Here is a 72,089-nt window from a genome sequence, read left to right as displayed (position 1 = left end):
ATGAGAAGTTTTATTAAATTTTAAATATTAAATTGAAAAAAAGAACGTAAATGTTATATAAAAAGAAAACATAGGTCAGCAAAGTGATCCAATGATCACAATTTAATTTTCTTTTTCATCCAAATGTTGTAACTTTTTTAGAAATAAATTTAAGTGGTTGCTTAATAGTTATTGGGAGATATAATGTTTAATTAGGTTTTATATTAAAATAGTAAATATTTTCAAAATCATACCAGTTTGGTAAATAAGTTTTCCCATTACACCTATTTGGAAAAAAAACACGATATCTTGTACACATTATAGGTGCAAACTTCTTTTTAAAAAAAGTAATATTTATTCGTATTAGTTTTCGCCAAAAGCTGGCGGACACAATGTAATTACCAACATATACACAACTTATAATAAGTTGAACCTATTTCAATCCCCCGACTAATTAACTTGTTTTTAGATCTACTATTATACCAAATGAAACTTAAAGTTTTGACATTATGTTTGAAAAAGAGCTTTTATGAGTTTTTAAGAGTTTCAAGTTTTTAAGAAAAAGTTCGTATTTAATAAAAAGTTTTGTTTGATTAAAAAGCTTCAAGCTTTTACCTTTCAAATTACTTAAATAACCTTTTATGATAAATTCTATGCTTAAAATTAATTGTCCCATTGTTTGAACAAAAAAAGACCTCTACGGCAGCACTATTTGTGAGCATATCTAAACAGGGAGTATCATTTCAGTTTTTTTTTGTATTATCAAAGTTTGTATACATGTAAGAATTTATGTTAGAGTTTCTTTTCTGATTTTTTGTATTTCATACATATTTGTAAAAGAACAAATTAAATTACCTTTTATATATCGTATGAGAAGGAATTTATATATGCATAGATAAATATAAATTTAATAATATTGTATATATTAGTATATATATTTATATATAAATGTTTAAAGTTAAGTTTTTTATGTCCATGTTTATTATTGTCATTTTACGCAATTTATAAAATGTTACAGCTACTCTTCCGAACACTAAAAAATATTTAGAATGTTTTATTAACAGCTTTCAGCTATAGCTTTTAGCTACCAGCTATTACTACTAGCTACCAGATTGTTTTGTCGAACACATTCATTATGTAAAATATTTTCAAAAACTCTATACCAATTCAAAAACTGTGTAGAACGAAATGCATAAAAACAACTAGTTTCTCTGATAGTGACTATTATTGTGAACTACTATGTATTTCACGTACTAAAAGACAAATTTAACATGACTTATATGTATGAATTTTTTTTTTTAACATTCAAATGGTCTTCGTTTCATTTATCGGCCTCTACATTATTCGGACAGGATGCCATTCGAAATTCAGGAAACTACGGAGGGAGAAAAACCTCCTATTAATCCATCAAAAGACACGATGATAATTAGGAGTAAACGTTACCCCTAAAAATTCGAACCTGGGTCTCCCAGCCTCTAGGCCCAAAACCTTTATGAGAGGAGTGGGACACTAGTGAAAATTTTACCTCAATGATTATATGTATGAAATAATGTAACCAAAAAGTAGACTATATTGTTATTAAATTTAGCACGATTGAAGCAGTAAATACAGAAAAATAAGTTGCTTTTTTGGAGTATTATACTGTGTAACTTTCATAAAAGATTTGAGGCAGTGACTGATGATCGGAAAAGGGTCCATTTGTATGGGGTCTAAAGTCTGTATCAAAATTGATAGATCATTCAAACTTATTTATACAGTACTTGTATTTTATTTCGAATTTACTTTATTAAAAAACTAAGTTCAAAAAACTGTATTAACTAGATTTAACTTCACCGATTTATCCTAAATACTACATTTATGCAAAACAATAAAATGTAGCACTTCAAAACGCAACTTAGCTTAGGAAATGTCAATGTTGAATATAGTGTATGGTTGGACTTCGTATTCTTAGCAAAAGATTTTGAATAGTCATCAAATAATTGAAATACTAAAATAGATAAACTAATTAAAACTTAGAAAGCTTAGACATCATAACTTATCTTACAAGTAGATAACTCTAGTGTATACTGTATATAATAATAATAATAATAATATCTCTTAAAAATATACTCGTATTAATTATGTTTAAAACTTTTGTTAAGTCAATATAGTCGATATAAAGCATAAGGTTTGGAGGGATAGATTAGCTCTTTTTTTAATTCAGATCAACATTTCCTTACCTTTCAAATGGAAAAACAAAAAGAAAAAAGAAAGATAGACAACCCCTTATTTGTGGCCCAAAACATGCAGAATTTTGATGATTGATGATAATCAAAATCAAATGAGAGGGAAAAAGGTTGACAAAGTTTAAATGAGGTCAAGCATGAATAAGACACATTTCAAAAATTAAAATGTATCACTGTTTTCAATTTTTATTATTGTTATTACAATGGATTTAAATGAGTGGCGAATTTTTATCTTCTTGTGGAAGTGTTTTGTTCATTAACTATAATTTTAGATATAAATCTTTAAATGACTAATAAATAAGTACATATAAAATAATTTATATTACGTATATATGAGTAGTTAGTTTTGTAAGACATGAAATTTTTTATATATCTTGGTATTCAATAAAGTTAATAGTTAATTTATTATGTTAGTTTCATATACTTGTTTATTTATATTATACTAGGTATTGTACCCGCACGATGTGCGGATTGTTATAATTATTGTTCAAAAAGGTTGAAAAACAAAAGCTAAGATAAATATGTTATTATTCTCTTTTTTTCCCCTTATTTGTTACCATTTTATACATAATCATTTGGTAAGATCAAAAGAAATTTTTATCACGGAAGATAATCACATATATTTCGATGGCTTATTTTGTATATCTAGTTTATTAGTGATTTTAGTTATAAAGTCTTTGTTGATTTATTTTTATTTTCTTTGAACATGAGTTGTAAACATTATTAGGTTTACTTAATTTTTATATGGAGAGATCGAAAAGTTGCAAGTTATAAAAAAAATACTGGATCACTTTTTTCGGGGTTAATCCAACCTTCTTTCCCATGCATTTCTTTCCCCCCTTTTCCGCCGACTCTTTGGCCTTAAGAACGTTGGTTTTAGAAATCCTGGGCGATGGGAAACATTGCAGGACTCGAGTTTTCCAAAACATAATTAATTAGCTTGATGCTTATTTTTTTCTTTCTCTGTTTCTCACAATTATCATAAAAGGGTATAAGTTTTTATGTGAGAATATTTAAGTAAAAACTTTGATCGGTGGCAACTTGATAAACTCGAAAGATATGAAAAATGTTCTTCAACATTGATATGTTATTTTGTGGACACGAAAACCACCCTCCTTATAATGGTCGAGATCCTTATTACATAGATTGCACGAACAAAATTGTCATAAATTAGGTGGATTAGTTCCACTTGAAGCAAATCCGCCAATATTTTCATAATTATATATCTATGACACAACAAATGAGGTTGAACACAAATTCAACGCATCCAGGTTTGATCCTTTGTAATTCATTATCAAAATTGAAAATGATTTTTTTTTTTAGTTATCATATATTACATATTGCTAAAAAAGTAGAGAGATGACACATTGAACAAATCCTATGTGGCAATTTTTTAGCATAGATTTGAATTTGAAGAATGCTTTAAAAAACTTGATTAACTACTGTTTTAATAATTATATAAAGAACTAAGATCATCATATAATGAGTATTTACATGATTTGCATACATAAAAATGATACACTATATAAAAAACAAATTTCTTTTTTTGTCAAAATAATATATAATTTTTATAATGCAATCAAGTACATATTATTAACAACCTCAAGGGTTTTCATTAGCATAACAATTGAAAAAAAAAATCCAACATAATTTGAACTTTTTTCAAATTTTCTTTACATGCTTATTATTCCTAACAAAACTTATCGTTAAAGTTAACGAGGATGCAAATAAATTTAAAATTATGAAAAGTGTGTGTGTCAATGATCTACTAATAGTGAATTGTAACGTGTTAATCTATTATATACCTCTATTAATAGAGGATGAGTTATGAACAGTGAATCTGTGTACTTGTTTGCCACCCTGCTTGTTTTTTTTTTATTTTATTTTAAATTCATTTTCTTAATTTTTATCACATAACTTTAATTCTTTTACTTTTAGCACAAAAACTTTATTTTATTTAGTTTTTTAAACTTTCTTATCTTTCTAACTTTTACCACGAAAGTTTCATTCTCTTTACTTTTTATCACATATATTTACTAAAGTTTCCTCCCTTTTACTTTTTGTCACATCGCTTTCGTTTCTTTTACTCTTCGCAAGAACATTTTGTTTTATTTATTTTTTATACTTTTATTTTTCTAACTTTTATCACGAAAGTTTCGTTATCTTGCTTTTCACCACATGACTTTTGTTTTTTTTCCTTTTGTCAACTACACGCAACTTTTAACCTATTTACTTTTTGTCACAAAACTTTATTTCTTTTACTATTGGCACGAAAATTTTGTTTTATTTAGTTTTTAAACTTTCATTTTTCTAACTTTGGAAATGAAAGTTTCATTCTATTTACTTTTTATCACATAAAGTTACTAAAGTTTTCGCCCTTTTACTTTTGCCACATCAATTTCGCTTCTTTTACTTTTCGCACGAAATTTTTGTTTTATTTACTTTTTATACTTTTATTTTTGTAATTTTTGCCACAAAAGTTTCATTATCTTACTTTTCACCAAATAACGTTGTTTTTGTAATTATCAACAAGATTTTTCCATTCCTTACACGAAACTTTTAACCTTTTTACTTTATGTCGTATAACTTTATTTCTTTTATTTTTCCAACAAAAGTTTCATTTTATTTAGTTTCAAAAAGTTCATTTTTCTAACTTTTGTCACGAAAGTTTTAGTCTCTTTACTTTTTATCACATAAATTCCTTAATTACCATGAGTTGTAAATTTCACATGTCGTTATCTTTTTCAGAGCAACGCCCAAAGATTGTGGGATGACCAGTGCTTTCTTTGTCTTATTCTGTTTTTATCGCATATCTACGATTATTGTAGCCCGCAACGCGGTCGTTGAATTATACTAGTTAATCTATTAATTTAAAATGATACAGTTTTCGTGTGTGAAAGTATTCTAGTTTTATAATTTTCGTGCGTGTGAAAAATGAAATGTGGAAGTGTTTCACCACCCTTCCCTCGCCTACTTTTTAATTGCACGAATTGCTTTTCCGCCCCTCCCCACCCTTTTATATTTAATTTATTTTAACCAACTATATAAATTAAAATTGTTACTTTACAACTAAAACACATAATTTTTTATTCAAACACATGGAATAACTAAACATAAAACTTAAATATATAAACTAAGGCATCGGTCATCCATATTTCACACAAATAGTGAGTTTCTACGTCAACTCCATCTCCAACATCGGCCCGGTGAGGTGATAGTGTGGCCTGATGACGAAGTCCATGTCATTCTGCAGCTGTTGACTTTGTATCATACGTGTCATCTCTTCCTCCCGTGCTTTTCTAGCCTCCTCCGCCGCCATATAACTATCCATCATCGCATTATGAATCTGAAGCTTCTCCTCTTGAGCTCGTTTTTATCCTCATTGTCGCATTTCAACTCGGCTACCATCTTCAAGAACTCTTCAGATGTGGTGGAGCCATATTTAGCAGCCTGCTGACCGCTAGGTCTACATCGGGGCGACGACACGGGTCTAACAGGCTGTGGTGGTGCATCAACGTCGTTCCCACCTACATCATTTTGATCACCCTGTTCCTCGCTCAAGTCAATATGGATCGACACCTCTAAGGATGAACGGACATTTACATTTGACCCTTCCGTTCGTGCCCTTTTGCTCCCCGAATCCTCCATCCCCTCCAATGTAAGAACTTTCGCCCATTTAGGCGCGTTTCTCAAAACATGTTACACCTCTACATGTGGAGGCCCGAACCTGTTATTGTATTTCCGCATGTACACCGCGACGACCGCCTTAAACACATCCTCGTCGTTTTGGCCACTCAACATCTTACTTTTCTTAACATTATAAATACCACAAAAACCCAAAACCTTATGCTTCAAATCCTTCCATTTCGACCGAATCATTTTCGGGCTACGGTTCTAATCACGCTTCAAGTGTTTTTCCACCTCATGTTTCACCTTCCTCAAAAACAAGTTGCCGGTTTAGGCGTTTCCGATGTACGGATTCTCGGAAATGTTTAACCAAGCTTTTGCCAAACACGTCTTCTCATCCTTCCCCCAATTTTGACACTCTCTTTTCCCTTTAGCCGGGACTTCGGTTTCCGGTATTTCTTCTTCTTCTTCTTTGATATCATCATATTGTTGTGACGAAGAACCACCCGCAAATCACGAAAACCTGGGTAGACTTTCATTTGCATATTGCGAAAACCTGGTAGGTTAAAAAAACGCGGGATCCATTTGACTCAAAAAATCATCAGCGGGTTGCGGTCTATAAACATTTCCGGTGGTGTTTTGTGGAGGAGGTGGCATTGAATCGCGATTGTTTGGGGGCGGTGGGTTTTTGTGACGTTTGGGAAGTTGAACGAATGAAGGATCGTTACGTTTTGGTTTTTCCCTCCCTCTATCATTTTTGTGATTTATTTGATAGGTGTGATTTAATTGTTATGTGAAAGAAAGAAAAAGGAAAAAAGAAATCGGCAGTGAACAGAAGGAAGAAAGATAGAAAGAAAAAAGAAGAAGAAGAAAAGGGAGAAACAGAGAGGGTTTGTAGTCGTTACCTAGTGGGTCCTGCTTACTGCTCTTTTTTCTCGCATGTAACGGTCAAATAATCGAGATACACCCGGGGACGACTTACTCCACTTCGGTCACCACCCGACCGGTACTGGTACCACGGGGCGGTGTTCCCTTAGGCACCGGACCGGTACCACGGGGCGGTGTTCCTTTAGATACCGGACCGGTACCGATTTGGTGCTCGCTCAATTCTGTCCACCCTAAATCTTTAAATGTATGATACATTTGTTTAATTAATTTCATATTGAAAATATCAATTGCTAAAAAGATTTGAGCATGTGTGACTTTCATTTCCATTTTCAAAATCATATCTCATATGAATTGGCAAAAGATATCTCAAAACAACTCGGTTGACTTTACATGAACTTTTTTAGTTTATAATTTTAGATCGTAAATTATTGCAAATCTCCAGAGTCGGGCTCTACCTTTTGCTACTTTTCAATATATATCTAAGTCGATCTATTTCCTTTAAAATATTGAATTATTGTGACTTTTATTTTTATCTTTTTTACAAATACGGATCGAATATCAAAACGAATGTTCTATACTATGTTGATTTCAGCTTTCACCATATCTTTCATTTCTTCTTTTATTTATAATTTTTCTTTAATTGCTTACCACAACTCAAAGTGCGAGGGAAACCTGGTAAAATGGTACTTTTCAAATGCATATAGCCATATACCGTAAAATTTTACTGTATGGCTAACTGTATGTACAATGAAATAATTTTATTGTGTCCCTCCACGTAAATCCAAAATGATTATTAATTGTGGAAAGTCAGAAATGTTTCGACAATTTTATTCAAACTCGTGGGGGCCAATCAGATTGGTGTCACACTCAAACTTATATTTCTTAAAAGCTATATATCAATATATGTATGGATGAATATGAATTGAAAGCATGAAGTTATTACTCTCCCTATCAATCAAGTATCAACAAACAAAAAAAAAATTTTTTTTGCCTACTTTTGACTTCTTTGTAGGTTTACTTTAATATCATTGATATAATTTCGGTGTAAAAATGTTGATTTTGGCATCAAGAAATATCTATTGTTGAGAATGGTTTCTCAGTGAAATTAATTAGCTTGTTAAGTTTAGTTGGATGACACGAGTGACAGTATGGAATGTAAGAGCCAGTTTGGCCTGGAATCAACTTCTAACAAATCTTGTTTCGCCATGCCTTTATTGAAAATTTCATGCAAGCGCTTTGGAGGGAAAAAATGACAATAACGACAACATGATAGTCGACAATGCAAAACTGCAAAAGTATGTAGAAGGAGACTTTTGTAGCAAGGTCTTTAATATATGGTTTTTCTCAAAATTTACGTTTAACACTTCTATGGTACATCTATAATTCAAAAATTGGTTATTTTGCATTTTATTAGGTATATTTTTGAAACAACGTACTGTATTTCGAGTTATCTCCAACTTACCATACAAGGATGAATGCAACTGAAGGTAAATAACATTCTTTTAACCGGACATGTATTACCGAAGAATGACTCTTGAAGGACAAATCCCATATGCATATCATAAGGTTCAAACCCATAACCTGTGAGCAAAACTCTAAGTGCATTTGTTAGTGTTTATTTGTATTTTGAAACGTTGTTTTAAAAGATTAAATTATTCACTAACCACACAAAACTTTAATTCAACTATGTATGTTTTGTTTGACCCATTATGAAGATAATGCAACATTTCTTGTAGGTAATAAAATAAAGCCCGGATAAGTAGTACTCCAAGCCCAGTATGAAAAGCTAGTATAATCTTAGCCCAGTATGAAGCATTAGTTCGTTCTTATGTTAGGCACTTAAGCATAGTGTCTGCCGGAGTGCCAGCCCATAAATTACCCCGACTCCCCGAGCTAGCAAGTTCCTAACGATTGTTGGGAATTGGATAAGATAAATAGATAAAAGATGGATAAGCAAAAAAAGAAAAAACCTTGTACATGACGTTGTCTTTAAAGAACTTAGTGATTAGCAAATAACATAAAATGATATTTTTGGTGACCTAATTGAATTAAAAACTGTGGCATAAAGATAAATATATAAAAAAGTTATGTTAATATTTTGCACAATTAATCTCACAATACAAGACATAATAAGTACTGTAAAAAAAAAAAACAAGACACAATAGATAATGTACGCCTGAATCAACAACCCTGGATTTGGTGAATATAGCTCATTTTGATGACAAATACTAGAACTATTCACGTTATGTATGATGGTTTCTCAAAAATTGTATTTATTGTTATGTCATTAATCGTCTGATATAAAGCTGATATGACGCTGACAAAGACATGTCCCTAGAAGATATGTGAGAGACGCTTTGAGAGCTCTAAGACTATGAGGAGTTGGGCATTAGGGGAATACTCATCCTCCACTCTTTGCATGACATGTGGCATATGCTAATCATAAGTGGCATTCCCCATTTCCTTTGGGGTCGAAGAATGTCATGCAAACAAGCCATTCCTTTGGGCATTCCCCCCATTAACTTTTTTTTCTGCTTACTACCGAGGTAGTCAACGGGAATAAGTCACAAACAAGCCATCAAACGAGTTATGAATTGGAAGGGGCACGCTTTTTAATGAAGTGGAATGCCCCCGAGACCGAGTTTGGGCATTCTGAGGACATTCCCGGGCGTTCCGAATGAAATAACCGAGAGAAGACGGGCTACTCCTCACAGTCTAAGTGTCATGGAAGGATAACCACACATAGTATATAGGTTTTAGGATTCCATTTGATTTTTGTTCAAACATAATGACGTTATAGCCTTTTAAGTTTTAACTTTTAAACCATTAATGATATCTACTGGCGTTTGTGATTAGTTTTATCATGTTACACCTTTTAAAACAAGTCACTAATACATACATATAGTATACATATCCAATGTAGTGATACTTCCCCGTTATGATATAGTTATCAAATACTTTTAAAAAGAAATGATTAATCCTTATAAAAGTTAGTCTATAAATTCTTTTTAAATCATAAGATTGTTTAAAAAAAGTTTATTACCACTTATCATCATCTCATACTTAGAAGAAATTTTAAACTATTTATTTAACAGAATTAATCATTTTTCATTTTCATACCACAAAGAAAAAGAAAGGTATCTTATTTTTTTGAATTATTTTAATAACTTCACATCGTGGAAAATATTTAATATATCATGTATTTTTCTTAATTAAATATTTTCATATTATACCAAAAAAAATAAGAGAGGTATCTTATTTTTTCTATAACTCTAAAATTATAATATGTCATGAATTTTTGTTAATAAAAAATAAGTATATATTTTATCATATAATCATAAAAACTTGACATATTATATATCATAACAACCTAATAAACATGTTACCAGAATTTCTTTGTTAAAAATTAAGGAGGTGTTTGGTTGGATGTATACAAGGGTGGATAATAGATATGATTATAAAAAATTATGTCTGGGTAGAAAAAATATAGATGAATCAATACTAAAAGTGAGTAATAAGCTATTATAGAGTAAATTGGAGGTAATAACTATCATTACCCTATAATACCTTTTCCCTCCACTACCACATATCTAGTAATTTTCGTTTTTCGAAAGAGCGATGCATAAGGTAGTTATTAAAGTATATATAACATAAGAATCTAAACCAAATATTATACTCGTATTATATATAAACTGTTCCATATTTTCTTCATAACATGTATTAATCCAGATATGTATAAGCGATATAACAATTTTAATTACATATTATTTTTATTAAGTATGTATACTTATATAGTATTAATCGATACACCTATATTTATATATTTATAAAAGTTAGAAGAATACTTAAATAAAATATTTATTATTATACTTATTTTTTATAAACTTATATTCATTGTAAATGTTTGTAATATAAATCAACTTAACCAAGCAACGTCAAAAGTAATGAAATATAATTGCATTCTTTAGTTAATTCCTTTGCCTTTCCCATTTCCATTTATTTGATTTAACCAAACACTCCCTAAAATTATTTTTCGCCGTTATATTGCACATATTTCAACTATAAATAACCTACCAATCATCAATTTTGTAAAGAGATGTCAATTTATGATCAAACATAAATATTCGTATTTAGTGAACCAATTTTTTTTTTGAAAAGTCAAGATACACATTTATTAAGACTCATAGGTTTAATGATGTAAATTTTTTTATAACTTCACCTAAAATGTTGACCTAAAATTTTTAATCTTAAACTCTTTCTTGTATTGTATAGATGACTAGATACTAAATCACATTGATGACAGTTTGAATTCGAGTTAAATTGAATATTAAGAATTAGCTAAAATGATTTCAAAGTCTCTATGATGATAATCTAGTCTGAGATGACTTGTAATATAAAAACCTAAATAAAAAAAATCTAATTCTAATCTATATCTCCTTAATCACATTCATGATTTACCAATCTTTATATTGCTTATATTAAGCATTACACCTCATAATACAGGTTGAAAAGAAGCATAAAAGAGTGGATCACGTGTAGTCAACTAGCAGTATCGAAGAGAGAATCCACATAAAAGAGAGTCGCGTTCAACTCTCTCTCATACTCCATGTCTTTCGTGTAACACTGTCTCTCGTGTTGCCGAAAGCCCACCCCAATATCCCTCTGATTATAATATCTCTCTCTCTCTGTCTCCAATATAGTATATATTTCTATATATATATCTATACATTCCACAAAACGACGTCGTACTGGTCAAAATCCACATACTCTCTCCCACTTCCATTTCCATTTCCACAGCTAATTAAATTCATAAATCTAGGGTTTAATTATTATTAAATCTAATTTCATCATTATCATATCTACTTTCCTTAATCAATGAATTACTTCCAATTATCATTTATTGATTCTCAATTACTGATTTAGTAATTGAATTTACTTTATATGGAAGCTGAGAGTCAAACCTCTGACCAGAGTCAACCGATTCACGAAATTAACGGTGACGACGTTGGCGATAAGGCTGTCGGAGCTCCACCTGATGCCGCCGGAATTGAACCGGAGTTAGGTAAGAAGAAACGTGGACGGCCGCCTAGAGTTCAGGCCAAATCACCGCCTACGAAATTGATTAAAGAAGATGATGAAGATGTTTGTTTTATTTGTTTCGACGGCGGTAGTCTCGTCCTCTGCGATCGCCGGTTCGTATTTGAGTTTTGTTAAAATTTTGATTAATACATGAAAATTTTGCTAAAAGTCATAGTTTATGTTGTTATATAGGGGATGTCCAAAGGCGTATCATCCGGCCTGTGTAAAGAGAGACGAGGCGTTTTTTCAATCGAAAGCTAAATGGAATTGCGGTATGTTTGTGTTTTTAAGTCGAACGCTATAGCTAATTGTTGATTGCTAGTGGAAATTGCTTAGTATAGTAGCTAAAAGAAATGATATCGATTAACGGTGGTTGTAGTAACTAACTTAGATTAATTTGATTATATGTTTGAAAGTAATGTGAATTAAATATTTGCAAGTAACAGAAGATTTAGCTTTTGAGATATGGAGAAGGGATGGTAGTTAATTGTTTGTCTAGCTAGTAGTCTTATTGATCACAAGTATAATTTAAGGTGATTATTGCATACCGAATGTTTTGTTAGGTAGTTGCATTCGTATGGATTTTCACTAGAGACAAATTATGAACCATTTATCTAGCCATTTTTATGAATGTGAAAGTTCTTATGAAAGGTTAAGGGTGAAGAGGATTTCTGGTGACAAAGGTGTCAGGTGTCTCTTATCTATTTTGACATTAGAGGTTCTCGAATGTCGCGTAATTTATTATAATAAACTACAAAGATTAATTCTATTTGATTAAATTAATTAAATAAGGATTACATGAGCCATATAAGTAAATTTAGCTAAACTTGGTAACTAAAGAACAAAATTACAATAGGAGACTAGTTCAATAGAATATGGTAAACAATAATACTAAGAATCCGTATCGTAATCCTATTTTAACTTTTGAGGCGCTTGAGCTTCGTACGGACTATGGAGAAGAATCTTGCGTAATTTGCTTGGATTCTAATAAACTACAAAGTTAAATTCTGTTTGAATTAATTAACTAATTAAGGATTACAAGAGCCATATAATAAGTTAAGCTAAACTTGATAACCAATAACACAACTATAATAGGAAACTAGTTCAACAGAGTGTGGTAAATAATAATACTAAGAATGCTTATTCTAATACTATTCATGCTGTCTAATAGATGCATGCAAATGTCATGCCAGATGAACCTCTTGTAGTTGTGCTATTGGTTATCTGTGGGAGGTCTCACTTAGCTACCCTTTCTTTTGTCTGACATTTACATTTTTTTCAGTATAACTGATAATTTCTAACGTCAAATTTTTGGAGATTAGCTACTGTTTGACAAGGCTACTGGATACAGGGGGAAAGTGGAAATCAAAAATGTATGAATTAGGGATGTTGTTTGTTATAAACATCCTTCCCATCTGCATTATTCTCGTTTAAGCTTAATGAACTAAGATACCTTAGTTTTGCAAATCTAGTTTTAACTTGCCATATTAAGCAACCTTTGTTGATTCATACATATCAGTGTAACACAAATTGAGCAAGTTGCAAGAAGTATTAATATCATGGTGTTTAAACAAATTGCAGGTTGGCATATATGTAGCAAATGCCAAAGGGCAGCACATCATATGTGTTATACTTGTACATACTCATTGTGCAAAGGGTGCATAAAAAATGCTGATTACGTGTGTGTCAGAGGTGATAAAGGTTTTTGTACTATGTGCATGAAAACAATCATGTTGATTGAAAATGACGGGCAAGAAAAAGATGAGAAGGTATGCAACATCATATCTTCATAGAGTGCTGTCAGTATATAAAGTATTCCATAAACCTGCTAGAACATCAATGTTATATGATCCTTTCTAATGTAAGTCTGCTATTCATTTTCTGCTGTCATATGAAATTTCACGACAGGCTCAAGTGGATTTTGATGACAAAACCAGTTGGGAGTATTTATTCAAAGTTTATTGGGTCTACTTAAAAGGAAAATTATCTCTGACTCTGGACGAGCTTAAACAAGCTAAAAATCCATGGAAAGGAGCTACTACCACCACTTTAGTTACTCCATCAACAGTTGTACATAGTGTAGTCAATGATTCAAATCCGGAGGCAAGTGAATCTAAAAGAAGAAAGACGGATGAACTGACTAGCATACCCCAAAAGGAAACAGTAATCACAAAGAAGACGGGTACTGGCAAAAGCTCATATCTGGTTGCACACAAGGACTGGGCAACTAAAGAGCTGTTGGATTTTGTTGCGCACATGAAAAATGGTGATACATCAGTGCTATCTCAGTTTGATGTCCAAGAACTTATGTTAGAGTACATAAAAAGAAATAACCTCCGTGATCCGCGTAAGAAAAGTCAAATAATATGTGATACACGGCTAAAGGTTCTGTTTGGGAAACCACGTGTTGGCCATTTTGAAATGTTAAAGCTTCTGGAATACCATTATTTCTTAAAAGAAGATGTCCCAAAGAACCCAATCAACAGCATTGCAAGTGCAAAACACATTGATCCTGATTGGAATAGTGATAATATGTTGCCAGTGGGTAAAGATAAGAAAAGGAAGAATCACAAAAAGATTGAAGAGCGTACACCAGAAAATAAATTAGATGAATATGCTGCTATTGATATCCATAATATGAATTTAATATATCTGCGCCGGAAATTTATGGAGAATCTTGTAGAAAATAATGAAGAGTTTCAAAAAAAAGTGGTTGGTTCAATTGTCAGAATAAGAATATCTGGTAGTGATCTGAAGCATGATATGTACAGACTTGTTCAAGTTGTCGGTAATGTATTTCAGCAATCAGCATCATTTATGTGAACTATTTTGTCAAATATATTACTTAAAAGTTATGGTTCATGTTTCCAGGTACAAGTAAGGCAGATGCACCGTATAAAATCGGCGATAAATCCACAAATTTTAAGATTGAAGTATCAAATTTAGACAAGAAAGAAACTGTGTCAATTGATACTATTTCAAATCAGGATCTTTCTGAGGTAACTATTATTAATTATTATTTAACAGTTTAGATAGTAGCCATACCACATTTTTTAAATATTATATATCACATTTCTAATTCTTTCTGTTTTCAGGACGAGTGCAGACGTTTGCGACAAAGTATAAGATGTGGGCTTGTAAAACGTTTTACTGTGGTAAGTTGTTTGTGCTGTTAAATGCCCTTCTTCAATACTTACTTATTCCCTTTTGTTTGTGCTGATCTTGTGCTTGGTTTAGGGTGAGATACAGGACAAGGCAGTTTCCCTCCAATCTGTCAGGCTCAATGATGTGAGTAATTCTATCTTCAATAGACTACACTTAATGGAATTCTGTCATTTGGTCTTTTAGGGTTTGGGCCAAAATGCTTCTTTTTATTATTTTGCCTTTTGAAGTCTTGAGCTATCAGCTATATAGTTCTTATTTTGCGTTACTTGATCATCTTTCTCTAATCTAGATGATGGAAGCAGAGACATTAAGGCTGAACAATCTTCGTGACCGAGCCAGTGAGAAAGGGCACAAGAAAAGATATCCTTTGATCGTATAGTATTTTTTTAAAATTTTTTTTATGAATAAAAGTTTGCTTCTGTTAATCTGATGAGCCACTGGTGTTCCTTGACAATATTCACCCTTAGAGAATACGTGGAAAAACTCCAACTTCTGAAGACACCTGAGGAGCGTGAGCGCAGATTGCGGGAAATTCCCGAGGTTCACTCCGATCCAAAAATGAATCCAGATTATGAAAGTGATGACACGGAGGAATATTTTAACAAAGAACATGGTTGGTTTTAACCTGTCAAGACATATTTACTTCAAATATTATATAATTTTAATTTTAATAATTGATGGTATTATGTATCTCTACAGAGGAACAGACGAAGCCAAACTTTTCTGGGATTATTCGAAAAAATAAGTATCCGGGAATCAGTCGAGACAGTGCAATCTCCCCTAAAAAACAAGCAGATTATATAAATAATGTTGGTAGCCGATCTCGGAAAAATGAAGAGGGTTCTATTAAGGCTCTAGGTAGAATACATATGAAAAAGGACCCTCATGGATCAAGCAGTTTGGGCAGACCACAAAATCAGGTTGATATAAATGGCTCATCAATCACCAATCGTAATCATAACACCACATCGGAAGCAGCTACGTCATCATATTCCACCAAGAACAATTCAATTTCCAACGATAGTGAATTAGAGAAATTGTGGCATTACCGAGACCCCAGTGGTAAGGTGCAAGGTCCGTTTTGTATGGTACAGCTGCAAAAATGGAGTACCACTGGATACTTTCCACAAGATATGAGAATATGGACTAACAGAGAGGATGAGTCTTTCCTCTTGAATGATGTATTGAAAGAGCAGTTACACAATAAGACAGCCACCGAGAAAGTCGGTATACGAATTGAGCGTCTCACAGTCCGTACGACTAATCTATCCAGACAAAATTCAGCCAATCACGATAAGTTATCTGATACACATGGTTCAGTGGGACAAGCATCTGTACAGAAGTGGATTGCCAACGGTAATGCCCTTTCTTTTGGGAAGTCAAGTGAACCAGACGCACTAGAAATGGCAAGTCCTACACCAGTGGAAAACAATTGCAATATCAAGAATGTTTCATCAGGTTTTAATATTAAGAATGCAGATCACATGGATTTACCAAGTCCCACACCAAAGGAGATGACCCATGCAGATGAAAAAGTGAAGAGTGCTCCAGAAAGCTCGGTTCAAGAAACCAATAATGTTGGTGGGACTCAGCTTCCTGAAACAGGTAATGAATGGAGAGCAAGTCCTGCACCAAAGGAGACGACCCATGAAGATGAAAAAGTGATAAATGCTCCACAAATCTCGGTTCAAGAAACCAAGAATGTTGATGGGGAACTGTCTCCTGAAACAGGTACTGAACGGAAAGCAAGTCCCGCTCCAAAGGAGACGACCTATGAAGATGAAAAAGTAAAAGATGCTTCAATTATCTCGGCTCAAGAATCCAAGAATGTTGTTGGGACCCAGACTTCTGAAACAGGTAATGAATGGAGAGCAACTCCCAGAGCAAAGGAGATCACCCATGAAGATGAAACTGTGAAAAATGCTCCAGAAATCTTGGCTCAAGAATCCAAGAATGTTGGAGGCACCCGGCCTCTTGAAACAGGTAATGAATGGAGAGAAAGTCCCACACCAAAGGAGATGACTCATGAAGATGAAGTAAAAAATGCTCCAGAAATCTTGGCTCAAGAATCCAAGAATGTTGGAGGCACCCGGCCTCTTGAAACAGGTAATGAATGGAGAGCAAGTCCCACCCCAAAGGAGACGACCCATGAAGATGAAGTAAAAAATGCTCCAGAAATCTTGGCTCAAGAATCCAAGAATGTTGGAGGCACCCGGCCTCTTGAAACAGGTAATGAATGGAGCGGCTATTCGCCTACGCAAGTGAAACAGGAAGAGTGGCCTTTGGCGAGTGAACATGTCGTAACAACAGCCAGTGTCGAGCAAGTTATACCTTCATCATCACAGCCTGGATATAATTCATTGCCGCCATGGCAAGGTGTTCATGAAACAATTGAGTTTAGTACATTGGCAGAGGAATCTGTTTCAGATCTTTTGGCTGAAGTGGATGCAATGGAGTCTCAAAATGGTTTCCCTTCACCTACATCAAGAAGGAACAGTTTTGTAGAAGATTTGTTTAATGGATCCTTTGAGGATTTCAGTCCCACCCCCGATCAGAGTGCAAGCAGCAATCCCTTTAGTTCTAGTGGAGTAGATCTACACTTGCCATTTCAACCATCCATCACGACCACCACAGCCACCACCACCTCCGCCGCTACATTGGTTGAGACTTCTCAGGGCAACACCAGTAATGTATTTGATTTCGGAAAGAGCTCAACTGATTTACAATTAAAATGGCCTGAAGTGCCAAGAGAAACTATATCTGAAGATGCGATTGATGTAAATAATTCCGCAAATGCTGAAGCTGACAAGGAAGAAAGAGAAAGCAAAACTGGATATGTTCAAATAGAGGAAAACTCTGTCCAGATGCGTCCAGATCAAATTACTTCTGAAACGAGTTATGACCTGTCAAATTCAAATGAACACAAGGAGGGTGATTCTGCCCAACCCACAACTACAAAATCAGAGGTCCAAATCCCCAAATTGGCACTTGAAGTTAGAACAGACCATCCGGAAGCAGCTGATGGAATCGTGCAGCCTACAAAGGTGGATGCTGTAGGACCACCAGCACAACCACACCTGCTGCAACCTACGGTATCTTCGACCATTGCGGTAGACAAAACTTACTCACATGCAGTGGGACAAGAAGCAATGCAAGGTAACATAAGTAACTTCGTAAGACCTGCTCAAGAAGTCATCACACGGGTGAATCCACATTCAAATGCAAGTTGGGGTGTGAACGTAGGGTGGGACCCACCCCAACGGCCGTATGTTGGCGAACGATATAACAATAACAGTATGAGAGAAAGAAGTTACAAGGTTGAGGATTCAGGATATAGCAGGAATGGTAAACCTTGGGTTAGGCAGTCTTCATTTGGTAGTGGCAGCGTTGGTGGTGGAGTTGGTGTTGGTGGTTACTTGAGACCACCATCAAATGGGAAGCGTGTTTGTAAGTTTTATGAGAGCGGGCGGTGTAAGAGGGGAGCTTCCTGCAACTACTGGCACCCTTGAGGCAAAGGTGGTATGTTCTTTGTATTGTTGACTAGTTATGTATAACCCATCTATATATATAAATATCATGTGCCCAGTGCTATATATTTAGTTGTAAGCTGTAACATCCCATGATTTAATTGGCTGAGTTTATATCAGTCATTGATTTACTCAATACAATTTTTTGTCTTAAAACTCACCTTGTAAAAGAGACTGGGCTACTCGGACCTATTACTTGTTAATAAAACTAAACTTAGGTCAACCCTGGCTGAAGTACGGCCCACTATCCCAATCCAAATATGTGCTTGAAATGAGAAGTACAATACTGGCAAGTGAGATGATTTAATTTTATTGGAAATGAAAAAAAGGGTTCATTTTGCTTTTCTTTTTGGAGGGCAAAAGTGAAAACGTACTAGCAAGGTGCTGAAAATTACAATAAGAAGTTCATAATTACATTAAACTAGTGAAATTATACCACTTTAAGTCTTTAACCAATCTATTTAATTTATTGTCACTAATTTTCCTCTGTTAGAGGCCCATAGGACAATGATGGATCTAATTTCTTCAAATATGAGATTGGGAAAGAATCAGTTTCATGTACCACTTCATTATGTTTTTTTAACAAGCACCATATTGTAATTAGGATATGTGCATTTATGGATTCATTTTGCTGATGATAGACATTTGTAAAAACTAGACGTATGCCCGTGCAATGTGACGACGGTATGGTGACGGCGATGGGCAGCCGCGGTGGTGGTGTGGTGGTGAATGTAAAGTTAATTGATGTAAAAGGGGTTAGTATGGTTATTCAAGGGTTGGACGGCAAAATACAGAATCGTTATCATACATTCTTCATATGTCTGCACGAGGGTTCAAAAATAGTATGCAAAATAAGACAATAAGAGGACTCATAGTGCCCTTGTGGTTACTGGTTAGCATGTGGTCCACTCGTTCCCCTGACCACGAGTGCAGACCGTTAGGTGTCACTCATGGTTCACTCATAGTTGGGGTCATTCATGGTTGGAACCGCTAGTGAAGGGACTTGTGGTGGGAGGGGTTTTCTCTAATATGTTGTTGACATGGCGCTGACAAGGGTTAAAAGTTAACTTTTGGTTAACTGGTTTGTCAGTGTTTTAGCTACGTTGTAAGGAAGTTACAAGTTAGTTTGTCCTAAGTCGAAATGCAAAATGTTTATACAAATGCAAGATGCATGATTTTATTACTTCATTCTCTAACAAACTTATAAATAAAGTAATCAGTTATTTGAGTCATTTGTAGTGAATAGTGATGAAATTTATGCTAAAAGGTATTCATCCTCTACTTTCTATTTGTTAAATATCTCTATTTGTTAAATATCATTCCATAAGTAAATAAAATCTTCAATAATCCGTATTACAGTAATTAGTTATTATTTAGGTATATATAAATATTTATCATACATTGTCCATATGTCTACACAAGTTCAAAAGTAGTATGCAAAATAAGACAATAAGAGGACTCATAGTGCCTTTGTGGTTAGCATGTGGTCCACTCGTAGGTGTGACTCGTGGTTCACTCATAGTTAAACCATCCATGGTTGGAACCACTAGTGAAAGGACTTGCGGTGGGAGGGATTTTTCTAATATGTCGTTGATATAGCACTGACAAGGATCAATAGTTGACTTGTGGTTGTTTGGCTTGTCAGTATTTTAACTACGTTGTAAAGAAGTTACAAGTTAGTTTGTCCAAAGTCGAAACGCAAAATGTTTACACAAATGCAAGATGCATGATGTATTCCTTTAGGGAACGTCTATTTACACACCCGCCAATTTGGCATAAACACGCACCATAGGGAAATATACCGACCAGGATAATCATAGTACCATACGTGAAGTATCTATGTATACTCCCCAACACCCACCATATGAGAAGTATCAATGTATATACTAACCGTTTGATAAGAGTTTGACTGTTTATGCCGAATCAAGGTGTTCATATAACAGGTCCCTAACTTTGTTCTCTAACAAATTTATAAATAAAGTAATCAGTTATTTGAGTCACTTTGTAGTAATAAAATTTATGTCAAAAGGTATTCATCTTCTACTTTTTATTTGTTTAAATATCATTCCATAGTATAATCATATACTATGACTTACACAGACGAATATAATTTAATAGTAATAGAAGAATATTATGTTAAATTAAATGTATGATTGTCTTTTTTCATTAATAAAAAATTAGTGAGGTATTGTCTTCGAGGGAAAAAGAACAATTTTCAGCTAGTGTGCTTGATGATCATTTGTTACTTATATGTAACTTGCGAATATATTCTAAAAGTCAAGCATAAAATACCAACCTTAAGTTAATATTCTTAACAGACCTCCACATAAAAGTGTTAACAATTACATTAGGTACGATATAAAAACACCAAAATATATACGGAGTAGTTCATTTGCATATATTTCTTATTTATCTTGCTGTACGTCTATGATTATTAAACACTAAGTGGATGTATATAGATATAATGCAAAAAAAAAAAACGTGAACGCATACATGAATAGGATAGGATATAATGCAGTGAATTCAACTTACAAATACCGATAGATATCCTTGAAAATTCTTATTCTAAGATAGATTATCGGCCAGTATATATTTGCAATTGCCCAAGCGTTATTTTAATTGTCGGAAAACCAAACAATATACTGAAAAAACACAACTTTTCAATAGATACAGCATTTTAAGATTTTAGTAATTGAAATCAAGAAGAATATTTACTATTTCCTAACACGTAAATCAGAAAATAACCTGCCTGACTCAAATACCATTTTGACCCCCCTCCCCTTTTTTTTTCAAAGTTCAAATCTCTATTTTTATCTCTATTATTGCTATGCTTGGCACAAGCTTTTTAAGAGCTTTTCAGAAGGTGTAGCTTATAATTTTAAACTAAAAGCTCATAAAATGTTTTTTTTTTTTTGCATGTAACTAGCTTTAGCTTTTATTTGAAAGAAAAAGCTCCAAAATGAAATACTACTTGAAGTTGCAGCTACAACTACCATACCAAACACTTTTAAAAAATAAAAGCTACAACTTACAATTCCAACAAAAAACTACAACTAAAAGCTACAGCTAACAGCTACAACTACTTTTGTCAAACATACTTAATCTCTACTTCTTTATCTCTACTACATTATAAATCATTTACTTCCTTTATTTTTTCAACTTTAATTAGTTAAAAACCTTAAAATACCCCTGTCACTTATTCATAATACCCTTAAAATAAATTTCAACCATTCATTTTTCTTTCTATCCTCAAATCTCAACAACTCATTTTTCTTTCTTTTCCATAAATCATTTTATTCATCTAACTAATTCAAAATCTTTTATCTCAAAAACCGTACATCGATAATATATAAAAATTATATGAGCGTTCTTAAAATTTCTTTCTCTTTAATTAGAAATGTCATTCGATATACTTTTGACGAATTCTTAAATCCGAAGGCAAAACCCGTACGGCTAAGGCATTTAACTATCACACTCTATGACTTATCACCTTCTATTACCTATCAACCGCACCATCTTACTGTTGTAACGCGCGAGTACTTTCTCTCGTATACCAATTAAATCGTTATACAATTAAAGTACTTAAATTGAATATCAATCATCAATATGTAAAGAGAATCTATAGCTTCGACTCGGTAAAAAAAAGTTGCATGTGAAATGTTGGCAATGTATATAAATGAATAAAAGATTTAATGTATATTAAGTATTGTATGGAGAAGCTTATCAAATGTGACATCCGTCACCAAAACTGATAATTTATTTTAGTCTCTAACTCAAATTCCAAATTTCTTGACTAGTCAATATGCCTATATAGTATAACAAGCATAGAAATGTGGTGATCATTTCCAATATGGGATTTCTATTACTTGGATTTCAATAGTTTAGGAATTAGATATTTGATATTCCTAAACGTAGATGACTATAATTATCCCCGTAATTTCTAGACGCGTAGTTGTTGGTCATATTTATTTATAGACTTTGATAAATCTTTATACACTACTAAGTGGGTTAAAGTCTATAATCATCAAATAAATGATTATATGTAGTAGAAATAATAACATTTTCTACTTATAAGTTAAATAGATAAATAATTAAAACAATTAAAAAGATCATATGCAATTAATCTTATATCAAATATCAATACACATTTTTAAAAACCTCATGGCATGATTACGGCTAAAGGGATGACAATCCCATCCCATTTACAATTCTTGTATATAGTAATTTATCAATTCTAATTACAAGTCAATTCAAACACTTATACACATATAAAGTATAGGCAATCTTAATTATTAACAATTTAAAACAAAACTCATCCTATCTTTGCTCTGCCGTCGAAAAGAGGAAAACACCACCACAAAAACAAAGTTTTTATCACACCATTCATCTCAAAGATTTTTAGAAGTTTGGTAAGTAAATATAATTTTCATTATGATTTTTTTTAAGAGGATCTTTTATATAACAATCTACGGTTAAAATTCTTATCGATTATATTTTATTTTGTTAAGGTATCTAAGGAGTGATCATCTATCTTGGGGTAAAAAAAATAATTACTTATCTTTTCTTTTCATATATATATATATATACATATATATATTTTTTTTTTGATCTTTTATTATAAGTAACCTATTTGATGAATATATATATATTATGGCAAAATATATAATAATGAATGAAAGGTGTTTTTTTTAGGGTTAAATCAAAAGCTTGAAGTATAAATCATATTAATGTTAAAAGTTTATGTATTTATTGTATTATAATAATTAATGTAATTAGAGAAATTCAATTATGAAGGCATGAAAATCATAATAACAGATGTAAATAGGTGTTGGAAAGATTTGAAAGTTTATATATGAATATTAGTTATAGTAGTCTTTAAAACAGTAAGTTTGGGTTATTTTTGAATCTGGACAGATTCGGTTTGTTAACTTTGAAAGGTCGTATCTTGGTCATGGAAGATGGTTAAGTCATGTTTTTGGTGTCTAAAATTAAATTCAGGAAGTCTACTTTATGATGAAATTAGTTTCGTGTAAAAATATGAAGTTTAAGGTTGTCAAACGAATTTTATAACAAAACTGCGCAAAGCTGAGTTTTCCGAACAGATTTAGGTCAACTTCAAACAGTCATATCTTGGTCGATTTTATGAACTGGAAGATTATTTTTTTCCAGAAACATTTTTAAGATGTTAAGAGTGTACGAAATAAATTAAGTAAAAATTCATGTAAGTTTATAACACTCTAAGGTTACAGTAGTTAAGATTTGAAAACTTGAATTGTTTGTCTCATCTTAATAAAAAAAAAAATAGATAAGGTTATCAAAAATTTCAGCGAATAAGAGCTTGTAGAACTAAATCATTTATCATTAAAAACAAATACTCTATATTAAGTTATGTGACTTGTAACTTAATAATAGATGACAAATCAGTTGGGAATATTTTGAAAGTAGCCATATATGTATATATCATCAAATACGGGTTACAATGGATGGTTCTTGACCATGTCCATAATTGTAACTTGTTCATATATATGTTGTGTAGATTCTAGCGACCTTGTTGGACTTTGCATAACTACTTACTTGTTGAGGTGAGTTTCGTGGCCCCTTTTTATATTATTTCTTTGGGGGAAAATGATGCTCAAAACACTTTTCATTTCTTTACTAGCTGTGCCAAAACTTGTTTGTTTTCATGGACAAATACGTGTAATTATGAAATTGTGTATGCTAGCTTGCTTGTATTGATTTCTTTGATGCAATAGATGTTTGTTGATATCTATTGAAGACTATTTGATATCTATCGACCAACTATATACTACAGCTGGTAGTTGTTGGTATTTAAAGCATGATTGAGTTGTTGGTAGGAGTGATGAGGATTGTGTTGTTGGATAACTATGATGGCATTGATCAGTATTTGGATTGCATACAAGCTGCTACATGTTTATATTTACACTATTGTCCAAACCTCATATATATCATGCACAGCAAATTCATTTGTATTACTTTAAACCTACGAACTCACCAACATTATGTTGACATTTTCGAGCATTCATTTTCAGGTAATAACAATGCTTAAGGAGATTGAGCATAAGGACTTTAGGAAGACTAATAAAGAGATCCTTCATGGACTCCTAGTTGCATTTAATCATTGAACTCTATTTGCTATTTGTTACATCTTTTGATATTTGAGGCGTGTTGCCTAGACTTATCCCGCTTGTGGGAATTACATTTATTTTGATTTCATTTAGTATGACTCTATTATAAAGTCCATGTGCTATTGCTATATCTTTTTGTCATATCCTACGATTCCGCCTAAGGTGGGGTGTGACATCAAAGCATGCTCAGTTGGATGGCGTGAGAATGGTACCGTCCCGTACCAGTCCTGGTACTGATGGTACCGATCTCGAAAGTCACCAAAACGTGGTACTGATCCCGGTTCCATTTGAATCGATACTGGGACGGGACCGGGATATCGGTACCATTTCCCTCAAGTCCCGATAATTGAGAAACTCAAGTCATTGTATTCGTTCGAAAATGAGTGTATCTGTTACTTTTGTAAACGTAGGTTCATGAGATATATAACTAATACTAAAGTAATAATGATAACAGACAATTGTATCAATGTATTCACACGTACGACATTAATAAAGATAACATGATTACGATTCTGAAAATTGTAAAAAATAGCTTTAGAAACTAATCAAATACAACAAAACTTGATGGGGGCTTTGGAGTTCCAATAACTTAGGCTCTTGTTGCAAGAAGCTACAAACAACACAGATTGCTTGATCTCTGATTGTTGAAAGGTGCAATAGGGGATCTACCTTACGTTGTCTTAACCGGGTATGTATTAGAGAGTCCTCTCACCCTCAATACCTAGTAAGAGGAAAAACCCCCAACCAAACCGTTTGAATTTAATGAGCTGAAACTACTAATTAACTTGGTTTCCTTTTAACTTCGAGTAGCGTATGACTTATCAGTACCAAATTGTTCCATAATTTTAGTATGGGAAATGATTAATCATTCTAACCAAATAACATAAGAATCTTCCTAACTATGAGACGATGACATGTGGAAAAATCAGGGGGCAAGATTAGAAAAGAGAATCAGTGGATACCACATATCACCTTCTTAATGTTAAAGGAGAATTATTAGACTATTTGGTTAGGACTTAGGAGGATTTATCATTTTTCTTTTAGTATTACTCGTAGTTCATATGGTAATAAATCTCTTTAAGTATGTGTATATCAAGTTCGATGTATAAATAAACATAAGTAACTTTGTTGGAAAACCAGGAAAGTCAACATTTAAGGGAGAATATGGGACTAGTCGGGACTAAGTGATATTTTCGGGATTTCCCAGTCTCAGAACCGATTAGTACCGATCCCGAATATCAACAAAACTAGGTACCGGTTCCGATCTCACTTGGGATTTGGTACCATATTTTGGTACCGGTACGGGATCAGGATTTGGGAAATTTTGCTCATTTCTTTGCTCATTAACTATGAGAAAAGAAATCTCAATGGGATGTATGTATTGCGAATTGCAATATAGCATCGCAAATCCGAGAATTATATTGAACGACGTGATTTCCAAAATAGCATTGCGATTTTGTGATAAAGCATTGTAATAATGATTTTTTGTATTCGATTTTTGATATTTTACATTGTGATTTGATTCTATATTATGATTTCGTTGGTCAATTTTGAAAATCTAAATTGTGATATATCTACAAGGTGCTTGGGGTGGTTTCAGTTGTCTTATGTGGCTAGAGTCAAAGTGGTGACCACAGTGTTCGGGGTGGACTCTGTTTCGATTGGGGTGGAGGTAAAAATGAGACCATGTCGTTTTATATACATATATATATGTTGAAAAGTTATTTTGAGAAAATTTTTTTGCGAGATCCTTTGAGAACTTTTCAAATTAAGCCCAGCCGATAATTATTCTTTACATGAAATTTGTTTTTTGATATTTTTCTGAATAACTTATGTGTACTTTTGAAGTTTATAATTGTGTGAAGGCATTGATTATCATCCGTTATATAATTATGTGGAGATTTGGATTCTTGATCACATGTGCACGAATATTGCTAGGATTACATGTGATCGATTTGAATACATGTGATCATAGCAATATTCGTGCACATATGATCAAGAATCCAAATCTTCACATAATTGTATAACGGATGATAATTCATGCTTCACACAATTATAAACTTCAAAATTACACATAAGTTATTCAGAAAATAATCAAAAAACAATTTTCATATAAAGAACAATCATCGGTTGAGCTTGATTTGAAAAGTTCTCAAAGGTTCTCGCAAAAAAAAGTTCCCAAAATAACTTTACCCTATATATATATATATTATATAATATATTTTCTTTTTAACCGTCATGAAAAAATTTATATTTTTTTCTATCTCAATTATTGGCAGTGTTATAAATAACGGCCATTATAATGGCGTTATAGGGGGAACAGAGATCCATTTTTACGTTAAAGGGCTTGTAAGGTAGATTTGAAGGTTTGAATCAATAATGATGAAATAACAAATTTCACGGAGATTAACGGTTATATAATGGATTTGGCGGTCAATTAATGGATTTAATGGAGCTTAACGGTCAAAAGACATCATTTTTGACTATTTTTTTTAAGGATATTGTTAATATAAATATTTATTTATTTTAAATAAGTTTCTCTATATTTTATAGTTTCCGTTATATATCTCCGTAAAATGAGATTTAACCTTAAAGGTGATCGACCGCCGAATGACTGCCGGACGTTATTTACAACCTTCATTATTGGTAGCATTGTTGTAATTGCAACAAGAACAATAGACGTCTATACATTTCTTTTTAAGCTTTCCATATTTTTAATTTTGTCTATAATTTTAAAGCTTTTTTTTATCTAATTTTCGTACCAGAGCCTCCAATATCTCAATGCAAGCCTGATAATTTTGGTTTATGGATGACAACTTAATCCAACATCATATATAGAAGTGGTATGTAAAAGTGAATTAGCATTATATATATCCACTTGAAATTTCATCATCATAATCTTCCATGGTGGTCTCGTTGAAAGAAATGCTTCATGAAAATGATGTGTTCGTTTTTGGACAAATATTGATGATCATATAATCATTTGAAATATTATACTATGGTGGTGAATAAATTGAATGGTTTAGCTAATGATGTAATTAGATTTATTAACTTTTTTTAAAGGGTCAATTTACAATATCACAAAATTGAATTTTTATGCTATAAGTGCTCCGTATGATTATGAGCAATAGTAATTAAGAATTTAAAATTTACTTCTGGATTAATTATAAAGCGTTTTAATCACCAAAACGTACTAAGTAATGGGTACTTACTATTTAGGCTTATAATCACTGTCACTATGCAATTTGCTTAAGCTCCATCATTGATTTTTACTTTTATGAATTTGAATGATATTGTATACTGTCACATTAAAAAAAGTTATAGATTAAAACTTTGAATTTGATACATACATAACTTCCTGAATTTTACATAATCCTCCTGCTTAATTTAAGATAGATACTGCATATTTTACCTAACCTTTTCCCATTTACTATTTAGGCTTATAATCACTGTCACTATGCAATTTGCTTAAGCTCCATCATTGATTTTTATTTTTAGAAACTTGAATGATATTGTATATTGTTTTTACACGGTTGTCTGAAGATTCAACATAGTTTTGAACTGAATCATTTAGAAAAATAAATGTTTTTATAACTAGGTTTCTAGTTTGATGGTAGTCAAGATATTTATAGTTGTAAGAACTTTGAAAATTTATATATAAAAAGTTAGAAATGTTCAAAGACTTATTTATTTCCATTTGAACAAATGTTCGTAATCAGGTTATCTTTGGTGGTTAGCCTCCTGTGTCCTGTGAAGGCAATTGTGCTCGATCGAATTTTATCTTTGTCGTATAACTGGTGTGATACTAGAATTGAAGTAATTCGAATTGTACTCAGGTAAAATGGTTACATAATCCTTTGCTTAATATATTGTAATTGTGATGCTAGCATCTTGCTAGAATGTTTAATAAAAGTTGCCGGTAAAAAAAAAAAAAAAAACTTCTTGTATGTGATGGGAACTATAGTTATGCATATGATCATATAAAAACGTTTTTCCAGAAAACTTTAAAGCTGTCACAAAGAAAAAGATAGAGTTCTCTAATGATTATTTCACTTAAGTTTGAATCTCATACATATTGACTAACCAACGAGCTGAGCTACCATAATTTGACGATCGAGGTCAAATTTGTAATGAGAGTATTTTTAAGATCAAAAACTATATATTATTGGAAAATCTGGAGTATAAAATAAAATCACAAAATGCGACAAAAAGTAACTAAATTACATAATCAACATCATTATTGTCGATGTTAATACAACGGGCACAATAATCGTGGAGTTGGCACTGCTACAAGTCGTTTTGCCTTTGGTGCGGTGAGGCCAAAAATGTCTTCCATATCGAGTTCACTTGGCTTCATACCATCAGGCAACTCCCATGTAAAACTATGAAGGAGGTGCGCCACGGCCATCTCCATCGCGTACAATCCTAGTTGCATACCTGGACATGACCTACGACCCGAACCAAAGGGCAAAAATTCATAGTTGCTTCCTTTAAAATCCGGAGCCCCATTTTGTAAAAAGCGTGATGGGTTGAAAGTATCGGGATCTTTCCAAGCGTTTTTGTCACGATTGATAGCGTACACATTGATCATGAGACGCGACCCTTTAGGAATATGGTAACCGGCTACCTCTGTAGCCTCTGACGATTTGTGTAAGGCAACCGGGATAGGAGGGTGCATCCGAAGTGTCTCTTTTATGACACACTTGAAATAGGTTAGTTTCTCTAAGTCAGACTCCTCGACTCGACGGTCAAGACCAATAACGTTAGCCATCTCTTGTTGCACACGCTTCAGGGCTTCCGGTGTATGCATTAGTTCCGCCATCGCCCATTCTATAGCCGACGCCACGGTCTCGGTTCCACCAAACATTACATCCTATAACAACAAAAATTAAATTAATATATATGTTACATCAAATTAGTCATTATTTATTAAGTACGTACAAGGTAAGTTAAAATGCTATTTTGTTGTTAGTATTATCAGATCTAAAATAAGTTAGATTAACCTACTACATAGTACTATATGAAATATAAGGACATCTATTTAAACTAAGATATATTACATTAAAGTCATTAATAGCAACAAATATGAATTTATAGTGATGTTTTCTTTACTTTATTGGTAGAGGCTAGTCAAATACTACAGGTTATAGCTAAACTTTTATATATAGCTAGTTAATTTAGCAGTTTATAAATATATATTAATAACTAATTAACACGTTTATAATGAATATTTATCAATAACGAAGACGTTTACTACTTTACTATGATATGATGATTATGCTGTCGATCAACGCGTATGAACATTATTATATAACTGTTTATAGTTATATATGATCGACAAAAGCATGCAAGAGCCGTGCAATTAACTGCATAGATTATTTTCCATATTTTTAATTTACTACTACTGTATTTTAAATAACATGCTCACCAAATCCGTATAATATACGATTGGCTAATCCAGTGAAGTGATGAGTTTAAAGACGATTTTTGTTAGTTATATGTATATGTGAGCTAAAAAAGAATGTAAGTATAAAACGGTACTCGTGTAATATAAGGACTACTTACCATAATTATGGCTTTGATATTATCTCGAGTCAGCTTAATGGTGTTCTGCAAATCATCAGTTTCATTGGCTTTTCCTGCTTCGCTATAGAAAGCTAACATCTCATCAACCATATCGTTTTCTACGTTCTCGTCGTCGGTCTTCTTCCCCTTCTTTATATGGTCATCTACGATTTTATCAATGAAACCATCTAACGATGCCCGGGCAGCAGGTAAACGAGTATTCAATCCAGCCGGGTCAATAAACCCGAGCCATGGAATAAAATCGGCCAAGTTAAAGGCACCAAATAACTTAGTGTATTCTTGTAGGATTCTAATGAACTCCTCTTTACCATCTTTAGAAATTGACCCGAATGCAGCCCGATAGATAATATCATGGGTGAGCCCAAATACAAGCTCACCTAGGTTAACTGGTAAACCCGAGTTAACCACGGTGGATTTTACCATGGAATCCACCTCATCACGGACTGAATCCCAAGATTCAGCCCGTCTGCGACTAAATAACTTCATTACACACAACTTTCTCATTTGCCTCCAGAACGGGCCATAATCCGCAAATGCCATATCCACACGGTCATATGTAAGGTAAGTAATGGCGATGGTGGCCGGGCGATTGGCAAATATATGATCCTGTACTTGTAGTACTTCTCGGGCCATTTCCGGAGATGACACAGCAATCGTGTGACTAAACCCCATTTTAAGATGTAAAATGCCACCGTATTTTTCAGCCAAACGAGCTAACCCACGATGAGTGAGTTGGTCCATCATCAGCATATTGCCAATGATGGGCCAGCCCATTGGGCCCGGTGGAAGAGGTTTTCGCCGGAGCCATGTGACAAAAAATATGGATAAAAGAGAGATTATTATTGCTACGGGAATTTGGATAGAATCCATAATTATTGAAAATCTTGATTGCTTATGATTCAAGTGGCAACTGGGTGGATGTTGCTACTTGCCTAGAGTGATATAAAGGGTATGTATATATACACATTGATCGGGCACACCCTGTTTGAAACTGTGGATATTTTATCTATTTATTTATTTATTTTGATAAGTAATAATGGGAAAGTTTGACTCTAGCTTTTGTCTTGACAACGAGTACCGGTCAATTAATTATAGAGATTGTAACTCTTTCATTAATTTCGATAAGATTAATATATCATGCTTGAATGGTTAAAACATGAGACTCGTTCTTCGCATTGTTGGTGGCATTAAAAGAAACCGCTTAATATTTTAATATTTTGTGTATTGACTATTCAACTTGGAGTTGAACTTTTCCAACAGCAATTCAAAATTCTCTAACTTTGTTCTTGTAAAAGGGTAACGATGTTTAACAAGATCATTGATATTAAATCAATACTTTGTATGTTTATAATCACACATAATACACACTTTAAAAAAGTTACAAAAAGGTCGTATAACGGTTTAGCCTGGCGATATAAATTCAAGATTGTGGATGTATTCAAACCGGTGCAATATTAGTAGATGATTGTAAGTGGAACTTTTTTTCCTGTAAAAGAACGATATATATATATATCCTAAAGAGGTTAGTGGTCAACAATAGTTCAAAGAGTTAATTACTGAAATGGTACCTTACGTTTGCGCCATATTACTGGTTTCATACCTTTCTTTTCGAAATTACGTTGATCATACCCAACGTATGCAAATCTCCACTCGGACCATACTGGAGGCTAACGCCGTCAGCTGGCCGTTAAAACCTCCCCCACATGACTTGCACGTGAGGGGTAAATATGTAATATCGCGTTTCCTAATTACTGAAATGGTACTCAACGTTTGCATGATATTGTTGGTCTCATACCTATATGTTTCTTAATTACTTAAATGGTACATAATGTTTAGTTATTAAATTTTTTATATTTTTTTAATTTGTTTTATTTTTCTTTTATAAAAATTCTCCAAAACTTGTTATAATTTAATGAAAATAGTCAAAATGCACCTATAATCCACTAAAAAATAATACCAAATAGTTCTTTCATAACAAAATATAAGTTTTAAAGTTCATGAATAACCAAAAATAGTAATAAAGTATCATACAAATAATTTTTTAAAAAAGATAAAATTTTCTTTTTTAAAAATTTCAGAAATACAACAACGGTAATACCAGAAATATCTAGGAATACCAGAAATATCAGCCGGTATTTACGGGTATTTAAAACATTGCTTTAAGCTCGTGTTGCAGTAAATACTGACTTGTATTTCTGGTATTACCATTGCAGTATTTCCGGAATTTTTAAAAAAAAAAAAAAAAATTTCCTCGCAAATTTTTTTAAAATTGTTTTGTGATACTTTATTGCTATTTTTTGTTATTCGTGAACTTTAAAACTTATATTTTGTTATGAAATAGCTATTTGATATTATTTTTGAGTGGATTATAAGTGTATTCTGACTATTTTCATTAAATTGTAACAAGTTTTGGAGAATTTTTATAAAAGAAAAATAAACAAATTAAAAAAAATAAATAAATTAATAACTAAACATTATGTACCATTTAAGTAATTAAGAAACATATAGGTATGAAACCAGCAATATCGTGCAAACGTTAGGTACCATTTTAGTAATTAGGAAACGCGATATTACATATTTACCCCTCACGTGCAAGTCACGTGGGGGAGGTTTTAACGGCCAGCTGACGGCGTTAGCCTCCAGTATGGTCCGAGTGAAGATTTGCATACGTTGGGTATGATCAGCGTAATTTCGAAATGAAAAGTATGAAACCAGTAATATGGTGCAAACGTGAGGTACCATTTCAGTAATTAACTCTAGTTCAAATGCCATATTTTGTGAACTGATCCTGAAATAGATAGTTATAGGTTAACCTAAACACTTAGCGAAATAATAATAGACACTGGAAAACAAGAACTTAAAGGTGAAATAACATTATTTTATTTTGTCTAAGTTGATATAGATCATATCGCTCGACATTTCTCTATGTATAGGTTGTGAGTCATGTGACATAAAGTCTTGGCTTTGACTATAGCCCAGTGTTATTAGTTGACAATATTAAAAATTTTGTTTAGTTTACATTAAAAAGAAAAAGAAAATAAATAAACGTCACGAAGTCGAGTTATATACACATTGAATTAACTGGAAGTTCGAATCATGCATGTATCATCATAGTCGTCAAATCCTATTTTTTACTCAACTTAAAAACATGTATTTTACTCATTTAAATCGTAAGAGTCAAGATATTGTTATATATAACATAACTAGTGTTCAGACCCGTCCAATGGATGGATAGTCTTAAAAAAATTAGATTCAAATGCATTAAATAGATATACCGAAATCAACTTGGAAATTTGCTAGCCGAATAGCCACTCAATTGGTCAAAATACTCCTAAAAATTTCCTCTAATTCACCATTAATAATCGTAAATCGTAAGAGCTAATAAAAAGTATATAATCGTAAATCTTAAGTATAGACCATTAATAATCTACTTTCAAAACGATATCAAAATAATCAAAGTCAATATATTAAAGTAAGAGAAAATAACCTCAATACCCAATTTTTTTAAAAAAATTATCAATTTACCCAAGTTTTTTTAGTTTTTAACAAAATACCCACAAAAATCGCAATAATTTTAGAAAATCGCAATGAGATTGTTAAAATCGTAATAAGATTATGAAAATCGCATAAAGAACATTGAAAATCGCATAAAGAACTTTAAAAATCTCATAAAGAACATTGAAAAATCGCATAAAAATTTCAGAATCGCATAAAGAACTTGATAATCGGATAAAGAACTTAGAATCTCATAAAGAACTATATATGTATAAAATCTTTATGAGATTTATAAAATCTTTATGCGATTATGTTAAATCTGTATGCGATTTTGTTAAATCTTTATGCGATTTTAGAAATGTCATTGCGATTTTATATAATCTCGTTGCGATTTTTGGAATTTTATAGCGATTTAATGAATCTCATTGCGATTTTTGGAATTTTATAGCGATTTAATGAATCTCATTGCGATTTTTGAAATTTATTGCGATTTTGTTGGGTATTTTGTAAAAATCATAAAAAAACTTAGGTATATTGATATATTTTTTTAAAAAAATTGGGTATTGAGGTTATTTTCTCTTAAAGTAATCAGAAACTTACTCATATGAAATTTAAACTTTATATCTAAAAGGTTATAGATAGATATAATCGTAAATCCTAAGAGTTAATATAGGTTACAAATACAAAATTTAATATATAATATTTAGATTACTTAAGTCATATATCACAACTTAATCAATACGAAAGCTAAAGAATAAAACATACGAAAATTAACTCCATATAAATATTGATTTCAGTTTACCCTTTTTTTTCAACTTTAGTTAAATAAAATTTTTACAGTTTCTTATATTCTAAAAGTGTAAACTATATAATTTGAAAAATACATATCAATTAATCAACAAAGACCATATCGAATGTTTTGATTTTCTTCAGGTTGTTCCACTCCAAAACAGTCCATATATGCACAACACGGATTCGTAAATGATGGTTAATATATGTTGGCTTAAGATCTTCAAGATAAACTAATGTGGTCATATTTTTTGTTGTTGAAGAAAAAGGCATAACGAACCTATAATGGACAACAAACTAAATTAAAAAAAATAATAATAATAACGATAACATAAGAATTCAATGTTAAAAAATAATTATAATGATTAATTATGTACAAAGTATATAAAAAATAGCTTCTTCTTTTTTGTTGTCATACGTGAGTTATATTATAGATTACCAATAAAACCGAAAAGTGTAAATTAATTATTTTTAAATTGGGTGAAATTGTAAATTGGTGATGAAAAACCAAAAAATATAAATTGGTAATGAAAAACCAAAAAATTTAATTATTTTAAAATTGGGTTAAAGTGTAAAATGGTGATAGAAAATCAAAAAGTGTAAGTTAATTATTTTTAAATTGGTTAAAGTATAAACTGGTGATGGGAAACCAAAAAGTGTAAATTAATTATTTTAGATTGGGGTTAAAGTGTAAATTGGTGATGGAAAACCAAAAAGTGTAAATTAATTTAGATTAATATTAAAAAATTAGAAGATTAATAAAGATGGAGGATTAGGCTAAAGGAAGAGAATTAGGGGTGCCAAGTGTACCCCCAACCCCCTCTTTTAGTTATATTATAGATATAATTATAGTCATACATGTAACATATTTCAAAATAAAATATAAGTTTTATTTTAATACGTTTATCAAAATATTACATATTTGATAGTTTTAGTTCATAAACTTACAATTCAATTTAAAAAAAAAAACAACGAGTTAGTAGTTAGCATTTGAAACACCATAGTGACATCTAATTGGGCAATGTGCGAAACTCGAACCATGCATGTCTGGGATGAAACTCAGAACTGTCGAAAACCCCCCGCCTAATAACCTAATATTCCACTCCTATAAGTGTAGGTAGTGAAATTTAAATCCAGGTGGATTTCACTAAGGCCAAAAACATTACCAATGAGTCACCAACCAATTGGCAACAATATATCTTCAAATTCACATTAAAAGGATCAAAAATACATATAGTATATAACACAAAAAATGATGTAACCGTAAATATAATATATTAATAATATTAAAATAGTATCAAAAGACAACAATTATTTTTGTTATTTTATTTTTATTTAGAACGATAATATATTAAAATAAAAGGTCATTGACAAAGTACTGGAAAGTCCCAAAGTACATAAAAAGTATAGTCACATACGTATATTGTCGATATCTAGATACAAAACAGAACAATCAAATCATAAATATTTCTTGAGACTTAAACTCAGCTTGTAAGAGTTTGATTTTTCAATAATTTGATTTGATTCATAAAAATTAACTCATGACTTGTAAAATTTAACAATTATGTGTATGAGTGTATCATGGCTCATGGGTAAAGGACTACAGGACTATTTTACTACCTTACAAATGAAAGGACTGCGGAATTATTTTCCTATATAATAAGATGCCAAGCGTTCATCTTTAAAATGTTATATTTAAGACTTTCACTTTAAATTATTCTTTTAAAGATCTACATTAAAGAAGAATGTATGATGATATGATCATTCTAAGTCTTAATTTAGAGATGGCAAAGTGAGAAAAATAGACTGTTTGGTAATAGATCTACACAAGTATTTTTTTCAGTGATAATCACCGTGCATCATCAAAATCATCGTACATCAATTGATTCGTGAATATCCGTGCATCAATTTAACTGTGATCCAAGGATCAAGATTTTATCTTATTTGTTTTATATTAATACTTGTTTTATAATACTCAACTCCTATATAATATAAATATAATTTCTAGTACATACTAAAATAATGATATGGTTTTTACGTATTGACGTTTTATATCCTAGTTTCAAGCTATAATAGATACTTGTAAGTTGAAACCATGTTAAAAAAAAAAAAATTTGTAACATCTCAATATGTTTTTCTCTATTAACATTAGTGATTTTAATTATAACTCAAAATAAGTATCCTTCTAGTTTAATAAATTTGTGCATTACTATCTACCAATAAACTAAAACAGGATTAAGATATTCTTGAAACGACATGTGACGCAATCATTGATAGACACATGTCATTTTAATTTATTTATTTTATTAAATTAGTTTTTTTTATTTGTATATAAATTCAATTTCCTTATTAGACTTGGACATAAACTCTAACTTTTAACTTATTAATAAAAAAGACATTATAAACTTATTTGACTGATCGTTTCTCATTAATAAATTGTCTCTTTTTCTTTCTCAATTATTCAAGTCCTATTTTTATATTATTGTTTATTATAATTTAGCTTTGATCATCGGTTACTTTAATCACAAATGATTTCATACTTACGAATCATATATGAGGCATAGTCAAATTCTTTTATCATACAATCTATATAACTACTATATATCGTACGGGTATTAAGACTAGTATAACAATATACACAGGTAAATGCTATCTGTTTTTGAGTATCTATCCACTATTTTTTTTTTCCACTTTAGATTTTGGATTTTCTTTTTACATCACCCACTATTGTTAGATCTTATGTTAACATATAATGATAAGCATAGAAAGTTAACACATAATTTATGCAAATGACTGATATATTTTGCGTTGATATATGAATTTTGCCAACTATCAATATGTTTTCATTTGGTTTTGCTTCACTTTTGTTTTTGATTTGTTTTTAAATTTTTCCTTTTGGATAATCTATTAAATATATATTTACTATTATTCTATTGATAAATGTATTATCTATTATTAGTTATTTACTTTACAAAAAAAAAATTAAAAAATTCTATTATCAGTTATTTACTATATTAGACTTATTAGTTAAAAAGTAAATTTGTAAGAAAAAAAAATGTAAATTAAAGTAAAAATTAAAAACAAAAATCAACTTTAAAATTGAGAGTTATAAATGATCGATAAGGTATTAAAACAACTGTCTTTTAGTATGTTAAAAGATTACTTTTGTAATAGAATGATAAAAAAAAACCCGAGAAAATAGTTAAACTCATATAATTGTTCAAAGTAAATTTATTTAGATATAATTAAGATGTCAAGATTTCCATAATGTATGCATAGTTGTCGACTCATAACTTTTGACTCGACTCAAAAACATGATTTTTTGACTCGTGACTCGACTCGTAAGATTTATGACTTTTTTAAGTACTATATAATATAGTATTTATATATATATAGTGAAAAAAGTTATTTTGAGAACCTTTTTTCTTGTGAGAACCTTTGAGAACTTTTCAAATCAAGCCCAACCGATAATTATTCTTTATATGAAAATTATTTTTTGATTGTTTTCTGAATAACTTATGTGTAATTTTGAAGTTTACAATTGTATGGAGACATGAATTATCATTCCTTATACAATTATATGGAGATTTAGATTCTTGATCACATGTGCACGAATATTGCTATGATTACATGTGATCGACTTGAATACATGTGATCATAGCAATATTCGTGCATATGTGATCAATAGTCCAAATCTCCAGATAATTGTATAACGAAATGATAATCCATGTTCCACACAATTATAAACTTCAAAATTACACATAAGTTATTCAGAAAACAATTTTCATGTAAAGATTAATCATCGGTTAAGCTTGATTTGAAAAGTTCTCAAAGGTTCTCGCCAAAAAAAGGGTTCTCAAAATAACTTCACCCTATATATATATATATATGTAACGTTTTTATAAGCAAAATATATGTTTGTTATTTTTATAAATTACCAAAATATTACATATTCAATAGTTTTGAGACATAAACTTACAATTTATCTCCAAATTCTCAATAAAATGATCAAAACTACATTAGATAACACACAAAATAATGTAACAAATTAAGTATAATATATAATATATAACCATAGCATCAAACTACAATAATTATAAGTTTGCGACTCGTGACTTGGTCCACGTTCACACAACGACTCGTAAGAGTCTGGAATAAAACGAGTCACTCAACAAGTTGACTCGTTTTTGGTGTAAATCGACTCGTGACTCGTAAGAGTTTAACAACTATCAATGTATGTGACTTCGAAGGCTTTTTGCATTTTGGTTAACTTAGACTATCTCTAATGGGGGCGCCCTTAGGTGCCTTGGATATCCTTTGCAGTTAAAGTTTGTCCAAAAGTTAAGATTTTTTGATGCATGCCCTTACCCAAGGGCAAGGGCATGCCTTAGATGCCCTTACCTATAATTTTTTTGTTTTTACTTTTTTTTTTTAAGAGTTATGTAATATTTTATTGTTTTCATCTTTCTATTTAAACTCTAAAACATAGAACTTTATCATCTATATCAGATTTCTATCCTGTATCATAAGATTTGTCACCTAAGTTCTAACACAAAAAAAAAAAATAATAATAAATCTCTATTATAAATAAAAGAGGATTGTTTTAAAAAGATATTTTTAGTAAAAAGTTGATGTGGCAAACTAAAAATTTTCTATACACCTTATTTTTAAAATAGATGATGTCATTTAACAAAAGTATTTCTTTTTAATTTAACATTTTTTCTTATTTCTTTTCCTTCCTTTCCAATTTTACCATTTAATTTTCATGTATTATTTTCTCTCACGTATTTTTGACCCGCATTATCTCAATTCGCAAGTATGGTTCTTTTATTAGTAATTGTACATGCATCTTAATATTATCGACTCTCCATTTTTTCTTAAAACCACTTTTTATATGTGTACTAATTCAAATATCCAAAAGTTTCAAGTATACAAAATGTATCGGCATTTTGAATCTTTCAAATGATTTTTATGTTCAAAGTTGTATTAAATTCAATAATATTAACATCAAAGTTCACCTATTACAAATACTTTTATCTTGTATTTATAATAAAAACATGTTTTTAACTACCCGGATTGAATCCGGGTTGATTAGCTAATAAATTTAAAAAAATGAATCCAAACCTAAACACAAATTTTACCCGGTTGTTAAATCAAAGTATTGTGGAAGAAAACCCAAACCTTCAACCTCCAAACTTTGTTTTTCAACAAACTCCCCAACAACAACAAATGATGTTCCAACATATACAACAACAAATTCTATTCCAACAACTCCAACAACAAATGCAGCAACAACAACATCAACAACACAATATGATTGTCGAGGACGAAGGTAATGCTATAACTAATTGGGCACGTGGTGATCACGAGGGTGATCCACCAAGTTACAATCATGGAATGTTTTATATCAATACCACATCATTTTCTTATAAAAAAGAAGATGTCAATGGTTCGTTTACAAACAAATGAATACATATAAACGAACACAAATGAATATTAATGAACAAACATATAATTAAAAATATTAAAATTAAATTTCAATACGTATTAAAATTATAATTCTAGTATTAGTGAACATTCCTATTTCTGACTTTCATATTAAACGTTTGTGTTCAAGAAGTTTTTGTAATTAAATTTTGTTTATAAAGGATAGATAAAATAAATAATAATAAAAAAAGAATACTAGCTTTCATGAACAACAATAAACAAACATAAACAAGCCAATTTTCTTAATAAACGAACATGAACACAACTTTATGTTCGTTTATTCGGCTGCAAATTGTTCCTTTAATTATACGAACGTAAACAAAGTCTCATTCGTGTTTAATTGGTTCGCTTACAACTCTATATGCACAAACAAGTGTTCAATCCGAACGAACTTCATATGACCCATTTGGCTAAACATTAATAAGTTTCGATAAACGAGAGCAAGTACCCGTGCGTTGCGGCGGTGAGATAGTGAAGGTGATATGTTATAGAGTATGATAGGTCATAGGAGGTGATATGTCATAGAGTGTCATAGTCATATGTTTTAACCATACGAGTTTCGCCCTCGAATTTAAAAATTCGTCGAAAGTATATCAAATGACATCTCTAATGAAAGAGCATGAAATTTTAAGAACACCCATATAATTTATATAATTTATCGATGTACGGTTTTTGAGATAAATGATTTTGAAAAAATTAGAGAAATATTGATGTATAATACATTATGTATTATCATGTATATATTGTTAAAATTGAAAGTTGAAAGTTAAAACCATATTTGTTTTAATATAGTATAAATATAGATAGATAATACAAGTAATTGATAGTTTATACTGTTTGAAAAACTTTAACTACTTATACAAGTGTATGGATAAACTTGCATAAACGTATGATAACTCAAACAAAAGCTGTATACAAGATAAGTTTATCCGGCCATGTGCTTTTCGAGCAAAAATTATTATTGTAACAAATGAAAACAGGCCGGTTTTGACTCGTAATTTCGTAAATGATACCCGTATAACAATATCCAAATCGTTGACGGTGGATATGAATGATAACCCAGTCAATCAGTTAATCACAATATTTACTTACCCTTCAGTCAGTGATGCTGGTTTAACTTCATACGAGTACTATTTAATTTCAGTAAGGCATCATCAAGATCGACAAAAACCAAATTTATTTGCAATATCATTCCAAATATTTGATGGCATTTTTCCATTTCCAAGATCAATTTTCAACATGCATCCTATTTCTAGTTTTTTTTTAGTGAGATCCTTCCATTTTGACATTCACGGTACAACGTGATCTTTAAAATAAGTTTTTTTTTTTTTTTTATGTTGGTTAACTGAGACAGATTATAATAATAATACATTTATACATGACTCATATATATGTAGCTCAATATAATTTATATAGTAAGTGTACAAATTTCCATGTATATATAGATAAATAAAGATATATATCTTGGGGATTATATGTTTTCTTCTCTTTGACTAAAACAAATATATCATTTTCGCCACCAACCGTTTTGAAGGCCATGTGATGATTCTTTAGCCGAAAATGGATCCATAGGTCAAATGTTTTTATCATATAGTGCTATTAAATATATAAATTTTCCTTCCCTCAAGAACAAAATATGTATAAACAAGTTTCCAAATTCTTTGAAATTGATGATTCGTGATTTCGTTCTGCTTGAAATATATATTTTTTACTATATTACTATTACTCGGCCCTAACTGGGCTTTATAATGGGCCCTGTCAAAATTGTCAGGATCCTCCAAGATTGTTGGTTTCTCACTTGCCTGCCCTGCCCCTTTCTACATCAAAGGAGTTGATATTGTTAAATAACAGGGGAAAAAAAACAAACAAAAGCAAAACAATCCTTTTAAATTAGCTATACTAATTCTTATTTTCTATTTATCATCATTTAATCCACAAAATCTAATTCAAACCTTGTGATTTATGACATTCGATTTCGGAAGTGGAAAATCTTAAGATTTATGCCAACCGTCTAGTCACTGTGGATGACCACTTATATTAATTCAAGTATACTTCTCAGCCGTACAAAATTTCAAGTTCGAAGACTTCTAAACATTTATATAACGTCGACACGTCATTGTTATCTTAATCTCAATTCAATATACGTGCACACAAAAATGAGCTAATAAATAGTATTCGCAGTTATTTTCAAACTCAAACTCTCAAAGTCTTGTAGGTTTTATGCCAAACTTATGGAGTAGTTCATCAGTTTGTCTAGTCAATATAAAACAACAGTATTGTTAAATATAACCTTATATAAATGTAGTTAAGGTTTGTGAAATAAAATAATTATACATTTAACATAAAATTGAGTGAATTTTTGATATAAAAGGTACAATTTTTTTATACACATTAACTACAATCCTTAGGATTGTATTTAACATTTTCCAATAAAATACATAACATATATATGTATTATTAATTTATTAGTAGCATATTGTTCGTGTAATGTAGTGGAAGTAAACCTTTTTGTATGTTGTTTAAGAGATTTTTACGGTGGTTATTCTGGATGTTTTAATATTGGAGAAACTATATTTTCTTTATGGAAACTGATTTAGCCTCCTAAAACATTAGCCTAATAATACTCCTAATATCATAAAATCTTAAAATGTGTGATCCAATCATGATCTTTTTTCATCACCCCCTTGATTTTTTCATGTGACTTGTTCTCATGATAAGAAGGATAATTAGGCTAATGTTTTGGGAGTTTCCATCATTACTCTTCCTTTATGTATAGAAAGATCACAATCCATCCCTTATTATTACTTTTTTCATTATCAACATGTATAAATGTGAAATTATATTATAAGGCATATACGGTAGACTATGAGTTTTGAAGTAGTAACCATATAATACAGATAGATTTGCCTTTTTTTGAAATTTAAAGATTAAGATAGAAGCATAACTTTATAATAACGGAGATGTTTCAATAATTATTGGTTTAAGACGGCTAACACCAAAACCCAAAATTTGGGATTTTGAGTTGGGCTTGATTCAAAATATAAATTGGACTAATCGAGGTCCACTAGCCGTAATTCATAAAGGAAAATTTGAATAAGTACCATTGTGTAGTTTACGGTTAGTTCAAAGAAAGAAACGCTTACGTGAAGTTACGCCTATCTATATTCTCTTTATCTATACTCCCTATATAAACAAACTACCCCTCTCCAAATTAAATACTTTACCTTTAAATTCCTTATTTTACCCTTTTAATTTACACTACCACCAAACACTTTAATCCTGAAATACCGAAAATACCCTTAAGAAAACTTTACGCCCAATTTGTCTCTCTTCCTTTCCCCTGAAGCTGCTCACATATTATACTAAAAAACACACTCATACATCCCCCTAGAACAAAATACACACATACATCCCCTCAGGATCGCCTCCCTCTAAAACACACATAGTCACCGCCCCCCAAAACCGTCGTCGTCTCCGCTGTCTAAAACACACATAGCCATAGGTACGGTGATCCGATAATCGCGCGGGTACCGCTAATTAACCAACGGTTTTTTCCTAAGGCCCTCCGCATCGCGCGGGTACAAGGCTAGTCAAAATTAAAAACTTACCCTTTCATTTAAAACAAAACATAAATATCTCCATTCTCTATTTTTCTCTACCAAAATAACACACACACACACACACACACAATATTCTCTCTTTCTATGTAACAAAACAACACACACCCTTTATTTCCGTCAATAACCGCCGCCGTCGTCAATTATCACCAACACCCGGTCACCACCGTCCACGATATCCGCCGCAACGCACGAATACCATGCTCGTAAATTTTATACAAACTTATACCATGTCAAGACTAGTCTCTTTTTAAATTAAACAATTCAGTCTTTATATTACAAGATTTTTTCTTGACATTCATATTATCCATATATCTATAATCTATCTATCTATAATACCTAATAAAGCAAACCTCTTTTTTATTTCTATTAAACTTTCCGTCTTTGATATAGCTAAAACACCCTCAAATAAAACCAAAAGATCTTCATACATACCTCATACTCCACCAGTGCCCTTCTATGGAAACAAATGCTCCTCCATCTGAATTAGGGTTTCATTACTGAAACACTTATACTTTTACATCAATAGTCACACCATTACCACTACCACTGCCACCATCAGCGGTCGCCGCTACCACTGCCGCATTACGCGGGTTCCCCTTTCGTATCATGTCAAGACAAATCCCTTTTTCCTTTCTCGTATCTATCTACATAACTACATAAGTTCCATGAACCGGTTATCAATCGATGTATGTGAGACAAATTCTAAAGCGGGTTCCAAAAGTTAAAAGATAGAGTTAATTGGATGGAATTAGGTTGCATTTGATTGTCCAACATAAAAGAGTTTTATTTTGTTGAAATGTAAGCATTCATTCATTTGATATAATCTTTATTCTTTAAAAATATGTGAATGATTTTTGTACAATCTGTCACTTTAATCTTAAAAAACAAATAGCATCTCTTTCAATTTCGATTAGTTAAAATTTCAAATTGATAATATATTTTGTGACGAAACGTGATCTTAATATTTTTGATATTAACTAGTAATAGTGTTGCAAAATTAATTAATCAAAAGAGTATATACGTTTATTTATATTCGAGAAGCGTGTAACTGACATTGTTAAAAGGGAAAAAATGAATATGCAGTTGACTGCAAAGTTTACAAATGCAGTCACACACATATTATATAAATGATTAATATACAAAATGTCCCTCTTAATTTCCAAAATAACCTCATAAAGAATGATGCAAAACTAAACCCTTATTAAAAAGTCTATATAAGTCAGTATTATTTTGTCAGGAATCAGTCTAAACACCTTGCTAGTTGATCAATTCGTTCATACCAAAAAAAATTGTTTTCTTCCTTTCTCAATTGATGCACTCATACACTATTATACCATACATATACATACATGAAAAATAAACAAGATAAGAATTCAAAATTAATGAAATATACTGTACAGTATGAGTTTTAAAGTAGTACTCATATAATAAAAATAGTTTTTCCTTTTTTCGATATTTAATAGTTAAGATTGAAGCATAACCGTATAAGTGGATAACTGGAGATGATTCAAGACTTACAATTATTGGTTTAAGAAGACGGCTAACACCAAAACCCAAAATTTGTGATTTTGAGTTGGGCTTGATTCAAAATATAAATTGGACTAACTGAGGCCCACTACCATAATTCATAAAGGAAAATTTGAACAAGTACCATTGTGTAGCTTACGTGAAGTTACGCCTATAAATTTTAATATTTTATACGAACTTATATCATGTCAAGACAAATCCCTTTTTCTTTCTAGTAACTATCTACATAAACCAATATATGTGAGACAAATTCTTACGACGGGTTCCAAAAATTAAAGATAAAGCTAATCGGATGGTATTAGCCTATTAGGTTGCATTTGATTGTCCAATATGACAGAGTTCATTCGGTTAAACCGTAAGCATTCATTCATTTGATGTAATCTCTATTCTTTAAAAATATGTGTATGATTTTTGTTTCGTTAGTCACTTTAATCTTCAAAAGACAAATAACATCTCTTTTAAGTTCAATTAGTTAAAATTTTGATTCATTTGACAAATTTAATTTATTGATGAAATATTTTGTAAATGAAACATGATCTTAGTATTTTTTTTATATTAACTAGTAATGGTGTTGCAACATTAAGAGTAGAAGTAAATTAAAATGTCGTTCTAAAAAAAAGAGTAAATATATTTATTTCTATTCAAAAAGCGTATAACTTTGTAAAAGAAAAAAATTGAATATGTAGTTAACTGTAAAATTTATAAATGTAGTCAGACACAAATATCATATAAATCAATATATTACAAAAATATCACTCTTAATTTTCAAAGTAATTTCATCATAAAAAGAAAATGATGTTGCATCCAAGGTCCTTGTTAAAAAGTGTAAATAAGTCAGTACAAGTATTATTTTGTCAGGAATCAGCATAAGCACCTTGCTAGTTGATCGATTCGTTGCATTCAAACACAATTAATCATACATGTATGGAAATGATATTGATATCATGTATGGAAATGATATTGATATCATTTATTTTGATTAATGTATCATATATGTGTAGTATTGGCTTGTGTAAAACTTGTATTTTATAATACATTAATCAAAAACAATGATACAAATATCACTACTTTACATATTATTAATATAAATTAAAAACAAAAGTATGAAAAAACGTGTAAAGAATAGTGTATCTTCTATTCTTTTTATTTTAACCACATAAGTTTTAATATTTACACTTTATGCACTAAACTATAATACTTCTTAGTAAAGAATAGTATACTTTTTATTCTTTTTATTTTCACTACAAAAGTTTCAATCTTTACACTTTTAGTACTAAACTATAATACTTTTTAGTAAACTTTTTATTATTTCTATTTTCACCACAAATCAAAAGTACGGAAAGACGTGTAAAGAACAGTGTATTTTCTATTCTTTTTATTTTAACCACATAAGTTTCAATATTTACACTTTGCGCACTAAACTATAATACTTTTTAGTAAAGAATAGTATAACTTTTATTTTTTTTATTTTTACTACAAAACTTTCAATGTTTTCACTTTTAGCACTAAACTATGATATTTTTTAGTAACTTTTTATTCGTTTTATTTTCATCATAATATTTGAACTATTTACACTTTAGCCCTAAACTTTCATACTTTTTGATTTTTCTTTTATCTTAAAGTACGGGAAAACGTGTTAAGATTAGTATATTTTTTATTTTCACCACAATAGTTTCACTCTTTACACTTTTAACACTAAATTTTTATAATTTTTAGTAAACTTTTTATCTTTTTATTTTGATCACAATATTTTAACTCTTTACACTTTTTCACTAAACATTCATACTTTTTGATAATCGTTTATTTTAGTCACAACATTTTAACCTCTTATATTTTAGGAACAAACTTTTTAACATATATATTATAAAGAAATATACAAGAAAACGTGTAAAGAATAATAAACTTTTTATTCATTTTATTTTCACCACAATATTTGAACTTTTTACATTTTTAGCACTAAGTTTTTATACTTTTTGATTTTCTTTTATTTTCACCGCAACATTTTAGTCATTTATACTTTTAGCACTAAACTATTATACGAACTACTTTCTTTCAAACAAAAATTTTACTATTTGTCTTTTAACTATCACATGCAAAGAATAGTACCATTTTTATTCTTTTTGTTTCCACTACAACATTTTAACTCCTTACACTTTTAGCACTAAATTTTATATTTTTTATTTTATTTTATTTTCACCATAACATTTAAGCCTCTTACACTTTTAGCACTAAACTTTTATGCGAACTACTTTCATATTCGCACAAAACGTTTACTGTTCATTTTTTAACTGACAAATGTCAATTTTTGTTATATTTTTAATCATTTGAATAATACATATTTTCTTCAAAAAGTTTGTAGTTTTTAACCTCGGTCCATGAAAGCACACATATTTATAACGCATTATCTCTTGAATAATTCTTTTCTATTAGATCGTTAACAAATGTAATGTCTCCCGGGGTAACGCCCGGGTGACATATCTTGTATATATATTAAAAATAAAGTCTCAAAAAGCGTGTAAAGAATAGTATAATTTATATTTTTTTTTATTTTCACCACATAAGTTTCAATCTTTACATTTTTAACACTAAATTATAACATTTTTTAGTAAACTTTTTGTTCTATTTATTTTCACCATAAAACTTTCAATCTTTACACTTTTAACACTAAACTATAATATTTTTTTAGTAATAGTATACTTTTTATTCTTTTTACTTTCACCACGGAAGTTTTAATCTTTATACTTTTAGCACTAAACTATAATACTTTTTAGTAAACTTTTTATTCTTTTTATTTTCAACACAAAACTTTCAATCTTTACACTTTTAGCACTAAACTATAATATTTTTTGGTAAACTTTGTATTCTTTTTATTTTCACCACAATATTTGAACTCTTTACACTTTTAGCACTAAACTTTCATAGTTTTTAATTTTCTTTTATTTTAAAGTACGGGAAAGCGTGTATAGAATAGTATACTTTTTATTTTATTTTTTATTTTCATCACAATAGTTTCACTCTTTACACTTTTAGAACAAAACTTTTATAATTCTCAGTAAAGTTTTTAATCTTTTTATTTTCACCACAATATCTTAAGTCCTTGCACTTTTAACACTAAATTTTTCTACTTTTTGATAATCTTTTATTTTAACTAAAACCATTTAACCTCTTACACTTTAACAACAAATTTTTTAACACATATATTAAAAAGAAATGTACGAGAAAACTTGTAAAGAATAATAAACATTCTATTCATTTTATTTTCACCACAACATTTTAACCCCTTGTACTTTTAGCATTAAATTTTTATACTTTTTGATTTTCTTTTATTTTCACCACAACATTTAAGTCTCTTACACTTTAGCACTAAACTTTTACGCGAACGACTTTCACTTTCACACAAAACTTTTACAGTTTATTTTTTAATTGACAAATGTCAGTTTTTAATAAATTGAATAATACATGTTTTCGTCAAAAAATTTATGACACATTGTCTCTTGAATAATATTTTTTATTAAATCGTTAACAAATGTAATGTCGATGTTCCGGGAGACATATCTCGTATACATGAAAAATAAACAAGATAAGAATTAAAAATTAATGAAATTATACACTAGCATACAAAAATACAAACAAATACAACTCTCATACAAGGACCCTACTACACATTCATGGAATCACTGGACTAAAAGTCTTACACTCCATCAGACTTTTTTGTACCCCACCGCTACAAAAATAAAAACTTTCCGGACATTCATACAAACAATTATCTCCTAATTGGATCATCACACCCGACCCGGAATTCAATCTCAATAACGGACCCGGTATCAAACCCAACAAATAATTCCCACCCAACAACAACCTATCAAACGGCGCCACGTCACCAATTTCCTCCGCCGTCACTGCCTTCACGGCGTACTGCACCGGAATCACGCCAGAAAATTTATTATTTTCTAAAGATAACGCCGATAGCTTCGGCATCCAACCCATAAACCCGGGTAAAAACCCATGGATATCATTGTTACTTAAATCAACAGCTATTAACTCACTGTTTTTACCCCAGTTCGCCGGAGTTTCAACCCACAGGAAACTGTTGAATGCTAGTGTCAACTGTTGTAAACTCCGGTGTGTAAAAAGCTCCGGCGGGAGTGTTCCGGTGAGATTGTTGTAGCTTAAGTCTAGTACTTGTAAGTAAACAGAATCCTGTAAAAGATTCGCCGGAATATTCCCATTCAGGGAGTTATTTCTTAGGGTGAGTTCCACGAGGTTCGCCGGAAATCTAGCCGGAAGTTCGCCGGAGATGAGGTTGTTGCTGACATCAAGAAAGGAAAGTTGACTGAGTTGACTCAGTTCCGGTAACTCGCCACTGAGTTGGTTTCCTTGTAACTCGAGCCTTTGTAAATTCTTTAGATTGTTTACATTGTATGGGATGGGGCCCTCAAGATCATTATTGTCTAAAATGATTTCCTGTAGCGAGTCGGGTAACGGGTCGGGGATTGACCCGTTTAACGAGTTGGATGATAGAACGAGTCTTTGTAACCGGGTTAACTTTGCAAGAGACTCGGGGATTGAACCGGTGAAATAGTTGTTTGTTATGTCTAGAGTCTGGAGATATGGTAAATTGGATAAAGATTTTGTAAGCGAACCCGAGTAACCGGCCTGGTCTAGGGTCAGCTCGGTTACTCGGCTAACGTTGAATATTACAATATCGCAACGAATTCCACAAGTGAATTTTTGGGTGGATACTGATACGCAAGGATCATTATTAAAGTCCCATGTCGATAAACACGACCCGGGACTTATTGAGCTTGGTATGACACTTTTTTTGAATTGTTTTAGAGCTTGTATGTCTTCCCAATGTGTGATGGAATGGGCATGAAGAACTATGTTTATGGAAATGGTGATGAAAATGTAGAAAATTGGAGAAGAAAGATTAGACATTGGATTTTTGTTTATTTTTTTGGAAATTTTGAAGTGAATATTTGGTTGAGTGGGGGGGTTGTTTTTATGAGAGTTGTCAGTGACTCCATTTGTCTGCTTTTAATTTCTGGTTATTATAGTTTTTGATTTCTTTGAGGTGATTCATGGTGGTGACAACAGGAGATACAGCTTTCACTATTTCATTGGTCGATTTTTTGTTTCTTTTTATTATTTTTTTAACTTTAGAAAAAGTTATATGTGCTACACATTGAAGTTAAAAAGTTTTGGAAGTTTGGATTGTTGTTTAAATATTTGTATACGGGTAAATATACGAGTCTCAATGTAGAGGTGGTATTTGGAAAAAATTTTAAAAGGGGCAAACTTAGAAAATTTATGAAAAATAAATCTAAAAAGGGGTAAAATGTTAAAAACCTATAGAAAATTTTTAAAATTTTATGAAAAATTTAAAAATATATGACAAAATTTAAATTTGGAGGGGCATTGGGCCCCTTCCCCCTTTAGTACCGCCCCTGGCGCAATATATAGATTGCCACTTTTGTTTTCTGTTTTTATTTGTTTGGCCTTTTCCATCATTGCATTAAACTTTTGGACCAACTTCCATTTTAACATTACAAAAATGTATTGCAGCCAGTAATAATTTGACATTGTAATTTTATTAATAAGTTGCGCATGCAATATTGCAATCTATCTACTGCTATAGTACTAAGGAGAACTAATCAATCGATAAAGGACTACCATAGCAATTATTTCCTTTCAAAATGTAAGCACCAGCTAGTAAGATAGATAACATAAGCAACCAAACACCATAAAGAATAGGCTTATCTGTTATCTCTTTACTTGGATATGGAAATTCATGATAGCTTAACGTGGAGTGATGATGAAATTTAAATTGGCCTAACATATTCTAGTTGATGCAACAATCAAAAGTAACAGTAAATAAAAATTTACTCTAGTTTCATTGACTTTGTTCCTAGCTACCCTTGTTACACATATTGTACTATCTATTTGATGAAAAGCTTTTAATTGATGTCGGGCCTATATTTGAATTATTGTACCTCCTATCAGCTATTTTATGATCGTTTTTAAACTTCTTTTTTTTTTTTTTTTGCCTACTTTGGTTTTGTTAAATTTCACTTTAAGACATACAAGATCTTTTTTATGTCATTTTCTTTCTTCTATTCTTCATAACAGTGAAAGGTGTCAGCGGTTTATTGTTGGAAATAACAGTATAATAACAATATGTAATTCCTTAAATATATATATATATATTACAAAATGATTAAATAATGATAAAGGAATTAAAGAAGAACAGAATGGAGGAACTAAATAAAAGAGGCAATTTGAAAGCTTCCTGCAAAACGAGAAAATGTAATAACAATAAAGTAGAACCGGGCTTGTGTTTGACACAATTCCTTTAAACAGATTCGCCGTCTGTTCCCAGGGTACACCGGTTAAAAGCAGCGTACTGAAGAACGAAACACAAGGATGGATGTTGTTACAAGAACGAATGAGCAATGTGTATGTGATAGGAGATTGTGTATTGTTCTATATCTTTCAAAAGGTCTTTATATACACACAAATCTTTATATATCAGTTTCAGAGTTAGAAGCATGCCATAAGATCCCGGGTCGGGTTTATCTCGGATCGCAGCAAAAAGGAGCCCCGCGCTTTATCCAACTTATGCACCAAACACACAACTTTGAGACTCGATATCTCATTCACCTTTAACCCAATTTGGACGCATCTTAGTTTGTTACGTAGCCTTGGCCAGAGACTACAAAACCCACTAAACGGTTCGCAATATATGTCACACGACTATATATTTATTGATGTCCAAAGTGGTGGAAAAATGCACTTTTTCCCAACATTTATTTCATCGGTTCTTCACATTGGTACTTTTTGGTACAACGGTTAGACCACCACCCACTTTTCTGTTGTTTTTGGTTTCGGCAACAAACAAACAAATCGGCTTTATTGGCCGATGAAAATGAACGTTGATAGCAATGGAAACAAACAAAGAACATGTGGCACCTATGGCTTTTGTGATTATTGACACTTTTTGTGATTCTTGGCACCCCAACCTTAAATTGGTAATAACAAGTTTTGGTTTTAGATTTAGATTTAGATTTAGTTGCACATGTCGACTTTTTATTCACTAGAAATCCTTACCAAAATGTGTCAATTGTGATTCTTGACATTACGCCCTTCATCCTACGTTGCTTTCATATTCGTCAACCCACACAATATAATGGAAAAAAGTAGGGATTAATTTGCTTTTAGTTCGTTTATATTTATCAATTTAGTAGTTGAGATTTTGATTCACTTTGACTGTGTGTACTAGATTTTACCCACCTGTAATTTTATTCCAAGAGATGAAATGATGAACATTAATGATGTCAACAAACAAAAATCTAGGATGGGTACGGATCGGGTTAAACGAGGTCCACGGAGATCAGGTTTTGCCCAAAAGGGAACAAAAGGACCCGCCATTTATTAAATTGCAGTTGCATTGGTCCCTGTATATGATGAAGGATGGACATCACTATCAATCACATGCCATGGATGTATTTTTTCAATTGTAATATACCTCCTCAATTCATTGATCTCAATGTTCTTTTTTATCCATTGATCATATGTCAATGTTTAGAGGATTTTTAAAAAAATATATTAAAAAGATTGATCATTTTTTTTATTTTTTCAATAATAAGATAACTTTTAAAATCTCAAATAAAAGATGAGAAAAAGAAGTAAAAACCGAGGATGGGCCATTTTCTTCAAATTCTGAATTTGTGTTGCGTAAAACGATAATGAATTTTAAATGAGACGGGGGATCGAAACCCACTTTTGATGGTTTGTCGGACGGTATCGAAAAACCAATATGTTTGGTGGGCCATTGATACGACCTTTGGCTTTGTGGTAATGTATTTGGATTCGAGTCTCACTTCACAAATTTGACAGTAGATTAGTGAGGTAGAACTGGGGGTCGAAAGCTCTATGTTGCGTCCTAAACATTCGTGTAGTTTATAAGTAGACATATGATAGTTTGTCGTTAAAAAAAACTACAAATACCGAGAAGTACCAGTATTCGCTTGTATGAAACCAAAATCAATATCACATTTTGGTGATATGAAAGTGTATTGTCCATACCAGGTGGGATGGTATCAATAACATCCATCCTTACTATAATTGTATAAACATAAAAGTTTAAAAGGAAAAGAATTAGAATAATAAGAATAAATCATATTTTATATTCCAAAATGGATAGTCATTTTATATCTGAGGTTTGTTTTCAACGTGTTGTTTAAGTAGATTTTATTCTTAAATTACATCAATATTTGAGATGAAATTTGAACTTTTGAAACTTTCAATAATCCATCTTCACATATGTAGAACATATGTAGAGAATGAGGCTTAAATCTAAATTGTTTTTCTCAAATTTAAAAATCTTATCAATGTCCTGGCAGTTCCATTGACTTTTTGAACATGCATTAAGTTAACATCAATTTTGCAAAAAAATAAAAATAAAAATTGCAAATATACAATGCTGAATTATAACAAAGTGAGAACTTCTACGTTAAGTTTGTTATTTATACTTCTGCTATATTATAAAGAAAAAAACTTATGTCTAAATTTTAAGTTTCAATATTTATTTTTTCAAAATGCTCTTTGTCAATTCTATATTTACTTAAAATAACTATATTACTTTTTCTCTCTCCAAAAATCTCAACCAATCATTTTTTTTCTCTTTTCTCTGAAATCATTTATTCATTTAATTCATTTAAAATCTTTTATCTCAAAAACCGTACATCGATACTTTATAAAAATTATATGGGTGTTCTTAAAATTTCATGCTCTTTCATTAGAGATGTCATTCGATATACTTTCGACGAATTTTTAAATCCAAGGGCTGACGGCTAAGGCATTTGACTATCACACTGTATGATCTATCACCTAATATGACCAATTACACTCTATGATCTATCACCTCACCATCTAACCGCCACTAACTCGACGACCGCTACAACGCGCGGGACTGTTCTCGCTATATTATAGAGCAAATAAGGTTTTCAACTTTCAAGAATGTATAAATGCTAATGCATGATGTAAGTTACATCTAAACCACATTAAATCAATAATCAAAACTACTCGCCGCTACCGTCGCCACCACCACCGCCACCACCACCACAAGCAATTGCCGCCACCACCACCGCCGCTACCGTCGCACTCCACCACACTACCCATCACCTCCACTACCACCGCCATAATACCGCTACATCGCACGAGTATCATTCTCGTTTTTATTAGTATACTGTATACGCAAATGCGGGATGATTCCAAAGCGGATAAAACTGCTACTAATTATTAAAATATGGTATTGGATCACTCAAATGCAATTAAATGTCTCACTAATATTTAACCAATTATGTTTTAAGCTTTGACCAACGTTATGAGGAATAGACAATAAGGCCTAAATTCCTATGAGAAATGATAGCCGTTACGTTTAACTGTTTAAGCATATAGTTAGTGGATTTGGTATTAAAAAATGATCAAATAACGAAACTGGGAGTAAATAACGTTATACATTTTGTATTGATTATGTCTATAATTATTGTTTACATATGATTGTATTAAAATAGAAAAATTAAAATGATCTATATTAAACAAATTATATTAGGTTATATTAAAGTAATAAATTTAGATCGATCTGTATAAACACACAAGCTGTTTATAAATTATCACGAGAAAGATTTATTTCAACAAATTCAATGGAACAATACTTTTTAACAAACTTATTTTTAAAACAAAATTATTTTAGTATATAAGATAGCCTAAAAGTTCAACGTGTGTGAAAACAATTTCACATCAACTTATTGATTATTTCAAAATGGTTTACCAAATATATAGTACAACAAAATCAAATAACCAGATGTTATATATTAGTACGAGCATGGTACCCGCGCAATGTGGCGATGGTGGTGGGGAAAACGATCTACTGGTATCGGTGATGGTACTATTGGTGGTGGTGGTGGTATCAAGTGGTGTAAGTTAATGTAATTGTGTAACTATTTTTAAAAATAGGGAGTGTGATATTTTTTATAAAAGAGTATAGATAATATAAAATGTCAAAGACAATTTTGGTAAATCAAAGACAGAAATTACTAAAAATAAAAAGAAGTCTTTCACTATATAAGAAAGTAGAGATAAATATGAGGTTAGTATTTTTTGTCAGAATTCAAAGAGTGCGTATCTAGTCTAGATATGAAATATACGAATTTCTTATTCATGCTTATGACCGTTCTTAGAGATGTTATTTTAGCAAAATCATCAATATTAACATGAATTCATGAGTAAATAATATATGTATACAAATTGCCCAGTAATTCACATGCGAGGTGCCAATTGAAGAAGTAGTATGAGAGTTGCGATCAGAGCTTTGGTTTGAAAAACCCAAGTTCAATTATTAACAAACATCGGGTTTTACCATTAATTTGTTGAGCCTATGAGCAAAAGGGGTGATGGGTTTTCCCCATATCGTGGGACTATTGGGCCTTGGCCTGTCTGGTTTAGTTGGGCCAGCTAGTATAGAGTTTGGGCTATTAAGTGTGTAATTGACTTTTTTTTTTTTTTATTTATTAAAAAAAATTACATAGGTTTCTTATGGAAACTAATCAAACTATATTCGATCTAACCAACAATCCGGGTTCGAATCTTGCCAGAGGCAAAATTGAATTTAAGTGATTGACTTACCTTGACACTATCTCTGTTAGGGGTTATGTAAGTACTAATTTGGTACATAGAATTAAGCGGTTCCTATCAATCTACCGTTTTTTAACTATATTTAATCTATTTTATTTGTGTAACATTTGACTACCGATGGATATTTAGTTGAGGTGAGAGACTTTGTTTGGGTAAAGGTCCTGACTCAAATATAAGTATTACGTTTTTTGATTTGAAGATAATTAACCAGAAAAAAATACATCTTTTGACTAAATTTTGTTGTATATATAAATGCATATTATAACATTTTATCTATATCTATAATTTATTTATAAGTATTTATAAAACAAATTAGCTATTCTATTTTTAGAATTTTTAATCTTTTAAAACATTTATAGCATACATCTTTTATAAAACAAAATAGGTATTCTCACTTATAGCATACATTTTTTATCTACTAAATTAACTTAATGAACTTCTTAAATCACATAACTTATATATTTCAGATCAATATTTTACTTGTTGCCATTGCCTACACCGCCGCATCGCGCGAGTATTCGTCGATGACGATGCATACTACTCGGTAATGACTAATGTGGCATGTATGTGTCAAATTTTTATCACAAAGTATTTATTGCATACGGGTGGTAGATACAAATATTTAAAGCATTATTCATTTGAATTACAGGTAGCTGTCGTGCAGCGAAAACAAACCAAAGACATGGTTGATGACGATCACGTGATTAGGCGGAGTATGGAGGAGCTCCGCCATACGTTTAGGACGGGAATAACCAAAAATGTTGATTGGAGAAAAGCACAACTTGGAGCAATTCTTAAACTGATCAATGAAAACGAAGATACCCTTTTTGAGTTACTTCAGTCTGAGCTCGGAAAGCATCCCGTTGAATCGTATCGTGATGAAGTATGTTTTGTATAGCTCGTCTCGAGCATCGATCGTTATTTTACACACACACAACTGTTTATGATAAATTTGTACATAAATGTTTTAAGTGTTTTAGGATATATAGTAATATATTGTTATTGTTAGAAGTAATCGTCCCGTTTGAGATTAATTAACCCTTCCAGAAAACCGGCCCCTTCAGTCTGGGTTTGCGACCCAAACCGAAGCTAGAGTATTGAATTCTAAGAAGGGTTATCAATCTCACATGGACGATTAATTTTAACACTTCACCATAATCTTATGAATTATGATCACTAATTCATAAGTGATGATGATACATTTGATTATTATCTAGTATGTTTTTTATGTAGGAACTACACAGTACATGAGTACATGACATTTGTTATTGTTTATATATATATATATATATATATATGTCTTACAGATTGGGGTAGTGAAGAAATCGATCGAACATGCATTGAGTTGTATTGACCAATGGGTATCCCCAAAGAAGGTTTGCTACTTAATTTCTTCTTGTTTTCTCAATTACAAAAGTTTAAATATAATCTATTTGAGAAAACTCTTCAATTCTTACAGAGAAAACGCTACTTTAGTTTTCAATACTCTAGTATTAGCCAGCATTTTGTTTCATTTTTCATACTCAATAGTTTCAATAGGTGAGCATCCATCATCTGAAATCGTAAAGTCTATTGATCCATGTAACTTTGTGGTGCGTGTAGCCGTGTGCTACTACTGCATAACGTTTATTGATTTAGCTAAAACTGGCAAATTAACATTTTGCTTCACATACTGCGATAAATGTAGTCCAGTCCCTAAGACCATTTACATTAGTGAGTGAGATGAAGCCAAATAATGTTGACTAATAATGCTAATATGATCAAACGCTATATTGTTTCTGTACAGGGTCGACTACCTCTACTTTTCTTCCCAGCAAGTAGTAAAGTGATGTCTGAACCACTTGGCATAGTTCTCATTATTGGTTCATGGAACTTCCCAATTTGTAAGCAAGTTTTAGAGTAACTTCATTAACTGTTTTCTTAGACCCAATTAAAGCTTGATGCATCACAAACGGTTTTTCTTTCTTATATTTGCAGCATTGACATTAGACCCGTTGGTAGGAGCAATATCTGCTGGTAACACAGTGGTGCTAAAGCCATCAGAGTTAGCCCCCAAATGTGCCTCTTTTCTTGCCAAAACGTTGCCAGATTACTTGGACCCCAGAGCCATCAAGGTTATAGAAGGTGGAAGGAAAGTGTCTAGCCAGCTGCTAGAATATAAATGGGACAAAATTTTCTTTACAGGTAGATATCATACATGCTAATTATAAAATTTATTAAAATCTTATTCATAAATCGTTCTTTCTATGTATGCAATTGAAAATAATGATGTAAGTTCAGTCGTTACCAATGTATCTATTTTGCCTCCTTATAACTCAAAAGCTGGTTTTCTTTCTCTTCTGATCAATTTTGCAAATCTTAGGGAGTACAAAGGTGGGAAAAATTGTGATGGCCGCAGCCGCAAAGCACTTAACCCCTGTCACATTAGAGCTAGGAGGAAAATGCCCTGCCATCTTTGATTCCCTCCCTAACTCGGATATGAAGGTGCTTTAGTACTCCTTGATTCTATATGCATTCATGTCCAAAAAAATATAATGTGCGTGACATTTTTATCCTGATCGGGACCATATCTTAATCGGTATTATGGTATCTCACTTCTGGCGTTTCAAGGTGGCTACAAAAAGAATTGCTGGTGGCAAATGGGGGCCTTGCTCTGGACAAGCATGCATAGGAATCGACTATTTGCTTGTGGAACAAAAGTTTGCCTCTACTCTGGTATTTGTGATCTTTCTTTTCCAACTATTGTTCTTGTGGACAAAAGATATTTTTTAGTATGTCATTCATTTGGTTTTCTTATTCTAGATTGAACAATTGAAGAAGACTATTAAAAGATTTTATGGGGATGATGTGAGAAACTTGAAAAATCTTTCTAGAATCGTCAACAAAGTCCATTTTGATAGACTGCGAAATCTTCTTGGAGATCCTGCTGTTGCAAGTAGTATCATTTATGGTGGTTCCTTCGATGAACAAAACTTGTAATCTGCTTTCCTATGTCCTTAAAGATATTACCTAATACATATTTCTTGTTTAATAACATCTCCTTTTTTTTTGGGTAATTTAATCACATTACAGGATTATTGAACCAACTATCTTGTTAGATCCTCCAGTAGACGCAGAGATCATGACTGAAGAGATATTTGGTCCGTTTCTTCCAATTTTAACAGTAAGTAGCAATTCGTAGATAAAATCCTTTTTAACGCTCTTGCAAGGTTTCTTTGAAGATACTAAATGGTTTCAGCTATGTCCCTTGTTACATTAGTTGGATAACATTGAAGAAAGCATTGGATTCATCAACTCGAAACCAAAGCCTCTTGCCCTTTATGCATTCACCAAAAATGAAAACTTCAAAAAACGGATATTAGCAGAAACATCATCTGGGAGTGTGACTTTCAACGATACCATGGTTCAGGTACTTGCAAAATCTATATCATCTTTGCATGAAAGTAGCTGAATTTAAGGATGCAATTAGGTTAATTATGTTAATTACACGGGTGTAATTCATTCTTTAAGAAAGACAATTATTTCACACAATTCCACAACAATTTACAATTGTTAATTTGCAGTTTGTGTGTGACAATCTACCATTTGGAGGCGTTGGGCAGAGTGGGTTCGGTAGGTACCACGGGAAGTATTCTTTCGATACATTTAGCCATGAAAAAGCGGTATTGGATAGAAGTTACTACTTTGAGCTTGAGCCGAGGCATCCACCATGGAATAAATTCAAGTTGGAGTTCTTAAGGTTAGCATACAGCTATAAGTATGTGGGTCTGGTCCTACTTCTGTTGGGGTTGAAAAAGCCATCAAATTCTTGAGATAAAAAGAGGGCGAATGTGATTGTGAACTTGTTATACAAAGGCATCTAGTACGATTATATATGTAAGTCTGATTAACGTAACCATATTTATTGATTTAAATGCATGAAGACTGTATTATTTTGTGAAAGGATGGTGATGTGCCTCCAGTTTTTGGCGATACACCACAGAATGTGTGCTTTATTGTGTTATACAGTACAATCTTGTAAAACACAGTTAGTGGCGTATCGTTAAAAAGCGGTGGTGTAGAAATCACTTCCGATTGTGAAAGCATATTATCTATACCTTTCTAACTTTATCTGGTTTGGTTTTGGGTTAACTTAATGACTATACACAACATACTTATAGCAAAGGAAATCTTAACTCAGATGTTTAGACTTCATGAGGCCTGACCATTAGGTCCTTCATGGTGGTTACATGATTTACATGCCACACAAACTGGAGCAGAAAAATGGCCCAATGTTTATCAATTTGATATGGAAAACGTTGTGGGCAGCCGACGACCCATTTTTTTTTTTTTTTACACTCTGAAATCACTAGCAGAGTAGCAGACAAAACACTTTAAAAAACCAAACCTATCAACTAAATAATAAGATTGATAGTCAAACCTATTCTCAATTCCCTTCCCTAAAACCAAACACCCCCTAAAACAAAATTCTACTTTGTTACTCGTATTTAATATTCCAAACAAAATGCCTTATTGTTAATTATTTACTTTTTCAATAATCTCTCAAACTTTAGGATAACTTTTAACAAACATAAAAGTAGAGGATACAATTTGTAACATCACCAATTATCCTCCAAAATTGGTCAAAAACCACCACATTCCTACACATGAAAATATTCACCACTCATATTCCTCCATTCCAACCACAATCACCACCACCACCACCGCCACGTCATCATGTTACCGTTGACCGTCAAATTCCGATGAGACTCCATAATCTCCATCGTGTCACCACCACCGCTCATCTCAATCCAATTCAATTTCATCTTAAAAACACAAATCACATCAATTTCAATCCTAATTCTAATTTCACTTTCATCAGCACGATGAGCGATTCCGAAGCTAAGAAGGAGATCAAATCCGGAGAAGATTCGATCGGTGTTAAGGAAGCGGAGAAACAGCCGCCGGAAAAGTTGCCGGAGCCGCCGGAGAAACCGTTGCCGGGAGATTGTTGTGGTAGCGGTTGTGTTAGGTGTGTTTGGGACGTGTATTATGAGGAGCTTGATGAATATAATAAGATTTATAAATCCGAAACAGTCGGATCAAAGGTTTCGTAACTATTCGAGTTATGCGAGAGCTATAGATTTGTTTTTATGATTATATGATGAATTATTTGGATAAATGTGTTGTAATTTTATGAAATCTTATTGTTGAAGGTGATCATTAATATTATATGAATGATTAAAATGTTGTTAGATCATATTTGTATAGAGTTTGTTGTGTACGTATCACGTATCAGGTAAGTAAAAATGTTGAGAGCAAATTACCATTTAGACTAAATATAAGTATCTTATCGTTTTAACTAGCTGCTCAATGTGGTGTTCCTAGGCTATAATGAGAATCAAGAGATATCAGTTCAAAATTTTGAATCTATATGTATATGGACTTTAACTAGAAGTATCAAATAGGTGTAACGTATGAGCTAGGCCGCCACAGGGTCTTCCGGCCACTGATTATTCCTTCTTGCTTAGTTGTAAATGTCGAATTGACCTCCCAATGCAATGACTTCAAATGGTTCTCTATTTCTCTTATCATGTTTGTTTCATCTCGTGCGATCAAGTTCCCTCCTGGTCTCAGGATCCTATCAATCTCAGCCATCACGGCTCTAATGTTGCACCTGCAGGCATAAATACATCCTATCAAGGTTACTTTATCTTATCATACGTTATCTTAAACTTTGTGTACTTTTCACTAAAATCACCTGGTCTTCAGCTTTGAGAACAAGTAGTCTGAATGGAGAAGGTCATAGGTTCGAGGATATGTGCTAAAAGACTCGCACCAGTCGTGGTAGATCCCAAAGAGACCCCTTTCAAATATTATAGGGAGTGTATCAGGCGAATTTATGTTCACAACGTTCAGTACCCATAGTTTCAAGTCTTTTAATGCAGCAGCAAACCTGTAGCCATACGTTAAATATGAATCAATTAATTGATTAAAAAGAATCTCATGTTAGAAAAAGAAAAGAATCTATGCCTGGTTTGATGGTTTTTTCAACACCTACCCACCATAAATAGCTCTCATGTCCATAACATTTCGTATATTCGACCAGTTGATCCCTAGGTTATACATGTATGTTTCGTTAATCACCCGTTTCCAATGTTCATAATCTGTTTTAAAGTCGTCTGGAGCTGGTTTTCCGTAAGTTCCTATCTTGGACTTGTTTAACCAGTATGGAAGGTTTTGAGCTCGGTCTGGCCATTCTGCGGGCCAATGTGAACCTCTTTCTGTGTCCTCTGTTGGCAGCGTGTGTATACATGTTTGTAGAGGAACGTACCTGCCAATCAAAGATTGATATTACTTGACCCGTCTGCTTAGAGGTGGCAGAGTGGCCGGTCAAAATGGGTTTGAGTTAAAAGGGGCTGGGTGGGCTGGGTTTTAGTTGTAAGGGGCTGGGTTGGGTTAACATGCAAATACCTTTTGTCTCTTATTTCTAAAAAGCTGATGCCGTTAAACTAAATCTATGAGTATAACAATTGAATTGGAAATAGACTTTTTACAACTTTTGGCCCATTTGAAATGTTTCTCTTATCGATGTTTTAATTTAACATACCCGACTTGACTGGTCCAATCCGATCAAACACTAGAAGGGATGAAACTGCCAAATCTTACGAATAAAGGTGTGTGAAATGCTTTTAAGTCGTACCAAGCAGCATTAGGGTCGTCATCGAGTATACACATGGGAGGAAGTTGCTTCTTTCTAATGTTGTAGCATTCATTCAAGTCCGGCTTGTGGTAAATCGCAACACCAATCCCATCCATTATGTCCTTCTTGATGGTCACAAGCTCCCAACACATTGCAACCGTTAGAGCAGACATCTCTGATAAGGTAGTAATGCTTATAAAAGTTATTCCAGTGCACCTAGTAGCTAGTTAATGTACAGAATTTGAAATTATACCTGTCCATATTTGGATATCTTCTTCAAGTGTTCGATAAACAGGTGTTGCTGACCAAACAAAGTACCCTCCTGGGCGAAGCAAACGGTTAACCTCCAAAAGTAGGATGCCACCATCCTTATGCCAAGGTACTTTACAATGAACACAATTTACAAGATCAAAAACTCTACTTGGAAATGGAAGGCGTTGAGTGCCCATCACCGCAGAAATTGCTGGTATCCCTCTTTCTAAAGCAAGTTGGACTTCAGCTTGTTGTTCATTTCTGGATGCAAAAGACATTGTTAAAACGTCTTTATCGAAAAGGTACCCTCCAAAACTTGCTACACCACAATCTACATCAAGAACTACTCTGGTGTGCGTTCCCCATGCTATATCAGGGACTTCCTGTGGTTCTTGGAAAATTAGTAGAATTTGATAGAAATGACTTTTATGAGGTTTATATAAATTTCTGTAATTAGTTTTTTATACCTCTTGTAGAAAGTTAATATAATGAAGAGCACCTTTGGGGAAAGTGATGAATTCCCCAGTCACCTTTACCAAATGTTGGTGTCGATTTATGTCCGATAAGACCTTGTTTGGCACATTATGGAACCATATCTGTCATTTACATCCTGAAACTTGTTATAAACTTGTTATTGTTTGTGCATAGGGTATAACTTTATAAAGTATCACCAAGGAAAAAGTTGTTATTGGTACTTTGTCTCTACTTTGAGGCCATAGAATAGGTGTCTTATAATGCTCCGGAAGAGAAACGAGACACATTGCAGGGTCCTTGGGGCAATGTCTCTCTTGGTGCTCATTATCAAAACAAGGTATATAGTTTGTTCCAGCCGTCACGTTGCATAACTCCCAGTCACTATTGCCAATGATATTGCCTTCCGCGAAAGTTGAGTTCCCTATGGAAGCTTTGATAGGAATTTTGGAGTTGACTTTGGTGGATTCGATCTTAGCTTGTTCCATTTTCTCTCTAACATCTCTTGCTTCTTGAAATTCGAGTTGGGCTTTTGTCTCGGCTGCTATTGAATGAGATTCTATCGGTCCATCATATTCGTGTTGTTCCCGTTCTTGTTCTTGTTCTTGTTCTTGTTGATTCTTGGTTTTCTTTTTTTGTTCTTGATCATGGGTCATTTCTTGTTCTTTGTTATCCTCCAATTCCTGAATGTCATCTAGGTTAGCCGCTTCTACATGTTTATCCTCTTGATTCCCCATATCACTTTGTTGATCATCCGTACTTTCTTCAAACACTTCACTCTCTTGCGAGTTTACTTTACGTTCCTCTTTTATCGACGCTTTCTCTTCTGATCCATTTGTCTCATCTTCAACCGCAGAAGTTGACATTTCGATTTCTTGTTCTTCTTTCACCTCCTCTTGAAGTTCCTCAGCCTCTTGTTTTCCTACATCACTATCATTCAAACTCTCGGCATCATCATCAACATCACTTGTGCTTTCTCGTTGAGTTTCAGTTAAATCATCACCACCCGCATCAAGCTTCTCATTCTGGCCCGTGTCTTGAATCATATCCATCTCTTTTGGGGGTTCAAGTTCATCATCATGTTGTATAATATCCATAGGAAAATCCCCAAGGATGTCTTCAGAAACACTAATATTAGTCGAGAGATCATCAAATTTATCTAGAGAAGCATCAATAGGAATTTTACGATTCAACTTTATATTTAACGAATCATCTTCGGCTGTAATGATCCTACTGGTGGCTTTGAACATGGAAGAAGTGGAGTTGGAGGTTAGTATCAAGACGCCTAAAACACATACGGTCACAAGCACGACCGTTTTCACCGTGGACGATTTCTTGTTACCACGAGGTGGTTTTCCAAACGCCATTGTTTGCATAGGCCGGTGAGGTGAAAGCAGAGTTGACAAACGGAAAAACATGAAAGGAAGAATGTCGAGGAGAAGTTTCAGCATGTTTTGTGGAGTTTGGATGTCTCTAGATCCAAAATAAATGGATAAATTTATTGGTAATACACTAATACCATATATAAACTCGATATAGTGGAGTAATTTATTTTAATAAAAAGTACGGACCGAATATTACAATGGAAGAGAAGCTATGTTATTTTAACTGGATCTACACTAGCGTGTCCCACACCCAAACCCAATACACAGGAGAAAAAAATTTCTAAGGCAAAAAACTTTGCTCTCACTTAAGTCTAACATTACGATTAATGGAGTATAAAATTAACTAGAACTATTAAAATTTGGATCTTGTGTTACAAGGTCTCAATTGTCTTGTTGAAACAGTTACATAAGTGTATTTGCGTTGAATCTTTAACCGCTTAATTAAAAAGTATAAGGGGATCAATCATGGTCGTCCAATAATTTGTAACATCCAACTTTGTAAAATATGGATTTCAAAATTCTTTTTTTAAATAAAACAATCATTTAATGCGGAATGGTCTCTTTAAAACATAATCATTTCCTAACAGGAAATGTCAATCATAGTTTTGGTGTTACTTATTGCATCACAACGACAATTCAAGAAATCCATAAACAACCAAATGACAATAAAGTCTCAATCAACCTAAATAAACGTCTAGGAAAGATGAGGCAAAACTATGGCAACAATAAGTTTTCGTCATAACAACCATCTACCCATGCCTCACTCTATGCAATCTTTAATGACCAACTTGAGGAAACACAACATTTTCAACAAAACAAGTGTCAGCTTAAAAAACCGAGTAAGATAACCATAGGTTGGAAAACAAGTTGCCAATTAAATCATCTTAATTAGTTCATACGCATGTCAAGCATATTACAAACAATCATCACATATCAATCAATTAACACAATAGAAAGATTACACTCCTACATGTGCCTAGCAGCCTCAAACAAAGTAAGTTATGGATTGGATTGTTGTTTTATTTATTATACTGATAAATATATTTGTCAAGGGCTCAGATCAAGCCTTCCTCCTCCTTCTCCGGCTGTTGTGTCACCTCTTTCTTCTCCGCCGAGACTGCTGCTACCAGCCACCACCACCTTCTTCTCCGCCGGAAACTTTAAGTTTCTTATGCATAACGGTATAATATCACGTTATGATTTACTTTAGTGAATATCGAGGACACATATGGTTCTTTTAAAAATTGAAGAACTATAAGTTCCTCGAAGAACAATGTAACCAATGTTATATAGTCGTTTTATAAGAAACTTTAAAAGAAAATATATAACATAAGTTTGCTCTATGCAAAACGTAAAGATAAATACAACTTATAAATAATAGAGCTTAACATCAATCGCTTAATTACCGCTTGATGATCTTGTGGTATACTGTATTTGATAAGGATCAAATAATTAATTAACAGGTATTCAAGTATAGATTTATCCCAAGAAAATAACATTATTTAATAACATATATATGATTGTTTTGTTTCATAAAACTTGATCGGATACCACAAGAAAGTTTGTGAGTTAATGTTCTGAAAATAAACTAAAATGGAAGTGAATTACATAAATATAATTACGATTACATAAATATGGAAGTGAATCATACTATATTTAATATTACAATATATTTGATATTATTAATTATTAGAAACAACCCGAATTGACGTTGCCACAAAATAAATAAGTTAGGTTGTGACTTCTTAACAAACCTACTACTAACTTGCGAATTGGATTGGGTAGGATTGATCTATAATTCTACACATATAATTAGGAATGCGATTGGGTCGATTTTTGGTATAAAGAAAAACAAAAGCCAACATACGCGTTTTCAATTCTGTTTTAAGCCGATTTAGTTTGTTTTCTTATCCGTTTTCTTGTTTTCATTCATTTATCAATTTATGAAGGCTAAACTAATAAGTATAATGCCATACAGTTGGACCACAAAACAATATCAAAAAATTAATCAGCAATATTGTTAAATAGTCTATTGCAATAAAGAGCGCCCCTGCCAATGGTACATTTCCAAATCTGAAAGTTTAACATACATTAATTGAGTAGTGTAAGCAATAAACATGATAGAAGTATTTTATAACTTGATTTGGGCTCCATTTCCACAACATGGGCAAACCTGTTATCAAAATATGCATTTGTTTTCATTCAGTTTTCAGAGGCCCAAAAGTACTAAACAACAAGCTCTTGAAATCAAAACATTGGCTTTCTTAATTCTTATTTTTCTGATGTTGTTGTAATCGGGTTCTAGTACTCATCAATCTGAATTGGATCGGCGAAGAGAGGAGACAAGATTTCTTAAAAGTTCTGGGAGATATCGGATTCAAGTATTTATATTTATATAATAAAAACTAATGAAACATAATTGGAACGCCAGAGACATAATTGTAAATCGATAGCGATTGAAATTGAAACACACCGGAGATGGGTGGCTCCAATACCAAATGGTATAAAGAAATTGGAGTGGAAGAAGATACACTACAACAAATAAGTTGATGCTTGACACTTTATTTTGGCAAGTCTATACAATATTTTAAAATGCACAGATTTAGTTTCTTTGCACTTCATCCTTTTGTGAAGTGTAAACAATGGCATAATATAATCACAAAACAATGGCTAGAAACTGCATGCTAATCTGCAGTTTAAACACTTCCAAGCAACAATGCCAAACACCCACCAGAAATTTGGAAACTGCTAATCTGCAATCAAATCAAAATGTGTATAATACATCTCATGATTATAAAAATGTGTATTAGTGTATATATATTAATTAAGTACACAATGAGATATCAAAATGCCTACAAACAGTTTACACCAATCATCCATGCAAAGTCCTCTAATCCACGTCTCCATAGCTAACCTTTAAGCTAGACAAAATAATGTAACACATATATAGTGTTAACACATGGATAAATAATTAAATATAGCTACTAATTAATACAAGGATCGTTAACTAGGAGTAACCAAACGCACACATCTAGATAATTGCAACCGCTTCTAATGATTGGTACTATTTAACAAGACAATACAAAACAGTTGCAACTATCAATGCAAAATACACGGTGTATCGGGCTCATAGGCTTTTTCGGAATGTAGGTTACGTGTATGAAAGTAGTCGGAATCAAATAATCAAAATCTAAGAGCAAAGATGAAATATAAGGTTTCAAACAGCTAGCAGCCCACATAAGCTAACCTTAAATCAGATGATTGGCACAATGCAGACCTACTTTATACCAAATATATATATGTTGAAGGCCAGTTAAACATATGCTGGATTTGGTAATGCGCAGGCTAAAGGTCTGGGTTTCCCAAACTTGGGCATTGACTAGTCAACATATTTATGTCATCAAAGTGGTTTATTGGCATCGATCTTAGCTTGTCATATTGATGTACGTGGTTTTGATAATTGAAATAACCCAAGAGTGCATATATGTCTTACAATCAAACTAGCAGAGTCTAATATAAGACATTGCTAGGCCCATAGATCAGCCCAATTTAAGGGGAGATCGTATCCCAAATTTTTATTTTATTAAGCCCATAGATAAGCTTAATTAATTTACATTTTTATTTTAATACAACAAAGTTGAAAATTACTTTTAGCACCAAAATCTAAGTCAAAGTGAAATCTTTTTCCTAAATTTGAATTCATGTTCAATACGTACATGAGTTATATGTTTCTTAAAGTTCAAAAATAACTTTTTTCTATGCGTACCAAAAGATTAATTTAATAATCCATACTTGTACAAAGTGTTCAAAGTTTGTCAAAATTACTTAAAATTTAGCTATGTACATGAAATAACGAATGTATACATTTATAGCTTATACCTTAAATAATACAAGTTACGCTAGCCTTTTATCTTTTAAACAACGTGTAACAACCAGCATAAAAAGTCGTTGGATGACATCAATAAAAAATTATATTTTTTCAACGCATTACGTGGTCGCTATGCTAGTAATTTACATCTAAATCCAAACCTAAATACATAACCAAAAAAAAAAAAAAAAAAAAACCGTACAAATATTCTCAAGCATCTTGTCGTGCGAGTAAAGTGAAAGATATACTTATGCTAAAGAAATTTCCAAACAAGTATTAAATTGTTAATTAGGTCATTAATTAATAGACTGGTCCCCGTAATGTCACCATAATCCCTTCATTATTAGCATAAAGAAAGTTTTCCCACATACATTAAATTATTGAATTTAAAGAAATGGGCATTAACTAATTTATAACACTAATGTCAATTATACTTTTTAGTTCTTTTGCTTTTTCATAAATTATATTATATTATACGTGCTTTATGCTTTTGTAGGAGAAAAGACACCTACATGCAAATTGTTGCTCCATTTTTTGGGAACAGTATATATGCTAAACTATGTAACATTGTATTCAAAAAAAACTATGTAACATTAGTACTAGTAATGGGTTAGATTATTTTCTCACGTAATACGCGAGATATTTATAATAATATAACTAACGGTTATAAATAAAACATGTTGGAATATAATAATATTATTATTTTAAAAGTTTTTTGTACCGAAGATGTTTAGTAATAATATAGGTATGTTATTATTATTATTTTTTTGTATAATGGTGTAAATTTAAATCGCTCACCTCCCCTTAGTATCTAGTATTCGACCAAGCTCTGTTTTAAATAAACTGAGAAAATACGGAATTAAACACTTTATGAGACAATGTTGTTGAGTCCAAAATTGACATTTAAAAGCTGTATATTATCTGTCGATAAAAATGATATAACTATTCGAAAATAGTTTCTATTATATGGTTTGTAGAATATATATTAGTTATAGTTTTGTATAGTGACTATGGAAAAATATATACAAATAAAAACATATTTATCTAATGTAATAATATAACTATCAGAAAACATATATATTAACCCGTGTATTGATAATAAATAAAACATATTAATTTTATACAACAAATATCAAATTACTAACTTTAAACTACTCCTTTTAGAATCTATTTGATAAACAAAATAACATTTACGTTAATATTTACATTACGATAGCCGGGTCACTTAATATTACCCAATTCATCCCAAAATAAGTGTTTATAGTAAAAATACGCACACTAAGAGAAATATATGATCATTGTTACATATTGATGTGAAAGAAAGATCAAAGGTGTTATAAATTATAGAAAATATTGTTGTATAATTAACTAAACATTTATATCATTAGGCCATGCGAAACAAACAATAAACATATCGAAATAAACCTCAACTTTTTTTGAGGCGAGGGGGCTCTCAAAAACAATAAACATATTGAAATCTAGTTAAGATAACGTATGCTAGACCTCCTGACATTCATAAGTAATTCACAAATCCAAAAAAATGAATATGTATAATCTCTAAATATATATAAAAGAGAAATCTTAATTCATAATTGGAGAAGTATGAACCCTTAAATGAAGTTCAACTTCTAATTAGAGTCATTATATCAAATGATGATGTTATATACCTTATTTAACTTTTTTAGATTTAATTTATTTTAGTAAATTATTATTATTTACTTATTTAAGTTTGTAGATATTAATAATTAATGTTTTTAATGATATAGTTTTGGAAACTAAAATTTTTTATATTTTACATCATTTTTATTTATTTTTTACAATAAAGTTTTCCTTTTTAATGTAATATTTTTGTATAGGATTTTTATCACATAATGAATAAAATTTGGTTATAAAGATTTTGGAATAAGACTTTTATCATATAACGCCTTTATTAAATCAATGTTTTGAACTAAGAAACGAACATAGAGTCAATAGTAAGTTATCAAAGTTATATATTAGAAAAATAATTGTATGAAAATTACAATAATATTATGCATAATTTTAACTTAGATTAACACAACATGCGATATTTAGATTGATAATTAAGTTGCTTAGTAATTTTAGTGTATAACTAAGTTGTTTGAGCAAAACGTTAAAGCACAAATACAATGACAATGCAGACATTCCGGATGAATGAAAAACATCCAAAGAAACCAAAACCTTACTTAGCAAGACCTCTAATAAATGATGTATACATTTTTCAACTGTATAGTCACTGTTAACCGGAATCCAAACAACCACTAATGTAACTTCATGTTTTTTAGTGGTTTAATTTTTACCTAACTAAATATTTATCAATTTATGATATTATAAAAATAAACATGTCGTTTATATAACACACCTATAATAATTTTTAGTAAAAGTAAGATGTCAATTTGGTAACGATATGCTTTGGTAATAATATATTTAATTATAATTATTAAGAGAATAAACAAATATATATATATATATATATATGTGTGTGTAATGTCAAACGAATGCCGCATTCAAATTAAAAAGTTATGTTTCTCGACCTACGTTAATTCCAAAAACAAACAATTTTAATCGAATTAAATCAAATAACTGGATAAAAAATTTATTAGTTATTATTAAAATATATATTAAAAAAGGATATGTTTTGACTAATCATATAAGTGAAAATAATAATATTGTCATTTAATAAATATGAAATAATTTAATTTGATCAAATGATTTTAAATCAAAGTTAAAGCTCATTCAAAAGTTTTTATTTGTTTAAGATTGAATTTAAGATCTTGTTATATATATATATTGGTAGATAACAAATTTAGACTATATATTTTGGGAACAGTATATATGCTGCAACTTTTTAATCTTTTTCCCGTTTTATCCATCTGGAGAGTGTTTTGTTTGATTCAGGAAAAGGAAAGAGACAACAAAAGTAGCGGGTTTTACGGGGAAAAAGAGCCAATGAAACAAAGGCATTCCACGTGGCACCACATACACCATTCGATCTACATGCAATCGTTTTACCCAAATTACCTTGATTTTCTTTTCTTCGAGTTTTACATGTTTCATCTTTTGAGGAGTTTTTGTCTCCCTACCATGAGCAAACATACATAAACCAATTAATTTTATACTTTAAAAATAACATGTTCTCATAAATCATAAGGATGGAGAGAGTACTCATTTCCTACCCAATCTTATCCAATTCATTCTCTAATCAAAATTTTTCAACTTACAACTACCTAATTCTACCTAATTCTTACCTAAATCCTAAGTATAACATACCCAATTCTTATCCAATTTCTTTTTCTTTTAATTTTTTATTTTTCTATTACATAAATAAATTAACTTAAAGCATTTCATTAAAAATTGAAAATAAACCCTACATAATAATGATAATAATAAAACATAAAACATAAAAATAATGAAAAATACTCGTAATAGTTCAAGGTAAAAAAAAAAGGAACTTTACAAACTAGACATATAAAACTCATAGATATAACAATAGTTAAGGGGCTAAATTTGAAATTCTCTTCTTCTTCGTTATCTCTCTCCTGCAACTTCTACTAATTCATTTTATTTTCTTTTTTTAC

The 72,089-nt window shown here is 31.6% G+C and overlaps 6 protein-coding genes across 6 annotated transcripts; 3 read left to right on the top strand and 3 right to left on the bottom strand.

Annotated features, from left to right (window-relative positions):
* Positions 1-11,561: 11,561 nt before the first annotated feature.
* On the top strand, positions 11,562-18,646 carry LOC122587373 (zinc finger CCCH domain-containing protein 44-like). Its single transcript, XM_043759521.1, has 10 exons — positions 11,562-11,911; positions 11,991-12,070; positions 13,380-13,567; positions 13,707-14,586; positions 14,670-14,797; positions 14,894-14,953; positions 15,036-15,086; positions 15,253-15,323; positions 15,425-15,576; positions 15,663-18,646. Exons 1-10 carry the CDS (start codon positions 11,661-11,663, stop codon positions 18,470-18,472), a joined length of 4,671 nt encoding a protein of 1,556 aa, XP_043615456.1. The 5' UTR covers positions 11,562-11,660; the 3' UTR covers positions 18,473-18,646.
* Positions 18,647-28,775: 10,129 nt separating this feature from the next.
* Positions 28,776-31,133, bottom strand: LOC122588498 (cytochrome P450 84A1-like). The gene is made up of 2 exons (XM_043760630.1): positions 30,202-31,133; positions 28,776-29,509 (listed from the first exon to the last, which is right to left on the bottom strand). Exons 1-2 carry the CDS (start codon positions 31,090-31,092, stop codon positions 28,886-28,888), a joined length of 1,515 nt encoding a protein of 504 aa, XP_043616565.1. The 5' UTR covers positions 31,093-31,133; the 3' UTR covers positions 28,776-28,885.
* A 17,594-nt stretch (positions 31,134-48,727) lies between these two features.
* Positions 48,728-50,163, bottom strand: LOC122587129 (probable LRR receptor-like serine/threonine-protein kinase At4g36180). The gene has a single exon (XM_043759216.1). The coding sequence runs from the start codon at positions 50,076-50,078 to the stop codon at positions 48,807-48,809; it is 1,272 nt and encodes a 423-aa protein (XP_043615151.1). The 5' UTR covers positions 50,079-50,163; the 3' UTR covers positions 48,728-48,806.
* A 6,287-nt stretch (positions 50,164-56,450) lies between these two features.
* Positions 56,451-59,777, top strand: LOC122587403 (aldehyde dehydrogenase family 3 member F1). The gene is made up of 10 exons (XM_043759563.1): positions 56,451-56,718; positions 57,143-57,211; positions 57,622-57,718; positions 57,813-58,019; positions 58,198-58,319; positions 58,446-58,550; positions 58,638-58,810; positions 58,908-58,998; positions 59,095-59,244; positions 59,399-59,777. Exons 1-10 carry the CDS (start codon positions 56,518-56,520, stop codon positions 59,645-59,647), a joined length of 1,464 nt encoding a protein of 487 aa, XP_043615498.1. The 5' UTR covers positions 56,451-56,517; the 3' UTR covers positions 59,648-59,777.
* Positions 59,778-60,446: 669 nt separating this feature from the next.
* LOC122588577 lies at positions 60,447-61,074 on the top strand. Its single transcript, XM_043760716.1, has one exon. The coding sequence runs from the start codon at positions 60,482-60,484 to the stop codon at positions 60,929-60,931; it is 450 nt and encodes a 149-aa protein (XP_043616651.1). The 5' UTR covers positions 60,447-60,481; the 3' UTR covers positions 60,932-61,074.
* A 200-nt stretch (positions 61,075-61,274) lies between these two features.
* LOC122588196 (probable methyltransferase PMT27) lies at positions 61,275-64,607 on the bottom strand. Its single transcript, XM_043760321.1, has 8 exons — positions 64,001-64,607; positions 63,465-63,781; positions 63,237-63,365; positions 62,771-63,152; positions 62,518-62,692; positions 61,876-62,148; positions 61,576-61,770; positions 61,275-61,491 (listed from the first exon to the last, which is right to left on the bottom strand). The coding sequence occupies exons 1-8, from the start codon at positions 64,605-64,607 to the stop codon at positions 61,275-61,277; spliced, it is 2,295 nt and encodes a 764-aa protein (XP_043616256.1).
* Between the last annotated feature and the right edge of the window lie 7,482 nt (positions 64,608-72,089).

The sequence above is a fragment of the Erigeron canadensis genome, chromosome 2 (assembly GCF_010389155.1).
Source record: "Erigeron canadensis isolate Cc75 chromosome 2, C_canadensis_v1, whole genome shotgun sequence".
Lineage (NCBI taxonomy): Eukaryota > Viridiplantae > Streptophyta > Magnoliopsida > Asterales > Asteraceae > Erigeron > Erigeron canadensis.
The sequence above is the reverse complement of the archived record's forward strand: the minus strand, read 5'-3'. Positions and strand labels throughout refer to the sequence as shown.

Coding starts and splice junctions, on each gene's coding strand:
- LOC122587403 (XM_043759563.1), top strand. CDS start 56,518: ATGGTTGATGACGATCACGTGATTAGGCGGAGTATGGAGGAGCTCCGC. Junction 56,719..57,142: donor TTGAATCGTATCGTGATGAA/GTATGTTTTGTA, acceptor TATGTCTTACAG/ATTGGGGTAGTGAAGAAATC. Junction 59,245..59,398: donor TCAACGATACCATGGTTCAG/GTACTTGCAAAA, acceptor GTTAATTTGCAG/TTTGTGTGTGACAATCTACC.
- LOC122588577 (XM_043760716.1), top strand. CDS start 60,482: ATGAAAATATTCACCACTCATATTCCTCCATTCCAACCACAATCACCA.
- LOC122587373 (XM_043759521.1), top strand. CDS start 11,661: ATGGAAGCTGAGAGTCAAACCTCTGACCAGAGTCAACCGATTCACGAA. Junction 14,587..14,669: donor CAGACTTGTTCAAGTTGTCG/GTAATGTATTTC, acceptor TCATGTTTCCAG/GTACAAGTAAGGCAGATGCA. Junction 14,954..15,035: donor TTGTAAAACGTTTTACTGTG/GTAAGTTGTTTG, acceptor TGCTTGGTTTAG/GGTGAGATACAGGACAAGGC.
- LOC122588196 (XM_043760321.1), bottom strand. CDS start 64,607: ATGGCGTTTGGAAAACCACCTCGTGGTAACAAGAAATCGTCCACGGTG. Junction 63,782..64,000: donor GAGTGAAGTGTTTGAAGAAA/GTACGGATGATC, acceptor ATTCAATAGCAG/CCGAGACAAAAGCCCAACTC. Junction 61,492..61,575: donor TTCTCAAAGCTGAAGACCAG/GTGATTTTAGTG, acceptor TTATGCCTGCAG/GTGCAACATTAGAGCCGTGA.
- LOC122588498 (XM_043760630.1), bottom strand. CDS start 31,092: ATGGATTCTATCCAAATTCCCGTAGCAATAATAATCTCTCTTTTATCC. Junction 29,510..30,201: donor ATATCAAAGCCATAATTATG/GTAAGTAGTCCT, acceptor TTGTTGTTATAG/GATGTAATGTTTGGTGGAAC.
- LOC122587129 (XM_043759216.1), bottom strand. CDS start 50,078: ATGTCTAATCTTTCTTCTCCAATTTTCTACATTTTCATCACCATTTCC.